The following is a 72,089-nucleotide window of genomic DNA, read 5'->3' as shown; positions in this document are numbered from 1 at the left end:
TTAGGTGGCATCGACTCAACCATGCCACCGCCAACGTGAGAGAGGTTTGACAACAGTGAAAAGGAATAACTAAAGTGTATCAAGTGTATTAGACTAAGAGTTAAGAAATAAAAAGTTTTTTTAAGAGACCTAAGAGCCCAGTCTCTTTATTATATCTCGAGCCGAGGCAACAAGAGAACACTGGAAAAAGGATCAAATTGGAATCGGTGGAGTGCATAATACCTTCCTAAACTGAACAAACGAGAAAAATGGACACAGAACGCAGAACCACTCCAGCCTGATGATGTCATTGTTTTTCCCGATGAACTACGAAAAGGGAAGTTTCATAAAGGAATTATTAGCGAAGTAAGGAAGGCGCAGGATGGCCAAACAAGGTCTGCGGTCGTTCGTACAGAAAACTCTAAATTAGTTAGGCCAACTGTAAAATTGGTCAAATTAGACGTAAAGGTAGATACGGTATTCGCTGGTTATATACAAGAAATACTACCAAAATGAAAAGATGTCTTCCCGCAAAATAGTAGCTCAAATACAAAGGCAAATATGACAGATTGGGGTAAGCGGCAAAAAACGACATAGAGCTAGTAAAACAACTAGTGGAGAAGCACAAAGCCGCTCACCCAACCGAACCGATAAGGAAAACTATTCGAGCTAGGCCAAACATGTGGGCAAAAATGCTCGTTACTACAGCAGCAGTACTATCTCTATATACAACCTCCAGCATGACCAGCAAACCTGTACTAAATACGGGACTTCTATTCAATCACGTAGGTACTTTCTTTATACTAACCGGACTTTGGGACACAGAAATTACCACAAACATGTCTCCAGCCGACGATGTAAAACTCATCGATACGATACACAGAAGCATTGAAGACTCTACAAATGGAATAAAGCAGAAAATAAAAAATCCAACACTCGCCGACTTGGCTACCTCGATTGAACAACAGTGTTACGCCGCGAAGCAGGAAGTTTTGGAACAAGCCCAAGTAAAAAGAGAAAAAGGAATTTGGAATCCCTAAAGACTTACTATTCGGAGGCGATAATCTGACAGAGCAAATCGAGGCCATCCGATTGAACGAAGAACAAAAAAATTATGACGTCACACAAAACATGAATCAGCTGAGGGAAAGAACCCTGCAACAAAACAATTCGCAGACTTGAAAGAGCCATACTTTGGACACGCCCAGGCAGCGGGGCCCGAGTATATGGAAGCGGCATACGCTTTTGTTTGCAAATTTAGAAGTAAAGAAGGTACAGCAGCTAATATGGAAAACCTTAAAGAACCTAAATTTCAGCTCAAAAGAGACTATAAAGAAAACAGCAACTACGGAAACAAACACATGAACACATATAAGAAAACTGCAAACTAGCAAGACCAAAAAAACAGAACAGAAGGTTGACACTCAATAAATGACAAATACATAATAACGAAGTAACGGATGATGAAAAATCTTCGGACTCTCAAAATGAAGAAGAGAACATTGACTTGAATTTTTGTTGGGTTCAGAAAAACACCAAACCAGTTTGAACTATCTGCCATTCATTTCAAGCCAAAATACAATGACTAACCAAATAATAAGACGATGGGATCATTGGCTCCCAATTCCTAGCTAAACATAAGGCAAAAATTGATTATGACAGTGAGAAATTACAAATACACAACATTTACATACCCTACGAAAAATACTACCCTACGCAGGAGCTGAACTCCTACCAAATCGAAATTAATACCAACAAAAACGGGGACTGGCTTGTACCGACATTCCAAAAACTCACAAATTCAATAATATTAGAACCGGGATTATACACATCTCAGATTAATAAAACAACTGTAAAAGTCCCCTCTCACAAAAACAATTTACCATCTATGAACGGAAAATTAAAACTGAAAGTCAATAATTTTGAAACGATCGAACCCATTCCAATTAACCACAAAACCAACCTGAACGAAGATACGATAACTAACCTAATTAGAACAGATCACTTGTCAAAACTAGAAAAGCAAGAGCTAATTAAAACCATACTCAACAATCAGGGAGTGCTACTTAAAAGCGGTGAAAAACTTACAGCCACAACAGCTATTAAACATCAAACATCAAACACCAACCAAGGACGAAAATCCGACATACACAAAATCATATAAATATCCACACCATTTCAAAAAGGATGTGGAAGAACAAATTAATGACATGATAAAAAACGGCATAATAAGCCATCCAACAAGCCCCTACTCTTCTCCAATATGGGTCGTCCCCAAAAAGCTCGATGCATCAGGGAAACGGAAAATCAGAACAGTGATCGATTATCGCAAACTTAAGGATAAAACGATCGATGATAAATTCCCGATTCCCCAAATAGATGACATCTTAGACAGGCTTGGAAAGTCTGAGTACTTCACAACTCTCGATTTAAAATCCGGGTTCCATCAAATTGAAATGGACCCTAAACATAAATCTATAACAGCTTTTTCAACCGACCAAGGCCATTTTGAATTCACAAGAATGCCTTTGGTCTTAAAAACGCACCAGCAACATTCCAGCGTGCGATGAACAATATTTTACACGATTATATTGGTGAAATTTGCTATGTTTACCTAGGTGACATAATTATTTTAGGTTATAACCTTAAAAATCATCTAGAAAATGTCGAAAAGATTCTGAAACGGCTATCAAAGTGAAAATCCAACTCGACCAATTCGAGTTTTTGAGGAAAGAAACTGAGTTTCTGGGACACCTTATAACGCCAGAAGGGGTAAAACCACACCCCAATAAGATAACAAAAATCCTTGATCGGGAAATTCCGACCACCCAAAAAGAAATAAAACAGTTTCTTGGACTCACAGGCTACTATAGGCGCTTCATAAAAGATTTTTGCTCGAACAGTCAACGAGTGCGGACGCCTCTTCAAGCGCTCCGCAAGTAATTTATTAATTAGTATTTTTTACCTACGTAAACAAACATCGCGCGTGTGCCTCGTAAGTTACAGTGCTATTGAACTAGTAAGTAAAATAATGCAGTGCGGAGTAAAAACTTGTAACATAAACGACAACAGCTTCCTCTGGAAGTGTGAATTTTGCAGCAGATCGTACCATGCTGCCTGTGTAGGTGTGCAGCGTAATCAGGAAAATTTTTCTGGGCATTTATGGTGCCTGTGTGTGCCGACTGCCAGCACATTTTTAGGACAGTGGTCGACACACGCAAAATGATCTATCTACAAGATCAGCTGCTAAAAATGATGAAGTCGCATACGGACACACAACATCGAACCACAGCTGACCTAAAGAGCCACAGTCTTGAATTGTTCGGTAGCATCGAAAAATTACTTAACGACGTAAAGCAGTCAATACAAGTCGTCCATAAAAAGAACGAAAACATATGCAGTAAACTAGGTCAGCATTTTCATTCTTGTGACAATTTGTTACAAAATTCGATCGACACCATCAGCAAATCGACCAAAACAATATCGGACAACATGAATCATAAAATTGACGAACGGCTATCACACCTCGAGAACGAACTGCTTTCCACTAAATGTTCTGAGCCGTACCCTCTCGCCAATTCCGACCTATTGGAGGAATTGAAGGAAGAAGTGAAAGCTATTTCCATTGCAATCTCCAACATGACAATACCAGAAAATGGCATGAATCAATCAAAATCCCTGGCTGAAGAATTAGCGGAAAAATCACACGCTACAGTAATCCAACAGAAAATAGATCATACGTCTCCAGGCTGGCGATTTTTGGGCGATAAATGGCAATGGAAGCAGGATTAGACAAAATATGACGCCAAACAACGCATTCGACAATTTCAGGAGAAAGCTGCTGATAAGGCAAGACGCAACCGAAAACGTCGTAAGCAGTCAAGTCAACGTGACAACTATCGCGTTAACAATCATCATCATAACGACAGTGGTAAGACGTCAGACAAAGTACTACTTGCCACGGCGAAAAAACAATTTTCCGTTCCTCCCACAACCACCCAACATCTGATTGCAGGTCATAAGTTGACAATTGCCACACAACACTCTATTCCTATGACCCACTCGCGACGAGTTGTAAAGGTTTCATATTGCACAACCTACAACTCAACTGACCTACTGGCTAGAAGATGTGCGCTCCAGCGGTCTCGCTGACCCAAAGCGTAGGGCTAGAATAAGAATGTAAACACAGAATGTAAGTAGGTAAACAGTATAAAAATCCTTGCGCTGCGACAAATAAACGATCAGTTGATCAGTTAACTTTTGGCAATCAGAACCTTTGAATATTCGGTCCATACTGGTGATTGCTTTCGTAACCCACCATAGTATGGATACCGAATTATACCAACGGTATCACAGCCTTCTCCGCCTACAAAGCTAACCTGCTACATGCGACCATGACAGGTTAGCTCGCGTCGCGTCGTGTAAGTTTTAAAAAGAAAGTATAAAAGTGCAAATGGCATTTTTCGTTTCGCGCTAGTGCTAAATACAGACTATCTACACTCAAGTTTGATAAGTGTTGCAACGACTAGACAAATGTGATATAACCGTAAAAACGAACATAAGTGAAAAGCAGCGTTTGAGATTTTACCAAATTACGAAAACGCGTGAGACTATTGTATATGCAGAGAAAACCCAGCAGCGACGTGTGACGAAACTAATATAATGGGAAACTCATTCAAAGACCGTGGAAAACAAAGGTCCTCAGGCCAATATTATCAACACATTAGAAGACCATACAGAGAAGCATGATAATCATGAGGTAAAACTCTGGATACTAATCGCATTAGTATCAATACTACTATTATTTACGCTACACCGAGAATACACCCGACGTCTGAAGCGTCGCGCTATAGTAGCAGCCAAGTCATTGGCCAAACATTGAAAAACAAATTTTTGTTTTTCAAAAATGAACACAAAACTCTACAGTACACGGCTGAAGAAATTTGAAGAAACCAAGTGCCAATAATAATCGAAACCCACCGGGAGTGCCAAAGGAAATTATTAAAAACTCTGTTATCGTTGCAAGTACTGGAAATTAAAGAAAAAATTATGAACTCGTGCATTGTGCAGTTACTAGCGAATGTAGTAGAAATCGAAGGTTTAACAGAGCCTATCCATGCAAAAAAGTCAAAACTCAAGGCATGGGCAAATAAACTGCCAAGTGGAGGACAGTTAATAATAACCACCAGCGAGGGAATTTTAACTCACGAAGCAGCCATTCAGAAAGGTCTCGGTGGACAAATTCTAGGATTCTTCCAGTTGAGGACACAAGCTAAATGCACGTACCGGAAATAGCAGAAATACCAGACGAAATCTGGACATTAATCGATGAATCTTCGGAATCCGTCACTCCAGAGGAACATCGTGAACGTGATCGCCAGGAGTGCCTAGACTGGGTACAGGAGTGCCTAGACTCGATAAACAGCAAGGAACAGTTAACCTCACACACCTCAGCAGCAGCAGCATAAAGGAAAATGGATGCAGAATCAATAATAGAAGATAATACACAGCTTATTAAATTAAAAAATGATTTTGAAAAGAATCCTTATCGATAATACAAAAGACATACACTTAATAAAGAACTATTACAACTACAGATTAATTATAAAAACACAACTGACCTACTAGTAGAGTATGAGTCAGAAATTGAGGTAACAAGATTTGAAATTAATATAAAAATTAGCAGGCAACTCGCTCGGAAAGTCATTATTAAAATACAACACCCTAGATCAACTAAGAAGGATCTAGCAAAACCAGCGATCATCTCATAGCAGAAATTATAAGGACGAGGACGTCCTTACTTCACCCCCCGAAGGAGTCATGGAACATAGGTCCATGGGAAACTGCGAATTCAACATTTCGATAACGCGCCGCGTGGCAACACCTGACACCACGCGACCAGACTCGATAGCAACAGGCATCGATCACCACAGGATTTTGATTACGCACCTTCAGCAGAAGCAGGGCTTAAGTATGACCACTGACCAGGAACAAGTTAGTTAGAATTGCATTATCGACCAGAACAGACGTCTCTTTTAGGATAGCTCATAACTTCATGTAATGATTAATTAACAAATAAATCTCTTTTTTTACCGCTCGGAAAGCGACTGTTATTATTATATGGTGGCTCCAGAGAGGATTTATCCTCACATAATTCTCGTCACAGAAGTAACGAAGGAAAGAAAAATACTAACTCCTACACTGACCAAGCTACGGTAGTGGAAACGGCATAAATAAAACTCCAGCGAAAATAGTTCTAAAATATGAAAGATAACGATACTTTCTTATGTATAGAGTCGTAAAATCAATTATTCTTCTATTGCTTTAAACCAATATGCATATGTATATGTGGAACGAAAAATCAACGCAACGCGTTGATCTTGCATCATTTCAAAATTGGGTGGCATAGATTCCTGTCTTTAAACTTATATTGATTCAACTGGGGCAACAATTTTATGCCTTAAGTCTATGTATATGTAATTCATGTGACAAAAAGCTTGTTACCTTAAATCTTTATTGATGCGGCTTGTTACCTTAGGAAAGAAACTTGCTATCTTGCATAAATCCTCGCGCGGCATATGGAAAAACCCCGCAGAAAAAGGATGTCCAACAGTACAGTGTTGAGCCTATATCTATATAATGCTTATCTAGTAAAAATGTACGCTGCCAATAAAGATTGAACTCGAGTCTGGTTTTCCTTTTGTTTTACTCCTGTCTTAGCTAGATAAACTTGCTCTTATATGATTGCTGAGCAAAGCGGTGCGTATTCCGGTTACAATCGTATTCACTGTCAAAATGCCCTCATTACCCTAGCATAGTTACAATAACTCGCTTCATTAGATTTATAACCGTATTGCAAAACAAGAAATGCTGTGAACGTGAAACGTGAACCGCCTCCTGAATTCTTTTTTCTCGTGCACTATTATGTGCAGTGTAAGTGGTTTAGACTGTACTAACGCGCCTCTTGCACCTTTTTCTGTTCCGATTTCGGCATTTGATGTCAATCGTTTGTGACGAGAGCTACGGTTTAATAATGAGGTAAGTAGTGCGTTTTTATTTCTGATTGATTTTCGGTTCCAAAAACTTTTTCCTTTTTGTTCTTTTAGTTCATTCGTTGTATATTCACCCAATGCCCGTGGCCTCCACAGGTCCCGCACCTGTGCAAGGCAGATTAAACGTCAGTAGGAAGAATCCAGTAGGAAAGGTCGTAACACTAGCAAGTCAGCTACAGATTAAGCATTGCAAAGACGAATGAGATAAGTTACACATCGCATTTCGTCTGCAACATTTTACAATTCACGAGGCAGGATAAGTCAAATATCCTATCCTCGGTAACCACAAAAACGACAACAACAAACGGAGAAGAAGGAGAGGAAGGAAACGAAGTAACGAAATCACATAATCCACTCGAACAGGACGCAAACCAAGCCCCAGATGCAGCATAGATGAAGGAAGCTGAGGCAAACGAACGGAAAACCAACCCCGGACTCACGAGATGGCAGTCGAAACACCCACACCCGATATCCAAAGTCGACCAATTGATAAGTCCCATGATACACGGAACATATGTACAGGCAGTACTATATGAACAAACAACCCAGAAGACGACATCCCAAGGCAGGCTTCAAGCAACAGCAACTACAACGGCTTCTGGGAGGGCAGCATGGTAACATATTTAGGAGAACAGTAAAGAATTTATTATAAAACCTACACGTAACATTGATAATGATCTCTTCAAGATAATTATCAACTCATTAACAAAGGGGAGATGAACAGCCCCACAATGGTAAACACCTAAAAATGCGCAACCAACAATTCTATGGTTGACCTGAAAGAACTCGCCACTAGCGAATTTGCAAACGCAGCGGCTTAAGTCGCGGTGCACATAGCACAACAAACGTGAGTCACTGTGTTGCTCGAAGAATTAATGATTGTTTATAGGTATCCGCGGTAAATAATCGATTTCCAATGACACCGGCTGCAGGTGTTTATACGATTGTATAGAATTTGGCTGGGCCAATATTAATTAACGTAATTATTTACATAGGCGTGGCGTTTTTATGATTGTGAGCGCATCGATATAAATGCATAATTATGTTCGGGAAATAGAGCGTTCAACTACTTACGAATAGCTTTAGTTAGAACAAGAGAACACGAGGTTCTAGCGAGAACCGAAGGCTCACTAACACTAAACCAATTAGGAAGTACTCACGTTCGGGGAACCTTCGTAAAATAATAGAAGACAGCAAGAGTTACTTTAAGATAGAGGAGAATAGGAATACATTAACATAAAAATTACATACGAAGGAGAAAGATAGAAAGCGATGCGACACTAATACAAATATAATGTCAATCGCATGCTGAACAGGGATAGATAGTTAATAATTGAAATTTTGCTGAAGTAAGCAAGAAAGTTACTATATAAACTTCAGAAGATTTAGAATCGAGGCTTTTTTTCTTTTTCTCCCTTTTTCAATTAACTCGATCAAGGCTGGGCCCCATGTACTGTGCGTACCTCTGGCTGCCAACAACCGAGATCGATTTTAAGTTTCGAATAGTTAGGCGCGAAAAGAATCGCACAGTAGGGTAGTTTAGGAAGTGAGATCGTGTAAGAAAAAGTAGGGAAAATATATAGTGTTCGTTCTTGTTTTTACAATCCATTGTGTGTCTATTTATTTACGCCGCATATCATGCGGAACGCCATTTGTGATCTTGTAACATTAGGAAATATCGAAACAAGTTTCGGTGCTTGTGGCGCCGCACGAACACCTACAAACTGTGGTAGAAAAACGCTAGAAACACAGAGTTTCCGTGGCTTATAACGGACAGTAATATGCATTGCAACACGCGTCATTTATAAAATTGCAAATAAGGCGAATCCGCCGCCAATAGCGAATTCGGTGAAAAACAAACATTGCTTGAACAAGATATCACAAAATATATCACACCGTGCGATATATCACGAATTCACTAGTGAACATAAAACATGCCGAAAGTTGCTGTTGTGGAGAAAGCGGATGTAAAGGATGGCGTCTAGAGGATACGCGCACAACCCGAATGGGAATTGCCGCCCCTGTGCAAGGACAAGGACAGCGCGGACGAATGGATGGTTGAGTACTCAAAGTGTTGGAACTGATTCCATATGACCTGCACCAAACTTGAGAAAAGACCCTCCACTAAGGACCTCTGGCACTGCCCAAAGTGGAAAGAGGAAATAATGGAGCTCCAGAAACTAATGAAGAAGCTGGAAGACCAAAAGAACAAGACTACCAGGAGTGTGTCCAAGGAACGCGGACCAGCAGACACTGTAGAGCTGCTAAGACGCCAATTTGAGGCCAAAAATTACGTGATGAGGCATTTCAAAAGTCCATGATTGAGATGGCAACAATAATGCACCAAGTAAAAGAGGACCCCGAAGCAGGACAACAAATGGCTTCGACAATCAAATTGCCGGATGAAATTACAAACTTACTGAGGAGACCAACAGTTACACCCCTCCCAGTTTTCAACGGGGATTACAAGGATTGGCTAAACTTCAACTGCGAACAAAGCAAACGAGAAGGTCAACTCAGCGATACCGATAATATAAACAGACTTATGGCAAGTCTAGGCAAAGCCGCAAAGGTGCACGTAAGTGCCTTGCTGATGGATCCAGGGAACGAGAAACACGTAGTACTAACTCTGTATAGTATTTACCGACAACTAGTGGCTATATACAACAAACTATGGAAGGAGCTGGTAAAGTTACGAAACCCACGCATGGAATCCCAAGTAGCAATTGCAACTTGTTGAAAGTTTTAAATGTTGCACAACTGCTACACAATATCTTTTATTGTTGGATATATTTGAAAAGAATTTCCACGGGTTTTTAAACTGATTGTGCAACTATGTAACTATAGAGCTGACCAACAGTGTTAAGTATGCAAACATCAACAACAGTTGTGAAACTAATCAGAAACTTTGCTAACTTGCACAAACAGTCTAACAAGTTGCAAATGCCTCTTTCTTTGCCATTCCACCCTAAAACAGAACTATCCAACTACCCAGTGCTCGACAAATGGCACAGCTATTGTTTTCATTATTTTGCTGCAATTAGGAACATGTTGCACAACATACAAACAAAGTGCGCTTTTTCCATAACATAGTTGTTACCAAGAGAGTTACAAATACTAAAACAGTAACAAAGCGTGCTACTTGGGATACTCTCAAAGCATGGTGGATTTCGTAGTGATTCTTGGAAATTTGGTGTCCAACATGATTATGATGCAGTGCGAGGATTATTTAACTAATCCGTTGCAGATGGCTGAACTTGTCTGCCGCTGACCACTGAATTTAAGAAAACAATAGGCAGACAAGAAAGCAGAAGCAATGATTCCACAAGAAGGACAACCTAGGCAAAAACTGACACTAAAGGAATTACACGAGTTTTTGAAACCTCAGCAGAAAAGGGCAACACACTTCTTATTGCACAAAAGGTATGCCAATCTGAAAAGGAATACTCGAAAAATGAGCGCCAATCAAAAGTTAACATGCACGCTGAAAACACATCCAGCTCCCAAACGAAATGTTCCTGTTGTAACTAACAACATTGGATAGTAGCGTGCCCGGTCTTTAAAAAAATGAGTGTGGAAAAAAGACGAGAACTGGCACTAAACGCATGTGCTTCAACTGTTTACGCCAAGGACATTCCTTAGAATCTGTCAAATGAGACCAAACTGCAGCAGAACAGAAGGATGTACAGCACATCATCACACATTTCTTCACTTCAGACCAAAAACAAACGCTGAAAAACCAGCCTCCCAAAAGGAGGGAACAAAACAAAAAATAAAGGAATCCTCAGAACATTCAAAAGACATCAAGAAGAATGCGGATAAGAAGGAAATGAAAGAAACAGATGCGCCAGCTCTGACAACGTCCAAAGCATCCACCTCGAAGGAACGAGAAGATGAAGCTGTACGCAATAACATATTCACTATCAAAATAAATAAAGTCTACTACCAAATACTGCTGGTTACACTGAGCAAGGAAAACTATTAGAAACCTTCGCATTTTTGGATCACGGTTCATCCAACAGTCTAATCCTCGACGACGTGACCACAGAATTAGGTTTGTAAAGGCCAGTATCAGCCTTATGCATGAAATGGACAAATGACTCCGTACACGAAGATAACGAAAGCCAAAGCGTATGCTTCAAAATATCGGACAGCAACAAAATTCGATACAAAATGGAAAGTGTGCGTACGGTAAATAAATTAGTCGACAAACACTCGACTATAAGGATCATCATGAAAATTACAATCATCTTAAAAACCTTCCTATACAAGGATGCGAGAATGCTGAGCCTTACTTATTGGACTTGATCATCCCCGGCTATTAGCAGCAACAAAACAGAGAGCAAGCAGGGTCGGTCCGATTGTCGCCAAAACACCAATCGGATTGGTCATTTACGGAAGAACCAACTCTCGACATCAAGAGACAATATGTTCCTGTGTAGTAGAGGAGTTAGACTCATTAGGAGAAGAAATAAGAAAATACTTCTCAACAGAAGAGTTTGGTTAACCAACAAAGCGAGGAGGATAGACAACCCGAAACAATGATTAAAGACGCAATGAAGTATGACGGGATTCAATACGAAATTGGGCTACTATAGAAACAAGCCAGGCCCATAATGCCAAAATCAGAAAGCTTTAAAGGAGCGTTAAGAAGGTTAGAATATACTGAAACTAGGATGAAAAAAACCCCTGAATTTGCCCAAATTTGGACAAAATTAAGGAATACGTTCAGAAGGAATACGCATGAAAATTAACGGCAAACGAGATAACACAAACAACCGATGAAACGTACTACTTGCCTTATTTCGCTGTCCTAAATCCTAACACTATTAAAACCACGACAGCGTGGGACACTATGTGATGCAGGTAATAACGTTTGGAGCAACCTGCATGTCCACAAGCAGCAAAGAATGCAAACGCAGAGAACTACCGAGATTGCGATCCGGCGGCAGCGAACGCTTTTTTAAAACAACACTACGTATCTGGACAGTTTCTCGACAGCGAAGGAAAACAGTGCAGTCACTTTCGGAGTTATAAAAATTCGTGAAGCTGCACACTTTATACTAAGAAACATTATTTCAAACGATACCGAAATGCTAGACGTTCTACCTGAACGTAACGTCGCGAGACAATCCACACAAAAGGAATTCATTGTCATAACTGCAACGTCAGAGAAAGTTCTCGGAGTATACTGGGACACGACCCGAGACACAATTGGGTATAGAGTAGCAGATTTCAAGTCCAACCACATACCAACAAAAAAAAGAAGTCCTCTCAACGATCGTATGAATTTTTGACCCTCTTGGACTAATGCGCAAATTATGATTGGAGGAAAATTACTGATGCAACAAGCCTGGAAAGAAGGTGTAGACTGGGATGAGAAAATATATATGAAGTTAATGGAAGATTGGAAAATTTGGACAAATAGACTATCTACAATATGCCAGCTGAGAATTCTTAGATGTTACTCCCCCAACATACCGGACTGGTTTTCTTTAACCACAATAAAAGCAAAGAAGAAGAATCAGGATCACACAGTTCTTCAAATGAAGGATCATCTAACGTTTATCTGACCCGGAAGAATATATTTTACCAAATAATTTCCGTTACATTATGTAAGGTCGATCGTAAAGTCACAACATATGCTTTCCTCGATCCCGGCTCGTCAGACTTTGCTTGACGAAGATTTAGCCGAAGAACTCTAGCCAAAGGGTAATTGAAATGGACGCCCTTGAAATTGAAATGGACGCAAAATTATTCGACAGAAGAAAGAGGAAGCGAGCGAGTGCAACTACAAATAAGTAGCAGCTCATCAGAAAGATTCTCGCTGAAGGAAGTAATGAGGGTAAAAGAGTATCGTTCAATCTGTTCAATATGATAAGCTGGGTCAGAAGTTTGCTAATTTGCGCGGTCTTCCAATACACAATTATCAGTACGCCAGGCCTAAAATACCGATTGTATTAAATTACAGTCATCAATTAATTCCGTTGAAAAGACTGGAGGAGAAAATAAGCTAATCGCAATCAAAACAAAATTAGGGTTGCTGATATTTGGCAACCTTTCTGGAACTGTGTCAAACGAACACTTAATGGCTATTGAAGAGTAAGATATAAAATATGATGCAAAGATATTTTTCAGTTGAGGATTTAAGAGTGAAAATTCCAATCGATCCTAGCATTTGGGAAGCCCATGCATGGGTTAATAGCTTAAGCCAACCACCAAAAGTGCAAATGGTACCGTAGGGGACGAAACGAAGTTACGGACCGACGCGAGTTGATTTTCAATGAGCAGCAGCTCAAGTGTGATGGATATTAGCAACCACAAAACGGGAAAATAATACCGTATGGATGGAGCGAACATGTGTTGGTGCAGGGTAAACTTGGAAAATTGAATGGGAAAAATCCGTGCCTCCCGGAGTCAAAGAAAATATAACGGAATGAGTGACTTAAAAACAGTGTGAAAATATGGGGAAAACGCAGTCAAGAGGTGTACAAAACGCAGAAAACGCCCAGGTAAATGTAGTGAATACGTTGGACAGCCACACCGATGCCCATGAGGCACATGAACTGAAGCTGTGGATCATTCTTGTTGCGGTGTTAGCGCAACTTTTCGTGATCATTTATAGAGAAAATCAAAGATCAACGAAGAAACGTGCCACGAAGGCAGCTCTTTCAGTGGCAAAGTTGGATGTGTGAAAATAACAACCAGAAAATAGGAAAATCGGCAATATACAATGGAGCATTGCGTAAAGGACTACTTAGTGTACTCAATGTGCATTATTACACTAAAAGAGATGCACGAGGAGATACAGGAACGCTCAAACTGTCTTTTTCCAAGTGCACAGGCGGAAGCTTACAAAGAAGTAGCGGAGATGCTGTTTAGAATGTCTAGTGCGGCGGCCCTGAAGCAGAAGATAGGCGGCAGAATGGTAGCTGAAGGCGTTGCATTGATGGAAGAAATCGAAGAATTGCTAACATGGAACATAAGAGGAGCACAATAAGTAACACAATACGAGAAACCCTTAAAAAGGAAAGGAAAAATGGGAAGTATATTAACAATATTTTGAATTTGTGAAAAACTATTAGTACAAAATATTATTTTAGGTGCCACAGAATATATTATAAAAAGCGATGTACAGTACATGCAGAGGATAAACATATATTATTTCAACCGACGAACGCAATAAGAAGAATAAAACAAAAAGTGTAAGGAAAAAGAAAAAATCGTAAGAAGCAGTGATAGAGTTATTTTCGCGTTCAGTATATGAGTCTATGTTAGATAATAAAAAGTATATACCTAATTGGCATTCCTAAATTGGTTATAGATACATTTTTCTAATCGGAGAACGAGTTAAATAAACTCAAACATCAGAAAATTAAGTACTTCTAAAAGCAAGACAAGGAATGAAAAAATTGCTAAAACTAAAAGACGATTATTACAAAATGACACACTTAGTGAAGGTGTCAGATATTCACTAAGTAAGCGATACCTTAAATTGAGAGATAATACTTACGACACTGTTGCACTACTTAGGGGAGCACCCTCAGTGGGCGACACTTCTATTGGAAGCCTTTCTCAGATAGATTAGCGATGAAAATTGATTGAAAAATATGATGGGAAACCCGCAGGGTTACCTCTGTTCTTAGAAACCGTAGAACTGCTGAAGGAATATTCTCCGAATGTTCCTGAAGCAGCAATTATAAAGTTTATCAAAACAAGATTGGTAGGAGCCGCACACGGTTACATTGATGAGGTTGAAAATTCACAGCAGCTTAAAGAAGTATTACAACTTAAATTTATGGTCCGTATCACCCTCGAGCGATTGAGAGCGAGATAAGGAGCATTGAACAGCAAAACAAAACAATCAGCGAATTTGGAACTGAAATCGAGAAGCTCAGCATGTGTCTAATAAGACATCCTGCACAGAAGCTACCGCAGCCAATATTATACAGCCAAAGTTGTACTTTCTGAAAGCAAGGAAACCCAACTACGCTGAACAAGGCAATTTCCGATGAACTGGAGGTACAGCCCCAGACCTCGACAGCAACTGCCTTGTGGACGCAAGGGTATCAATACCCAGGTAATTACCGCGGGTGTGGAAGCCTTGGATATTACCCTGGAAGTATTACAGCAATGGCCAGAATCAGCCAAAGGCGAACGCGTCAACATAATCGAGTCTACTGCGCGACGATTATACTGACCGTAGCATAAACAATCACGTATGCCACCCGACAGCGAGGCCTCTGAGGTCGACTCTTGAGTTATTTTGTACCGATAAAACCCCGATACTTAGCATGGCGATCCTCCCAGGGACAGGGTTTTTTGTTAAATTGTTGTAACAGTGCACTTTTGTAACAGTGCCAAGTGATTCTGCAGCAAGCCATGGATGCGAGTTAACGATATCGTCACACGGGGCATTCTGGGAGGTCAGCAAAATACTCCACATCGCAACAGTAACCAATATATCGGTCATCGGACGGACCCATCGTTCGAGGCGCTGAGGCAGCATTCATCGAAGTGTGATCGTCGGTTAGATGTAAAGTAATTAACGTGAAAAAGGTTAGTCTAAGTTTAGCTCTGGAACTAGAACGTTTTGTTTTTTTTAAAAGTAAGCCCCGTGACAAAAACTTTAACTGGCGCCCGAAAACGGGACCTCGTGAGCATAGGGAACAGTATAATCCGGGAGTGTAAATTCTTGAAGTTCGGCAGTAATATTAAGTGATTTTTGAAAAAAAAAAAAATCGTTCCGGTAGAAATAGCCGAGCCGTTCTTCACTGTTAAGTGTGCCGTGAAAATCTTTCAAACTGAACAAAACGGTAGAAAGAGCCGTATGGTGAAATGACACGAACAAGTTGGTCTCAAGAGCCAAAGTAGCGGAACGTCGGACACCGTGGGCAACCCAATCGGTGACAGGAGCCCGAGTAGCGGAAGCAAAAAGGAACAATTCGACGCACCTGCCGACATTCCCACCTTCTTCAACGAGAACCATGCTAATAATACTGTAAGTACTAAAATTACTTTTTCTTCAAACAGTGCTTGTGAGTGAATAAAAGTGCAATTCATAGTTTTACTTAATCCCGTATATCAAACAATTTATTCAAAATTTCCATAAAAAATACAGAGTAGATTTTTATTTTAAAAACATAATAAACGACCCCGCTCCCAGACCAGCTGCTGCATCTCTAACGGTTGAACAATTCATGGATTTAGGCAAAATCCCGGACTTTGTGAGAGATATAAAACCCTTGGCGATCCTACCAGATTAATCGACTGGATAGCGGACGTAGAGGGAATATTCCGTACCTACCAAGAGAGTGGTGCGACAGCATGTCAAATCAGCATCTTGGAAAGGACAGTGCGAAGAAAAATTGATGGAGAAGCGGCGGATATATTAAACGCCAATAACATTCTATCCAACTGGACAGATATAAAAAACACTTTGATTCTCTATTATCGAGATCAAAGAGATATCAAAACTTTAGATTACCAGCTTACTTCTATCAAGAAGTTAGCCAACGAAAATTTAAATACGTATTACAGTCGTGTAAATGAATTCTTGTCGCTAATAATAGCACAAGTACAAACCGATGACAAATTAAAATTAAATGGATCGGCTAAACTATTTCCAAGAAAAAGCTTTGGACTCTTTTGTTAGGGGATTGGATAAGCCTCTCAGCATATTGCTCAAGAGCACCAACCCGAGAACACTGAGTCAGGCGTATAATTTCTGCATCGAATATCACAATATGGATATTCGATCGGCACCGATTAGAAATGAATTTGGCGGACAACCGATATCGAAACCTCGTGAGCCACCAGTAGTGCCACCTAGAATGTACACACAGCTTAAAATGTTCCTATCTCCTCCTCTTCCTCCGAGAAGACCAACCACCAATCTATTCCAAAACTATGTACCACACAGCAAATCAAATTTTTTCAGTTCAACAATTTACTCATAACGGACGAGAACGGACTAACACAAATAATGGACAAAATTAAAGAACAAATACGCGCCAGCAGAATAGTAGTTTCAGGGGTAGAGGAGAAAGCAATGGCTTCCGCGGCAGTAGTTACTACTACTACTACTACTACGACAACCGTTCGAATCATGAACGTGGTAACCAAAATTACGGCAACAGAGGATATGGATATCGACATCCCAATCACCAATATTTTCATACAAGAAACAATTATAATAATCGGAATGATAGAATCTTTTTCATCCAACCCGAACAATGGGAACACCTCCAAATGGTCAAGTGAATGGTGACATAACCGTTATATCAAGCAAGACAGTACAAGTGAGCTCTCGAAACCAACCCCAAAATTTTTAGGAAGATATACAAGTTATGAACAGTCTAGCCGACGCCCAGGTACGAAGCCTACAGCTGGCGCAACAACAATAACGCATGGAACAGTCACTATCCCACTTAGAACAGACGCATATGGCATAGGATGGTTCAGCGATAACAACTGCGCACCTCGACCAACGTGGGAACCGTCTGGCAGTGCGAATTTGCTGAGCAGGGACTTTTGTTAAGTTAGCCAGGCCTCTTTAAAATAAAATTAGGAATAAAAATTCAGTTCAGCCGGAGCAACCGGATAAATAAGGTCGTTTTTATTTTTTAAAAAAGTTTCTACTACCGTAGAAACTATAATCCGTTACGACTGCTTCTGGGAAAAGTGTTTGCTAGTTAGTGCCTGCCAACAGCAGTCATCCCCAACGGCATATTGAGGATTTGCGGGGTTGACCAGCGAATACTTGGACCAGATCGCGGAACTAGCTCGACGGATCATCGGGCATCTAGCTCCTAGGACCCCGAAATAATATCGGGTAAGTAATTTTAAGTTTTATTCAAATAACATAATCGGTTGGAATAATTGCTTCCTGAAAAAATAAAGCATTAATCCTCCCACCATCCAATAATCATTACTAATTAAGAGGTTCTAGCTCTGACCAGGGAAGTGAAAACCGTCAATATCACAAAAGTGAATTACTAACGTAAACATTTTAAACAAATAAATAACCATCTGATCATTCTAACCAGTGAGTGATATTAGAAAAAAATAATGAAAACAATGCCAACAACCAGCCCATGCTAACGAGAGCCACGGCAGACGATTTACAGAAAATGCTAGAAGCAGAGACAGTCAGAATAGCGGCTATTGAGAGAGTCCCATTGCCGGTGGCTCAACCTTCTACCAGCCAGCCGTGCGTGTTAATATTTTCGACCCATCTAAAACCCAAATGCGATCAAAATGGTCACAACTTTTAGTGGCGACCCAAAAGATCTTTGCTAAATCGCTTGTTCCAGAACTAGAGATAAATATTGTTCTGTATCTCTGGCTCGGAGTAATCCGCGATAAAATAATTGAAAAGGCAAGTGAAGCGTTAATAACAAACCATTCCCCTTTGGAATGGAGTACTATGAAAAATACATTGAAGGACTATTTTGGCAATAAACGCGTTTTTTCAACGTTAACATCGCACATCACTTACTTGACGCAAGGTAACAGTGATATCACGGAATTTTACCTGCGATGTCGAGCTTTATTGTCCGACATAACGGGTAAAGTAAATCTGAATGAAAATATGAGACCTTGTGCAAAAGTTATCACAGACAATTATGAAATGATGATAACTAATGCATTCATAGATGGATTAAGAGACCCATATTCCTCTATCACCAGAACATACAGGCCGGAAAATTTACTTACAGCATACCAATGCGTAATAGAGCAAGCGAATGCTCACCAAAGAAGAAAAGAGAAATTTCCAAATTCTCCTCGTCCACAAGTTTTAATACCAAAACCCCAGCTACCGAAGAATTTCTCAAACCCTAACCCGGGACAACCCGGTTATACACCAGGAAAACCCAATGCCCAATACTTTCACCAAAATCAACCCCAAAGAAATCAACCTCGTCCCATTCAACAACAACCCAACTCACCTAGGCCACCTTATCCAAGGCCTCAATATGGCCAATCACCATACCAGGCTCGATACCCCCAGCCGAAGTCACAACAAAATGTGAGAAATGCAGTCTATTACCACGAAATGGAGGAGGAAACCACTGATCTACCTGATCTGGGAAACATCCTCCTTACAGACGAAAACCAAAACGACCAGGATAATTGTGTTGACGAATTAAATTTTCCGTCAGCCGGGGAGCAGAATCCCGAGGTATGACGAGTAACAATTTCCTCCCCTATGTCGAAATGGAAACCCGACTTGGTACGATTCGGTTCCTAATCGACACGGGAGCCAACAAAAATTACATCTCCCCCCACCTTGCTCCAAAAAATTTCCGCAAGACTGGACCCTCTAGCCAGCTTAAAAATATCAGCGGAACTCACACAGTCAACGAATACACCTTTCCGAACCCGTTTTACAATTATCAGAAAGGTATTCCAAATCAAATTTTTTTCGTCTTTAAATTTCACGAGTTCTTTGACGGGCTCATTGGCTATGAGTCATTACGATCAATAGGAGCCATAATTAACACCACAACAAACCAATTATTAGTGAACAAGCAAATTATTCCAATGAAACGTAAATACCCTACAAAGTGTCAATTGAATTTTCTAGAGAATGAATGGATAACCAAAACTTTTCCGACTACTGCAGAGGCGGGTGACTTTTACTTAGACCAAGACCTCCAAATTGCACCCAACGATTTTATCCCATCCGGTATATTCCGAGTGGAGGAAAATAAAACTGTTTTTCCTTTTGTTAATGTCGACAAAAGCCCGGTCTGTGTGGATGTGGACACCGAACAGATCATGGTACAGATGAATAATTTTAATGAAATTAAACCTCCCCGTGGGGAAACGCAAAGAGTGGATTCGTTAATTAATAGTCTTCGTTTAGATCACCTAAATAGTGAAGAAAAATCAAAAGTTAAACATTTAATTGCTAGACACCAGTGCGTTTTCTACATTGAGGGTACAGACCTTTCATTCTCTGACACAATAAAACACGAAATAAGAACGACCGATGAGCTTCCTACGTACAGTAAAAGTTACAGGTATCCCTACTGCCATAAGCAGGAAGTACAAAGACAAATTAACGACATGCTCACCCAAGTGATTATAAGGCCTAGTACCTCCCCCTGGGTTTCTCCAATATGGATTGTTCCGAAAAAGGCTGATGCCTCAGGACAGCAAAAATGGCGCCTTGTTGTCGACTACAGGAAAGTAAACGAAAAAACTGTAGACGATAAATACCCCTTGCCCAACATTACAGAAATTTTGGACAAGCTCGGTAGGTGCCAATACTTCCCCACACTCGACTTAGCATCTGGCTTTCACCAGATCGAAGTTCATCCCAAAGACGTTGAAAAAACAGCTTTCGCAGTAGAAAGAAGATTGTACGAATATCTACGAATGCCCTTCGGGCTTAAAAACGCGCCTGCTACCTTTCAGCGCGTCATGGATCACGTCTTAAGTGACCTTATAGGTAAATGTTGTCTGGTCTACATGGACGACATTATCGTTTTTTCGACTTCTTTACAAGAACACATCGAAAATCTTGAAAATATATTTAAAGCATTGGAAAAAGTAAATTTGAAAATTCAGCTCGATAAGAGCGAATTCCTGAAAAAAGAGGTTGTGTTCTTAGGTCACGTTGTTACAGACCAAGGAGTCAAACCCAATTCGAACAAATTAACAGCAATACAAAACTGGCCGATACCCAAGAACCAAAAAGAACTAAAAGGTTTTCTTGGAACTTTGGGCTATTATAGACGCTTCATCCGAGACTTTGCAAAAATAGCAAAACCCGTTACTGCGCAACTGCGAAAAGGAGAACACGTTGAGCACACTCCGCAGTTTCTAAAAACATACCACTTGTGTAAGACACTTCTAACGAGCAGCGACATACTGCAATATCCAGACTTTGAACGTCCATTTATTTTAACTACCGACGCAAGCAACTTTGCATTAGGTGCGGTTCTCTCTCAAGGATCCATTGGCAGGGACCGACCAGTCGCGTTTGCGTCACGAACATTAACTAAGTACGTACGAGGAAAACTACTCGGCTATCGAAAAAGAGTTGCTGGCAATTGTATGGGCAACTAAATACTTCCGACCCTATCTATTTGGAAGGAAGTTTACGCTCTATACCGATCACCAACCCCTAACGTACGCCCTTAACTTGAAAACCCCCAATTCGAAACTAGTAAAATGGAGACTCCAGCTAGCGGAATTCGACTTCGAAATAAAACACCGACCTGGAAGACAAAATGTTGTGGCCGATGGTTTATCTAGAATCCAAAGCTCTGAGATTAACATAAACGAAACTGATTCAGACGCTAGTTCAGTCCATTCAGCGGATACTGATCAATCCGAATTCATTGCATGTACTGAACTTCCAATTAACATGTTCTCTAATCAAATCATTCTAAAATACGGAGATAGCGATTCGGAAGCCTATGAGGAAATCTTTCCCCGAACCTTTCGCCGAACGATCACCAAAGTAGCTTTTGGCATCCCCGTATTGATAAGAATATTTCGAGAATGTATGGACTTGAGAAGGAATAATGGTTTGATGTGTCCAGAAAGCCTAATACCGACCGTACAAGTACAAGACCGTACCGTATACAAGAACTACTTTAGCCGTTGCAAAACTTTCAGGATTAAAATTTCGCAGAAACTGTTGATCGACATTACAGAAGAACCCGAACAAGACCTTCTCATAGAACAAACCCATGAAATTGTCCACAGAGGTATAAAAGAAAACAAAGAGGAGATTCTTAGACGGTATTATTTCCCGAACGTAAAACGAAAAGTCAGGAAATACATCATACTTTGCGATATTTGTAACAAAATGAAGTACGAACGGAAACCTTATAAGATAATTCATGGCGAAACTCCCATACCCAAAACACCATTAGACATAATTCACGTGGATATCTTTATCTCCCAACCGTACATATTTCTCTCAACCGTCGACAAACTGACAAGGTTTAGAACACTCATTCCAATTAAGTCAAGATCGATTCCCGATGTCAGGAAAGCTCTTATAAAATACTTTTCCCTCTACGGTTCACCGAAGCTGATTGTATCGGACAATGAACCTGCAATCAAATCTATAGAGGTTAGAGGAATGCTAGCAGACCTGAACATTCAACAGTATTTTGTACCCACTAATCGCAGTGAAACTAATGGTATTGTGGAACGCTTTCACTCCACCATTAGTGAAATTTTCAGATGCAACAAACACAAATTTCCAAATCTCACTAATAAAGAAATGTACCTTACCGCATGCACCCTCTATAACAACACTGTTCATACAGCAACAAAATTGAAACCGAGGGAACTGTTCTATGCTGTACGAGACGGCGAACAGAGACCTCTCGACATACAACAGATGCTGGAGGCTATGAACAAACTGTACGACGAGACCGTTGTCCAAATAACTGCCACACAGAAGCAGCAAAATGAACAACGTAATCGTCAACGTGAGGAACCACCTTTCCTAGAATCGGGACAGGAAGTTTACAATCGTTGTCAAGGGGTAAAAAGCAAAAAACAACCCCAATTTCAAAAGGTCACTGTAACTGAAGACCAAATAGAGAGTTACCGCGACGACGACGAAAGAAAACTCCATAACACTAAAATGCGTTGAATTCTGAACTAATACATCTCTATTTCTTTACAGGATTTCACCATGATGGACACCTTGATACTCTCAATCATTCTAATAAAACTTCTTATAATTTCAGGAAACCAAAATTTTATGCAAATTCATTATTTAAACAACAACCCAGGTTTGTTGGCATTGAATATAGGATATGGCTTTTTACAAATCGGCGAGCACAAAATCTTTCATGTCATCAACCTTGACACGTATGAACCGATTTTTAAAAGGCTTGGCATTATAATAAACGGGCTGAAATCAATTGATGAATTTCAGGACACAGTAGAATCACTGGACATGAAATACAAGAATGCCCATGAAATATATGCCGAATTACTACCTAGAAACCGCAGAAAACGAGGAATACTGAACTTCATTGGAACCGGAATTAAGCAAATAACTGAAAACCTAGATAACGATGACTTAACTCTTTTAAATAACGATATCAATCAATTGCAGATGGACAATAAAATGCTAATTATCCAAAACAATGAGCAGGTAAAGATTAATATACAGTTGCAGGACAGGATAAATACTCTTATCAAAGAATTTAATAAACAGCAAGACGAAATAACCAAAGGCATAATAGCTGCTAGAACTAACTCCAGTAACAGAAACTTTAACTTCCTTTCCTGTTGTTACACCTTCGAGACATTCATGAAACCATCCAATTAGCTAGACTCAATATTATTTCAGAAAGAATTCTTTCATTAGAAGAACTAAATTTCGCAAACACTAAACTAGAGGAACAAGGTGTAGGAATCGCAAACGTTGAAGAGATTTACGAGTTTTTAGGCTTGAAAGCATTATTCTACCAATCAAAGTTAATATTTATTATTATAGTCCCTTTCTTAGAAAAATCAACATGCTTCCATATTTTAGTAGATTCAGTACAAGTAGGGAATGCAACGTTAAAATTACCCAGTCGTGAAGTTATAACCAACGAGATAAACACCTACTTCATCACCGATCGCTGCCAACCCATCAATACGAAAATTTTATGCAAACTCGACAACCTCCTCAAAGTATCTGACGACAAATGTTTTTCTAAATTACTGAAAGGATCATCAGGCAATTGTCAATTCGAATCCCACACAACCAACACTGAAGTAAGAATGCTAACAAGTAACCACGTCATTTTGAAAAGTGTGACCAATATTACCTTAGACACAACATGCAATGTGCCAAAGAGAAATCTAACCGGCACCTATTTGCTAGAATTCCACAACTGCACCCTTTACGTCAATGGCACTATATTTGCTAACTCTGAAATCACCATACAAGAATCACCCACAATTATTCCATTGAATGGGTTAATAATCGAAAAGCAAAAGGTCGAAACCCCACTGAAGTTGGAGGAAGTACACATTGCCAATAGACGACAAATGGAACTCATCTCACACTACAAGACACAGACGTACACATCTATAAGCATTTCTAGCTTCAGTATCATTTTAGGCTCAATCTGCCTTATCTATTTAATAAGAAAAAAGCAGGTGAATGTAAAAATCTCTCAAAATTTAACCGACCACCAAAACAACACAGCTCAGCAGGAACAAACGAACCAAGACGAACAAGCGAATCAGGACGATTCGGACTTGTACGATGGAGTAGTTATGAACAGTCTAGCCGAGGCCCAGGTACGAACCCTACACCCGGCCCAACAACAACAACAACTAGAACAGTCGCTATCCCGCTTAGAGCAGGCGCATGTGGCATAGCATGGGTCAGCGATAAGAACTGGACACCTCAACCAACGTGGGAACCGTCTGGAGTGAGAATTTGCTGAGTAGGGACTTTTGTTAGGTTAGCCAGGCCTCTGTAAAACAAAGCTAGAAATAAAATTTCAGTTCAGCCGGAGCAACCGGACAAGTAAGATCGTTTTATTTGTTAAAAAGGCTTCTACCATAGTAGAAACCTTTACTAATTTTTATGGTCCGTCTCACCCCTCGAGTATTAAACAAAATAGTGCGTCGTTCTTTCAGGTTCCAACGATGTTTTACTGCGATCGCAGAAAAATTTTACTTCTGCCTAGGAACATATTGAACATCATAAGAACAACCATATGTTCTACATAAGAAATCAAAAACTTGTTATAAAAACTGCAGTGCTCGATTCGAAACCTTGCTTCGCTTAAATGCGAGTATGTTTCGTTTTTGGCCTTAGTTTTTTATTGCATTACTCACAAGGATAGAGCAAAACTTTTAATACCATTTACTGCACTGGTATCCAATTGTATGGTAAGTAAAAAATAAAATAATAAAGTTCATCGCTCTTACAAGTCTCTACGACGGTCTACAGCGATATCACAATCAGGCATTTCGCGAGCCGGATGTTCGACATTTCACAGAAGGGTTTGACAACCTATTTGTTTCGCTCTACTGGTTTTCCCGTTTTTTGCTAGATTACGCAAACAGAAAAATATATCCACCGAATATCGTTGATCCTATTCGTTTGATGTTAGCTCGAAACGTCAATTTGGTCGGACGCCGACCTGGAACAAGTCCCGCTGATAAACGTCAGAAGAGGTAAACAAAAATATCAGCTAATCAGCAACGTTTCATATAATGCCTAATAAAAACATATTGATCAACATAAGAACTACTCATGTTCCACATAAGTAATCTAAAACTTGTGTATGAAAACCATATCGCTCGATTCGATATTTCGCTTCGCATAACCGCGCATATTTTTTCGTTTCCAGCCGATTTTTATTATGAAATTGTATCACGAGGACTTAGCAAAACTATTGAAATCAATTGATGCAGTGATAATTATCTGTATATTGAGTAATAAACAAAATAGTGCGTCAAGTCCCTACGATGTTCTACAGTGAAACATACACAACAAGTGCCATTTGTACCGATGCCTCCCCGGCCATGTTCAAAATATAGAAAAAAAAGCAATCAAAGCATTTATAATTGTTTTCAATTCATTACATTGAATTTTTAGCATGAATTTCTGCTTTATGTTTTAGGAATAGTAATTTAATCACGTTTTTTGCATTTTGGTGCATTCACGGGTGCGTAGTTAAAATAGAATTATTGGAATAAATTTTACAATTCTACAAAAAACTGCTATTTTTAGAGGCGCGTTTAAATATTGGAAGTAAATTTCCATGTTTTATAGTAAATATACACTTCGTTTAATATTTTCCCTCTACTGAAATCATGTTGATTGCATGAAATGAAATATATTTTCTTGATTTTATATATTCAATATGGATTCGATGGCGGGATAAATCTTTTTTTAATTCGACTGTCATTTGAAAATAAACTTAGCTAGAACATGTTTTTATGGAATCGTGTTCAATTTGTTTTAATTGAGTACAATATTACTGCATGAGAACATATTGCAAAGAAAACTTGTTCTATATCGCCTCTCAACGTGCGCTTTTTGGGTCGTACAGTGGGGTAGTGATTTAGGTATTCAAAATAAAATTCTTTGTTCCACATCCAGATAAGAATACTTCATACCAACAAAGTGTGCTACTTGGGATATGCCTCCCGTACATTAACAAGGTCTGAGGAAAATTACTCAGCCATAGAGAAAGAATTGCTAACCATTGTGTGAGCATCCGCCCACATCTTTTTGGTAAACGATTTACACTCTACACCGATCATCAACCTCTCACGTATGCACTGAATCTTAAAACTCAAAATTCTAAACTTGTTAAATGAAGATTACGATTAACAGAATATGATTTCGAAATAAAACATCGTCCAGTCAAGCAAAACGTTGTGGCCGACACTTTATCGCGGATCAAAAGTGAAGTCAATATGAATGAAATGAATTCATCATCAAGTGATGCTTCCGTCCATTCTGCAGACACCGATCAGTCGGAATTTAAAGAATGTACCGAGCTACCATTAAACGTTTTCTCTAACCAAATTGTTCTCCAAATTGGGACCGACGAAAATGAAATTTACGAAGAAATATTTCCCGAACTTCACCGGCGTACGATCACAAAGATTTATTTTTGCGTACCTGCACTAATCAGAATTTTCAAGAACTGTAAGGATTTGCGGAAAGTAAATTGCATATATTGCCCCGAAAATATGATGCAATTGCTACACTGCCGTTAAAAGCACATTTGTCCAATGTTCTATGAGATTCCCTATATACATGGTACAATTATGCGTAGAACGGCAGAACAAGTTCGTATGAATTAGTGTTTGGTATAAAGCAAAGATTACCACAAGAAAATTAAAAAATAGAATCGATCCAATTTATAATTTAGAACAATACAGCCAGCATATGAAATATAATGCAAATGTTGCATGAAGTAACAAAACAAAAATTACTAGAACAGAATAACGCGAAATAGAGCATATACATTCAACCCAAACTTTAATTGTTCACAAAAATATGCTTATCAGAAGCTAAACAAAATATTCCCAGCAAAATTAATAGTCGTAAATCACATGTACAAGGAATTTGGACCTCGCTAACTCATCTAAGAAAAACAAATTCATTTCACAGCAATCCGAAGTCGAAGTTACTTTTTCCTCACAGCTCCTTGCCAATAGATCGAAAGAGATCTATGCAACTATAAAGATCTACTAGACGCATCATAAGATGACTGTCATTCCAACATACTAAAAGGACTCTCAGGAAAGTGTTTGTTCACTGAACCAACCTCAAACACAGAGATAAAACCTCTTACGGATAACCACGTTGTAACTAAAAATGTAACTACAATCGAATGAATGACGGATTACCTACTGACAAACCGAAATATCTGGAACGCTTCTAATACATTTTACAAGCTGCTCCATACTAGTCAACGTACACAACTTCAGCAATTTCGAGTTGCATACTAAACAACCCTCAATTACCATACCACTTGAGGGCATAAAGATAGAGGAAAGCTCATACGAAGCCATAGAAAAACTATACAAAATCCAAGAAAAACTACACTCAACAGAATTTCCGTAAGAGCACTCGCGCATACGGAACTGTCCATATTTAGTATCTTTTTTGAGGATTACAATTATTCATCTCCTGCATGTTGAAGTACATCAACACGAGATACCAAGTTAATGTTTTCCTGAGAAGCCGGTCGACGCAAATCAAAACAACAGCCACTGAAGCCACTGCAGAGAAACACCTCAGTCAGTTGGAGCTGGAACGCTAAGACCATTAAACGTATAGTGTAGTGTAGTGTATAAGTAAATTTAGTATAAGTTTTTTTTAATTAAATAAATTCGTAATTTTATTAACTGGCGCCCGAATAGGGACGAGTAGTGAGTAGAAGTGAAAGTGACTTGTGAGAAGGATCACGGATCTTTTTTCACACTCTTCCCATCGCTTAAGCAGTCGCACGGAGAGGATGCCCGAGTAGACAACAGCATCAAAAAAGAATGCGTCGCCGTGCTGAAAAGAAGAATTTCTCTACTGGTGCCACAATCGTATACTCCGGAAAAGGAATAGTGTCCAAAATTAATAGAGCCAACCGTTAGAGGATTGGGAAAAAGTATCCTATTAGAGGGATGCCGAGTAAAATACTGTAAATAATAGAATTAACAAATTAATTTAAGAAAGTGATTTAAATAAAGTAATTTTTTGTGAAAGCAAAAATAGTGTTAATTGAGTAATTTGGATTATCTTAGTGTTTTTTTCAACTCAAATACTGGACGATCTAATAGATCATCTTGCACAGTTGCAGTTAGATCAGGAAAACATGGCGGAACAACAACAAATTTTAAATTTAATTAATCTCAATTGAGGCAACTTTAGCGCCTCGTGAAGAGCTGGATTATTCCGATCCATCTCTGACATTATTAAACGAAAATAATATACCGGTAGACCCTTCAACTATTGAAGCGATACCAGATATTGTGAAAACATTGCCTGATTTTTTTGGAGATCCCAACGAATTGAGTTGTTGGATCTCTGATGCTGAGAGTTTAATTAATTTATATAAACCAAATAATAACTCAACTATTAATCAGAAAAATAAATTTTACGTTGTTTGCAAAGCAATTAGGAGGAAAATAAAAGGTGAAGCAAATAACGCACTTGTGGCTTCAAATGTAAATACCAATTTTATATAAATTACAAATACATTGCAAACTTACTATGGTGAAAAACGTGATCTAACAACGTTGGATCATCCACTAATCCACATGTATACAAAAAGATCAACCTCTTGACATTTATTATGATCAAATTAATAAATTACTATCATTAATTGCTAATCATCTAAAAACCGACAGCAGATTCTTTCACCCAGAGGCTATGCAAGCAATGATTAGTAAGTATAATGATAAAGCTATTGATGCATTTATGAGAGGTTTAGATGGTGAATTCTTGGGCCAATTTTTGAAAAATTTCAGACCTACGCCTTTAGCACAAGCATATTCATAATGCTTATCTTTTCAAACATAGAATATAGGAAAACGATGACAAAGTCAAAACTCCCTAATTCTTTAAAACCACCGTTACCCCCAAAATATATGTTTCCTCAAGTAAAACCACGACCACCTATTAATTATCAAAATTATTATTTTCCACAGAGACAAAATAATTTTCAGTAATATCATCAAATAAGAACACCACCAAAACCACAAGTAATAGCACCAATGTTGCCACCAAGGATGCCACCAATGATGTTACCACGTCAACCAATGCAGCAATATCAGTACCAAAAACCTGCTCATCTTAACGAATCGAATGGCTCGTTTTCTAATCCTTTCATGAGAAAAGCTGACAAACCAGTTTCCATGGAAGTAGACCCTTCCGTAAGGACCCATTAAGTAAATTACGCAAATAAACCGCCCATGCCATTTAAACGACCAAGAAATTTTAACATTGAATCAAATCCACAAATTAATGAAGATATAGATGCGAACTAATATTTTGATCAACTTTCGTATCTAGCTTCGGAAGATTACGCAGAGTTCGATCGATACCTACAAGAAACGGTTTACCAAGATAGATATTTACCCGCAACAGAAAATTTTGAAGATCAAGCTGAACTAAATTTTTAGAATGATTTCGTTATTACCATATTTTCTATAGTATGGTAGTCGACAGGAACCATTGAAAATATTAATTGATGCCGGCTTAAATAAAAATTTTATTCACTCAAAGTATGCAACAATTTCATTTGGAGTTAACCCACCGTTTTATGTCTCTTCAGTAGGTGATATTAAAATCGAAAAATATTCATAAGCTAAATTTTTTCAAACATTTTCAGATGTAAATGTAAAATTATTTCACTTAAAAAATTTAAAAACTTTTGACGCTATCATCGGACAAGATACTTTAAAAGAAATTAAAGCTGTCATAGATACTTCAAATGAAAAACTTTTTATTGACAAAAGTTTTCGATTCCTGTATTACAGCACAAATTGGAAGAAATAAATAAAATAAACTATTCGCGATAATCACTTATCGGAAATTGAAAAAGAAAATGTTTATAATATATTAGGAAGATATCAAAACTTGTTTCATCCTCCTGACGAAAAATTAACATATACTTCTAAAGTTAGTGCTGATATAGGAACCACTGATGAAAACCTAGTTTACTCAAAAACATATCCACAGTTTTTTTAAGAAGAAGTTTGTCAACAAATTGACAAAATGTTGAGCGACGGAATCATACGACCATCACGTTCCCCATATAATTCACCAGTATGGATTGTTCCAAAAAAGATGACGCTTCAGGAAAAAAGAAATTCAAATTAGTGATTGATTCTAGAACAATTAATCAAAAACCTATTAGTGATTGTTATCCAATACCAGAAACGTACACAATTTTAGCAAATTTTTAAATAGTTTACTACTATTGGTTTGACATCTGGTTTTCACCAAATTCCAATGAATGAGAAATATCTTAAAAAAAACAGCATTTTCGGTTAATAATGGAAAATATTAAATTGTACGTTTACCGTTTGGGCTTAAAAATACACCAGCAATATTTTAGCGTGTAATGGATGATGTTTTACACGAACATATTGGTAAAATTTGTTATGTTTACATAGATGATATATTGATTTTCGGAGAAAAATTTAGAAATTATACTTGAAACCATACGAAAGGCTAATTTCAAAATACAACCTGATATATCCGAATGGTTGAAAACTGAAGTTGAATTTTTAGGATTTATAGTATCAAAAGATGGCAGGAAACCAAATCCAAAAAAATTGAAAGTGTTCAAAAATACCCACAACCAATCAATTTAAGAGAGCATCGTGTGTTTTTAGGATTGCCAAACCTTCAAAAAAAATTTGAAAGAAGAAAATGGTCATCGTCAAATCCTTAAGAGTCGAAAAATCATAAAATCACTTTGGATGATGAAGGTCGAAAAAATTTCAAATTATTAAAGAATATTCTTTCTTCAAATGATGTTTTATCATTTCCAGATTTTAGCAAACCTTTTTTTATTAACAACTGATGCTTCCAACAAAGTAATTGGAGCAGTATTATCTCAAGAATTTCATGATGGAGAAAGACCTATAACTTTTATTTCCAAAACACCTTCAAGTGGGGAAGAAAATTATCCAACGAATGAAAAAGAAAATTCTTGCAATAGTTTGGGCATTGCAATCTCTGAGAAATTTTATTTATGGTCACAAAATTAAAATTTTTATTGATCATCAACCATTAACTTCCACAATTTCACCAAAAAATAATAATGCCGAACTCAAAAGATGAAAAGTTTTTATTGAAGAGCATGACCACGAAATTCATTACAAACGAGAAAAGGCAAACATAGTAGCAGATGCGTTGTCACGAATTCAAATTAACTCAATGATGGCCACCCAACATTCAGAGGAAGATGATGACAGTTCCTATATTCCTTCCACAGAAGCTCCTGTAAATGTTTTCGCAAATCAATTAATTTTCAAATTTGGTGAAAATTCAAGTTACGGTTGGTAATTATAAGACACTTTTTCATTGAGAGAAGATTTTCAAAAGAATTCCTAAGCGATAAATTGAAAGAGTATTTTAATCCAGGAGTATTAAATGGGATTTATACAGATGAACAAATAATGAGAGTAATTCAAGAAGTTTACCGAGAAATGTTTAATCCTAGACAAATAAGAGCTAGATTTTCACAAATCAATGTACAAGATTTAAATAAAGAAGAAAGGCAATTAGAAGAAATTAAAAAAAAATCATCATAGAAATTCTCAAGCAAATTCAAATCAATTATTGAAAAAAATTTACTTTCCGAAAATGAGGAAAATTGTTAGTCAATTCGTAAAAAATTGTGAAACTAGTAAAACAGAAAAGTAGAAGCGCAATCCCCAAGAATTTATACTATTCAAAACACCTATTCCAACGTATCCTGGAAAAACAATTCATATTGATATTTTGTATATGATCAAAATAATTTGTTTTAAGTTCAATTGATAAATTTTCAAAATATTTAAAATTCAAACCAATTGAATCAAAATCGCTTCTAGATATTGAAGAAGCTCTGTTAGATATTGTACATGAATGGAATATTCCAAAAATGATAGTATTAGATAACGAAAGTTCGTTTAGTTGAAATGTAATTGAACAAAGATTGAGAAATTTAGATATCGAAATTTATGAAACTCCGATTCATAGATCTGAAAGAAACGGTCAAATAGAAAGAAGTCATTCAACACTGAGAGAAATTTCACGATGTATTAAAAAAGAATCACCACAAATTACTATTCCAGAATTGATGAGAAGTGCAGTTTATAAATATAACAATACAATCCATTCATTTATAAACAAAACTCCACATATTGTGTACATTGGAGAAAATGACAAAAAAAATTAAATGGAGATCAAAGAGCATTACGAAAAATTAAGAGCCACGAAACAATTACCCAAATATATAGACAAAAGAATGATAACATCCAAAATAAAGATTACCCTGTATTTGATCAAGGAACGTATGCTTTTGAGAAAACCAATGAAATTTCAAAAAGAAAAAGTAAATTCAAAAAGATTAAAATTAAATAAAATCATGATACATTTGTAATCGATTCTAATAATCGAAAAATTCATAAAGTAAATTTGAGATAAAATCTTCCAAATGTAAAATTAATTTTTTTGAAATAGGAACAACAATTATCAAATTTAAAAAAAATCATTGAAAACAATGTTTATAATCATCAATTGTATACATTATTACAAAACAAATACTTACTATTGACTCATACATATTATAAATTGGTTTCTCAAACACATCGCCAAAAGAGATGGGACAGCATTGGAAAAGTACTGAAATGGGTAGCTGGAACTCCTAATGCAGAAAATGCAGCATTTAAATAAAATGGCGAATGATCTATTACAATTGGATTTTAAATCAAAAGAACAACAAGTCGTTGAGATGAATTTACGGCAGATAATTTTGAATATAGATGCAACATACCATCACATCGAAATACTTGAAGATGCTGTACTCCTTGCCAAATATGGAATTCCCAGTAGTCGAATTTTATCAACTAAAGATTTCTCAAAGATTATGACATTTTTGATCGAACAAAACATCCCAGTAACTTCATTTGAAAATATGCTGACAAAAGCCACAGCACAAGTTGCTATCAATACAACTCATGTGATCTATATGCTAAAAATTCCACAGTAATTAAACAAAACATATGATTATGAATATATAGATATATATATATATATATATATATATATATATATATATATATATATATATATATATATATATATATATATATATATATATATATATATATATATATATATATATATATATATATATATATATATATATATATATATATATATATATATATATATATATATATATATATATATATATATATATATATATATATATATATATATATATATATATATATATATATATATATATATATATATATATATATATATATATATATATATATATATATATATATATATATATATATATATATATATATATATATATATATATATATATATATATATATATATATAATTCACAATCAAAAAAGAATTTCCCTTCAATCAAATTATATTCTCGTCAATAAGTCACATAAGTATATGAAACACCAAAACAATGTTCGCAAGATTTAGACTACTTCTTGTGTGGTCCTGATCTGTTAAAAATAACTAGTCGATGTGTCAATAATTTGATACAACTACAGCAGGCTAATTGTACTTACGAAAAGGTTTATGCAAACGGAATGGTGAGAAGAATCAGTGATGCAACAGTTCTTCTGAATAATATAAATAAAACATTACAATCAAATTGTAGCAATCATACCCAAGTTTTGGAAGGATCGTACCTATTACCATTTGATGAATGCGTTCAACGTTTGGAAGACAATTATTACTCAAATGCTACTATTGAGACACCACAAAAAGAATTCAGACTAACAACAGGACTAATAGTAAACGAGGATGGTATTGTCGATAGTCCATCTCCTGAGTATTTGGGAAATCTTACTTTAAAGCATAGCTCTATGTTACAACTCGTTTATCTTCAAAATAAGTCAGTTAATGGAGATTCAATCTCTTCAGCACGATAGGTGTTTTCACTATTACACTAATGATAATAGTAATTGGAATATATAATTCGATTGAAAACTGGAAGTACAGATATTAAGAATAATATACAAAAAGAAGAAATATAGAATTCGTATCTAGATATTTCAACTGGGAGATGTATTGAAATACAACAAGAACGTTCTTCGAGACTTTGAGGACAGTCTTTTGAAGAAGGGAGAAGTTAATGCACACACTACCCTATTTCAGCAGGATATTGGTCGCCGACACTGTACCTAGAAAATTGTCTACGCGCCATGTGTTGTTCGCGATAATCGCACCAGCCAATAGATGTTTTCCTGAGAAGCCGGTCGACGCAAATTAAAACAACAGCCACTGCAGAAGAACACATCAATCAGTTGGAGCTAGAACGCTAAGACCATTAGAAGTATAGGGTAGTGAAGTGTATAAGTAAATTTAGCATAAGTTTTTTTTGAATAATTAAATAAATTCGTAATTTTATTAACTACCATTCGAAATATCCTAACAAGAGAGAAATGCAGCCGAGGAACCCAAATCATGTGGAACCAAGCACCATCGGCTCGGGACGGGAAAGAGAAGTTATCGCCAGAGGCACGCCAACACCGTTCGCCAATTTCACCTGTCAGTAGTAAGCAACATCCACAATCGAGGGCACTAGCAGCAACGTGCCGGCACTGGACACCAGACGCCAGCGTAGCATTTTGTGCACTTGATCAGATTGCGCAAAATAGCTAGCGCAGGAAAATATTAAACAAAATAGACCTCTGTAACACATTAATTAACAAAGAAGCTCACTTTGTGTCAGACCGTTTCACTATTCGGAAGATGAACCCAAACTGCCTTGAAGCCGTTTGTCAAAAAATTTGTATATCGTCGGCGAAAGAAAGAGTTCCTTATAATTTAATATTGACGTCATTAAAACAGAAGAGGAATATTACTGGCCGAGTCTGCTTCCTTGCAGCAATCCTGAACAGGCCAGTTATACAACATATGCTGGACCACGAGTAAGAAACTGCAGCGACGAAAAAGTACAAGATCCCTCCCTACCGAAGTAGTGCCAAAACGGTGGTCGCGGTAGGCTCACTACAAAGCACTGCATTAAAAATCTGACACTACCTCGAGCCATCAGACAGTGGTGTCGTTTAAAGATTCCCTCTCGATAAAAATAATTAAATAAAGTAATTTAACTAGTATACAAGACTCGGTTATCCGGATCATGGAAAAGACTAGTATTTGAGTCAATTCCGCGCAGTGCCTAATACCGCATGTTTTTCTAAAACTTATTATTTTGGCACCATCATGTCTTCTTCACTTCGCATTATTATTTTAAAAGTTTCATTGCGTTATACACAACGTCGGGGTATAACTATTTGCACAGTTTGGTGCACTTTGCGCAATGAATAAAACATAAATAAAAACGCATGCTCTCAACTGTCAAACGTAGCCCTCCGCTTAGCAAAATGGCTAAAAGTGCGTGAAAATTTTAAAGTAATTTTTCTTCTATTTTTTAAGTAAATTCTAGGTTATACTGCATTTAATTCATTCCCATGGGTAAGAATTGTTAGATAATCATCGAATTCGTATCATTTTTATTTATGTTGGTGCTTTTTATTAGTAAACAAATTGCTAAAGAATTCAGGCTTCACCATACGTAATACCGTGGCTGAATTTCAGTTACGATGGCTCCCAAAAAAACGTATGCACCTTTTAGAGCAACTATACCAAGCAGTGGATAGTGTGACAAAAGTTGGATTTGTCCGCGCTGCGTCTGAAGTTTCGGAACCATCCGCGATAAAATCAAACAGCGATATTCGACTTCTACACCAGGAGCACCGCCCATCAACAGTCTTGAAGATGAAGATTGTATGACGAAATGGTTGATTGGTATGGCCAAGGCTCCCAATAAATACACTACGTCTTCAAGCTTTTGTTGCGAAATACATCAAATTAATCAAAATAAAAAATCCATTTTAAGATGAAGTTCCTGAACCGCGTTTTGTCATTTGGGTTGGGTTGTGGGCTCATTGTTGAAATGTACAGCTACAGCGAGCAAATCAAAAGATGATTTGGAGAAAAAAGTCGAATCAGTTAGGGGAGGTTATGAAACATCCAAAGCAAATTTTTAATATGGGTTAAACTGCTATCCGCACGACTCCAACTCGAGACGTAGTGCTAGTAGAAGCAGATGGAAGACAAGTTCATACTCGGGTCGGCAATTCAGACAAAGAATCCTACGCGGCTCTTTTCTCCCGCAATGCTGCTGACATGCTTGCACCAACTATGGAGCTATTTCCTTATAAACAAAGAATCTCTAGTGAAATATTTCGAAGACTTCCAAATGAATGGGCAGCTGAGGAAACTGACTCCGGTTGGAAGCCGAGAGATACTTTTTTTCTCTGCATGAGAAATGTGTTTCTTCCAAAAAAAAAAATCCGTTTCCAGTAATCATTTTCGTCGACGGACATACATCACACGTATCAACGGATCTAATCGCTTTGTGTAAGAAGAGGATGGTTCTTGTTTTGCTTGTCACCTAACACTATGTAAATTACACAGCCATTCGACGTCAGTTTTTTTAAATCGCTCAAATAGTCCTGGAACCTGTGGTGTATCGACTGCGGTGTAACGTAAACACCCTCGAGAAGATAGTACACACACATTATATATGGTATAATGAGTTCGAATATATTTGAATATATGTAGAGTAAGCCAGATGGAGAGCCGACAGTTCACGTTCGGCAGTCTGAAGTAACGGAGTGTTTTATTTAGAGAACGTCCCCAGTTAGATACACAAAAGTGACGACGAGCAAGGAGGTGTTAAAAAAAAAGTTTTTTTTTTATCAAGCGTGCATTTGGGATTAGTCCCGGTTTAATAACCGCGTAAACTGGCTTTTAAGAAAGCATTTGTGTGGAAAAAGTTCCTGAGTGGTACAAGCCGCACGCTAGTCAATAGCGGCTTTGTGGTAAGACAAAAAAATTGAACAAGAAAGCTTGTAGAAGAAAAGATCGCCATTTGCAAAAGTAGGAAAATACAATAGAAATTTAACAAATCTATACAAATTTAGCAATCTATACAATTTTAGCAATCTATACAAATTTAGCAAATCTATAGAAATTTATCCGGAAAGCATAAGTGCTTTAACATAAGTTTTTTTAAAAAAAAAGATAAATCTGTATCGAGAATTTATAGTAATTCCGTTTCCTTTCTTTAATAGGTTGATGTAAATTCGCTGAGTGGCTGAATACAATATTCCAGGGAGAGATTGACCACCAAGAACAGCGTAAAGACGCTTAGAATATCGTAAATTGTGGTGAGAGGAAGCGATCTGGTAAGCTCTATATTTTTCTCAATAATTTTTAGTAAAAAGAAACTATCGCTATGGCTAATAATATTGTTGGCACCATTGACACATATGTTGCGGGCACATCTTTTAGTAATTATATTGAGCGTCTTAGTTATTTTTTTGAATACAACAATATTCCTGAACAGTCTAAAAAGGCGCTGTTCATCACGCTAAGTGGATCAACAGTTTTTGACGAGTTAAAACTAAAAAATGCTACCAGAAATTCGGTAAAATTCATAGAGGAAGTGGACTCAGGAACAGATAAGAAACTTAGCGAGTATTTCAAGGGACTACGTTCAAAATTGGAGGATTCGTCGGACGATGACTCAGGTAGCAATTGGAAGCGTGCTGGCGGTAGCAGCCAGAGGGCAGTTGAGGCTTTCGAAGGAAATCCCACGTCGTAACGTTGCAGTGGACAGCAGGAAAAATCTAAAGCGCAATCGATCGGCATCGTTAGAAAGTGAATTCCTCGGGTTTCCACCGTCGTACACGAATGTTGAAAAACGACCGAAGACAATGAAGGGATCAAAGGATTCAAAATTATTAGAATTAAACGTACGTGGATCTAGCAGAATTAGGAAATTAAAAAAAGATCACGATTTTATTTATGCAAATTGTCGAAAAACGAATTATGAATAGGAAGCTAGCAGAAAGATAATGCTCTGCATTCCGAACGAAGTTCGGTCAAAATTAAGTGTAAAAATGTTAACTAGTAAAAGAAGCAAATAATGTAGTTATGTTCTTGGAATTGCATGATACTTCTTAGGAGGAAGAACTGTGATGTATCGACTGCGGTGTAACGTAAACACCCTCGAGAAGATAGTACACACACATTATATATGGTATAATGAGTTCGAATATATTTGAATATATGTAGAGTAAGCCAGAGCCGACAGCTCACGTTCGGCAGTCTGAAGTAACGGAGTGTTTTATTTAGAGAACGTCCCCAGTTAGATACACAAAAGAACCAACTCCTAGTCGATCTGTGAATTGAGCATCCAGGGGATCTGCTACCACGAAGTGAGATTGCTCCGTTGCTTAACGAAGCGGTTAAAAATATGGAAAACCTCGAACGCACTTTAAGGAATGAATTCAAACGATGTGGTTTACATCAACGGAATGTGGATGCAGTTAACTATTTGTTACTTTTGTGTAAAGCACCAACATCTATAGATTCTACTTTTGAGCACAAATCAAATGCCAAATTTTCAAGTGCGCAGTGAGCTACTGGCTTTCAGGAAAACTTGCTGATAGCAATTCAAAATCATATGACACATCAGCAAGTGGATGATTTTAATCACAGTGATTCATGTAAACATGTACAAAACAGTTCCCTATTGATATCAACTTAGGTATTAGTACGGGCACAATGCAAAGGGGTTTTCTAGATGCAGAACCATTATTCAGAAGCTTCGACGAAAACCGAGGAAATAACCTTTTAACTGTAGGTACATTTTTATAATCTAATAAGAACCGTTTTTTTCAGAGTCACTTGTCGAAACGACACCATTAGGTCTGTCTCAGCCAAGCATCTGAACGTATTGGGTGAGGTATTTTACCCTCCTAAAACGTTAAAGAAAGCTAAATCAAAACCAAGATAGAAGCCACATCTACCCTCGATCGGATTATTGAACATATTTTCGACACAATGCTCTATGATCCTGTAGATGGTACCGTCCGTCAAAAGGGTACAAAATGTACCATGTATTTACAAAGTATTCAATCAAAATACCAAACAATTGGTCAAATTACACCATTTTCAGTCTACACTTCATGATGACGTAACGTGCAGTAGATTCGTTCACGCTTCGCTCCTTAGACATATAGTTAGTTCTAAACATTTTCATCCAGGAAAATGAGACTTAAACTAATTCAAACTAAGACAACTGGCAAATCGATTTAGACCCAACTTCTGTTGAAAAGCAAAGCAAAATAAATCCTAAGTTACCTGTCTCATTGTGACCTGCACGGCGTTAATCGCAGTACTTACTCAATTGTAATTTATGGGATGACATATCGACGGATTCGGCGGCTGGTATATGGTCTTCTGTATGACTTCCCCGCTCGTGTTTGAGCCGGACGCGCCTTCACAGCTGTTCCCATTAGGGCTCAGTTGTCCCAGGTGTTGGTGTTGTTGAAGTTGCTGTTGTTGTTTCTGCCGGTACTTGGTAGAATATTTGTAGAAATCGGACATCTCGAATGGTTTGGTAACTTCCTTGTATGGTTGTATCTTGCCCTGTTGGACGACGGTTACATTTTTCGGTGACTCGGTTTGGATGTCCGGTGTGGAGTGAATAGTTGCACCCGCCGATGTGGTCGTTAACGTCGAGGGAGTGGGTGATATGGAACATTGCTGTCGTAGGGTTGGGGATGTAAGAGTGTTGGAGGAAGAGGTCGACAGAGTCGGGGAAATGAGGAGATCGGGATGGCGGGAAGAGAGATTGCTTTGGAGAGTTGTTTCTTGGCACTGATAGTAGTGCGGCGGAAGATTGTGGTTTTCGCTGTCGTAATATTGCGAGGATCGTGGCAACAAATCCAGATGTTGCTGATTGGGAACGTGGAGGGACTGCGTGTAATGATTCCGATGTTTCGGTGGTTGCGGAGGAGTACGTAGGAGTTTTTGCTGCAATAGATGCTGTTGATGTTGCTGTTGTTCGCGAAGGTATGCCTGTTGTTTCTGCTCTTCAAGTTGCTTGATTCTAAGGCGCTGTTGGCGTTGATGCTCTAAAATTTGCTGTTGCTTTTGCTGATAATAGCGCATTTGCTGTGGCGAGAGTAGCAGCGGAGACGCAGATGACATTGCATAGCTACCATCAACGTTGATGTGTAGCGGAGTTTGAACAGATGTTTGCATCTGCATTGGAGGTGGTGGCGGTTGAGGATAGGCAGGAAGCGGTGGTGGATTGGACATTGGGGATGAAGACGGAGAAGGAAGTGTTTTATGTTTTACAACAGGACTATCGAGTGAAGTTTCCCGCCAAACCTTCTCCCGTCTTTTGTGTTCGCTGGATCCAGAAGTTACTGAGATAGTGTCTTGTTGATTCGAGTCATCTATTTGTTGTTGATGCTGCTTGTTGATAAAATCAAAGTTCCCCATTGAATTACTCTTCGTAGGTACTGCGTGTGGATATTGATTGAGCTTTGAACGAGACAACTTCATGCTGCCACCGGCTTGTTTTCGGTCCAAGCTAGCGAAACGATTATCAACAGAACACCATACTTTTTCTCCAGTTTCCAGCATCATCCAGTATCCTCCAAGACCTGCGCTTGTTTCCTGTTGAGCGTCGAAAGTGCTACCGGAGTTGTTATAAGCAGAGTTTTTTAATGGAACATGTGCTGGTGCTGGCAAAGGCGGAGGCGGTGGCGGCGGTTGTAGTCTCGAGATTATTTTAGCATCATACACAAAAGCCTGTTCTACAGCAGCGGAAGATGCGCTCGCTGGGGGTGACATTACGTATCCAGGACTTCCTCCGTGCCCCGGTGGAGGACTGTAACTGTGCATTTGCTGATGGATTAGTTTGTTTAAACGACTAGGCCCACTTTGAGGAGATTGAGATGGATGTTGCATTTGTTGCTGAAAGTGTTGATGCGAATGAGGATGGTGGTGATGCCCGCTGCCACTACTGACTGGAGACATTTTAGCGGCATCTGCTGCAGATCCAGAAAAATCGTAGTTGACAATACCGCTGATACTATCGTGACGAGCTCGATGTCGTAGCATGCTTAACTGGGACACCATCGCAGCCGATGCAGCTGGAGTCATACTCTGGGAACCAGACGGCATAACACAGAGCGTTCCTGAGTGGATGGAGTAAGGTGAGATCTGCTGAGAATGATAGTGCCCTGGATGTTGTCCCGGGATCTGCACCATCAGCTGTTGTTGCTTAGAACCAGAGCCAACTGAGCTATTTAGGCTGATGGAATGATTCGAAGATGTGTTGGACTTGACGGAATTTCTGCGCTCGGAAGCGCTCATCATCATCATGTTGCTGCTGTTACTGTTCGATCGAAAGCGACTTGCATTATTGCATTTATGAAGATCGATGTCGTCTCGCGTGGCAGGTGGCTTCTGCTGTTCAGCTGCTTGTTGGCGTTTTTTCAGAACACTTAAATTCTGATTAATTGCCAATAGTTTCTGTTGGGCATTTTCGTAGCTTTGTTTGTGCGTACGCCTAACCGACTTGGGCTGAGATGTGTCATTGGACAGCCTGAGCGACGCCTCCGATATTTGCTGCTGAATTTGCTTCTCCAAAAGCAGCTTGTTGATGTCGTCTTCTTTGTTGTTCAACAAATTTTCCGGTAACTTAAAGCTAGTACCGATTTTCCGTCTAAGGGTGGGTGCTGTCCCGTTCTGATCCTGACTACCAACACCAGCGCTGAAATCGCTCGGATACATTCCAATAAGCTGAGCTTCTTCTCGTTTGACTTGCTGAAGCTGAGCATATTTCTCGTTGAGTTTTTTCTCCAGTTCTGCTTTACGGGTTTTGAGCTGTTCATATTTGCAAGGACTTTTTGCGGCTGCCTCATCTTTACCTACACTTTTCAAGTTAGACGAACACGCCTTCTGTTGATCAACCACATCTGCATGTGCTGGACCAGTCATAGCTTTTGAAGTGCTCGCCTGCTGATAGGGCTGATTACCAAAGAAAGGTGGTTTAACCTTAGCATCGCCCATGTTGAATTACGCGAAGGTTCACTCTTCTAAATTTGACCGATAGATTCACATTGCTTCCCAAACATTCCAGTTGGCTTCGCGAATCATCTTTGCCATCGTTCCAAATTAGAAAGCATGACGATAGGTACAGTAAACGGCCTTCTATTGAAGCTCACAAATTGTAATTAATGCAGTTCGCACTCTCACTTCTAATAACGAATAAGGCACATGGGTGTCTTCAAGTACATTCAAGGCACATTTGTTCTTCTTTTCGTGTTGCTTCTGACTGGCAGTCGCTTGCTTATTCACTGTTTCCCATACTAGAAGAGTCTTGTTATGTCACGAGCTGTGCTCTAATATTAAACCTTTCCTCGTTGATTGTGGCTAGATTGATTGCATTGCATTTTCATTGTTGTACATAATCATTGGTCTTATCAATATCAACCAGTGTACCAGCTAAATTGAAGACCACATTTTAATGCATTCATGGTTGATGGATTTGAAAGTTTTATTTTATTCATTCATTCAGTTCGCTGCTCATCGTTCAAGGTTCGGTAGATTTGTTGGCACGTTTCATAACTTTTGTTTAAGAATAGATTACAATGCAGGTCAACAAATATCCGCCTATATCTTAAAACTGTCTGAAAATGATCAATATTTTTTATTATATTGAATAAAGTTTACAATGTCCCTGCATTAAGTCCAATGCTAAGCCGACATTTGTTTTAAGTTTGTACATGTTATTTTCGAGAGCTTTTCTATTTAAAAAAGTTATTATCAATGAAAATTAGAATGGCCTAGAGAACGAAACAAACGGAAGTAACTAAAATCCTCTAGAAATGTAATTGTAATTGTAATTTATTAATTATACGAGGGCCTGTTAGTTAAAATTTACATCAGGTCAAGGAAGATAAATGTCGTATCTTTCTGAAAACATCTACAGTAAAAGACATTTTTTTGGGAAGATTGATTTACCACAGAGCAAAACTTTGTATTTTTAATAAAGTTTTACGCTTTTCCTTCAGCCGTTTTGTCCCATAGGATCAAGCTCTAAACGGTGAACCTATTATTCATTGTAAGTACAGTTACAAATTAATACTTCAAACCCATCGAGCAATCTATGCACAGCATTCATCGATCCATTCGAGTGTTTTGCAACATACAATAATCAAAATTTCATAGCAATAATCTTCGTCACGCAGAGGATACGGTGTTTTCAGATCGCCATTCATTAATCGCAGTTCGTACTAGTGGTGGTCCAGCAAGGGCTCAAATTCCCTTAATCATTAATTACGTACATGCGAATGAAACAATATCACACATACACAAACGTCCAAGCTAAATGGCTCGATAGTTGCATGGTAAAAATCCAAACCGCGCTGTCTCTTTTCTCCTTGTAGTCTTCCGAAAGCTAATTTTTCTATGGATGTGTCCCGAATTCCTTCGTCCAACTCTCCCACGAAAAATGTCTATTTTCGATAGCAAATTATATCACTGACACGTACCAAAAATTAAACACCAACTAGCACAAACTGTACCGGATAAATCGAAGAACAATGTTAAAACACTGTCGAGTTTAGAAAACAAATTAAAATAAACGAAATAAAGGAAAAAATCGGCTACGCGAAACAGCAAACCGAACCGAGCTGTTGCTACATTACTTTTACAAGTTTCACCAACACACCCAAACTCATTAGAGGGATTATTCTGATGCTATCTCTCTTGCACACTTCGCCTAAAATGCGTAAGAGATAGAGAGCGAAAACAAATTTTATAATGATCGACTGTCATTGGGAAACACCCATAACAGCACAGAGCCGAAGCTGCTGAACATGTTATGAATGGACTTTTAGTTGAATGACAGCAGAAAGCCCCTCGTTCGATATTCTGACCAGCATTGCCAGATATACCGCCCAGTTAAGCTCAGCCAGAAATGAACCGGAATTCTGGCTGGTTCCAGTTCATATTCCGGCTCCAACGACACAACCGATTCTAGCTAGAATCGGTTGTGTCACTGGAGCCGGAATAAGAACTAGAGCCAGCCAGAATTCCAGTTCATTTCCGGCTGAACTTTACTGGGCGGTTTAGTATTCTGGTTCCTGAATACTGGAAAATCCAATCAGCGGCAATCGTATTTTCTCTGGTTCTAAACAATGGAATCAAGTCGGAAATTGTGCGCTGTATTTGTACTATACAGCGCACTGCTTCCGACATCAAGGATTAGCACTAAAGAGAAAAACCGATTGTCACTGGTTGAATTTTCCAGGTTTCAACTAGAAAAAGTCTATGTCAGTTCTTAGTGACTCTCAGTTAAACCCTGAGACGGACATGCAAATAGCAAAAAATCAAATGTCAAATGCAGCTAGGGAGTACTGTCAAATGCATTTAAACTATGTGAGGCAAAAAGAGAGGCTGTGTGAGAGGAACGATAGAATGAACAGAAAAAAAGATAATGAAAACATCTATCGGCAAGTCCCGTCCAAGGTTAAACCCATTCCGGAATCGGTTCGGAATTCTGAATGGAGTCAGTAAGGATTTCAACTCAAATGCAACAACCGATTCCGAATCAGTCGGTTTCAGAATCGGTTGTTGCATTTGAGCTGGAACCCATACCGACTCCGAATCAAATTCCGAATGGTTAGACCGAGCTTAACCTCGTTTTTCTCATTTGAATGTCACTTTAGGATCTTTTGAATAAGTACTCTAGAATTGCATAAGCGGCAAAGCACGTTGTTACATAGCGTTACTTTTCAAACCCCATCCAACCGAAATGACATTGAGGGCGCTCTAAGTAACACAGCGTGTTTCGCTTCATTGCACGTAACCTTTGGCCAACCGAATATAAAACAGCGCACTGATTTGAAAAACTGAACCATAAACTACATCGTAAAATGGCCCTGAAGGGTTTAAAAGTGCTGGAATTTGCCGGTTTGGCACCTGGACCTTTCTGCGGAATGGTGCTAGCTGACTTTGGTGCTACCGTCACTAGGATTGATAAGGTTAGTATAACTCACTGCAAGTATCGATCAACTAAGCACATCTAGGATAAAAATATATCCTAGACTCCAACGAACGCTTTAGATGTCCTCCAAAGTGGCAAAAGAACCATATCGCTAAACCTGAAGAAACAAAAGGCAATCGAAATAGTTCGCTCTTTGTGCCGGAAGAGTGATGTACTGATCGAACCTTTTCGTCCTGGAGTAATGGAAAAACTTGGACTCGGGCCGATTGAATTGATGCAGGATAATCCAAGGCTAATCTATGCGCGGTTAACCGGTTTTGGACAAAACGGTCAATTAGCACCTCGTGCTGGTCACGATATCAACTACGTCGCAATGTCAGGTGTGCTTTCCATGCTTGGGAGGAAAACGGAGCGACCTACAGCACCGATTAATTTAGTAGCCGATTTTGCTGGAGGCGGACTACTTTGTGCCTTTGGAATTCTAGCGGCTCTGTTGGAAAGACATCACTCTGGAACGGGACAAATCGTAGACCATTCTATGGTTGAAGGTGCAGCCTATGTATCCAGTTGGCTGTTCCGTTCTCAAAGTCTTCCTATTTGGGGCAAACCACGCGGAGAGAATGTCTTGGATACTGGAGTTCACTTTTACGATACTTACGAAACAAAGGATGGAAAATATATCTCGGTTGGGGCCATAGAGCCACAGTTCTACAAAGAGCTCTTAGACGGTCTTGATTTACCGGAGGATTTGCCACAATTTGAGGATGTGGAAAAGGCTCAACACTTGCTGGAGGCAGTTTTCCGTACGAAAACTAGAAATGAATGGACCGAAATTTTTCAACATAGAGATGCTTGTGTTTTTCCGGTGCTTGAAATGAACGAAGCAGAAGAACATCCCCATAACCGTGAACGACACGTTTTTCTGAAAAGAGAAACAACCAAATGCATGGAATTAGTTCCAGCCCCTGCTCCCAAGCTGAGTAGAACGCCGGCGAAATCAGGTGCAGTCTCCGAGCAAAAGAATGAAATTCAAATGATCCGGGAAATTTTGGAAGAAATAGGATTGCGGTTCAAGGATATTGAGCAACTATATCATGATGGGGTATTATTAATGACAGCAAAACCTAAGCTGTGACCGTAATGACGACAAGGCGTCGAAACGAAACAATTGCTGTCCTAACACATATTACTTAATTAGTCTGCATCTCAATGCAGACCAAATAACTAATAGGTAGGCTTCGCTTCGTGAATATCCATTACAACTCCAAAATGTGACTAAACAACTCCAAAATGTGACCAAGGAACTATGGTCACACAATGATGTAATAACTTGTTATATGTGAGGATAAAGATCAATGCACTTTGGGGTCCTGTGCGAAATTGTAAGTAGTTGCGCGAACGCCTTGATTATACCATATCTACCAGGATTGCTCTACAATACTAGAACGCCTGGATCTTCAAAACCGCATTCGAGTTCTACATAATAACTTCCTTTTCAGGAGAACCAACTATGATAGCCACGGCGGTGTTACTGGATTTCATCGAGTATTCAACAGAGCTGCAACCTCATTTGACTTCCACTTGAAGAGAAACCCGATTAATGCTAAGATTACATATCATGATTTGATATGTATTCTTCAATTGAAGCCAAGCTTTTGTCTATCCTAAAATGTAATTAGTCTAAGTAAACATAATTGAGGCCGAGGAATCTGTTGGTGTAGGTAGAACAAATGTTTTTTTTTTAAATCAACGCTAACGAGCACCTCGTCATGAATGCGCTGCGTTGCATTGAAGATTTAGTACTTGCCTCTGGGCGGGATTGTAAATGTGATATTTTATGATGTTTTGTAATCGAGGGTATGGATATAATATTTTGCTTTAGAAAAACGCTGACTATAGTCGACATGGTAAACTTCACATCCACAAAGTTTTTGCAAAGCTTCGGTACACTATATGTGATATATCGATTCAAAATTAAATGAACGTGCAGAGTTAACATTTTTTTTCTGGTTTTGTTGACAATAAATAGAAAAGCTGTGTCATAAATAAGTTTGTTTACATTTATGACGATCAAAGAAAAGGGGGGGGGGGGGTTTGCTTCTCTAATCTTCCGGCCATCACATCATATGATTTGGGGCCCTATTCTCACAGTCACGTCGCCTAGTGACTAGAAGAAAATTTCCTTCTAGTCACTAGGTGGCGTGACAGTGAGAATAGGGCCCTTAGTATGTAGGCAAACATAACAATGTGACGCAAGGTGCTAAAAGCGCAATAAAATCCTGTCAATCCTATTTTGCATTGGATTGTCTGCTCTAAAGATACACCAAGGGGCCGTTTATAAATGATGTCGAATATTAACAGTTAGGGTGGAGCGTAATGCAACATAATTTAGCGGAATAAAAACTGAAAATTAATTTGAGACTTACTAGTTGAGCGGGAGCAACAAAAGTGACAAGTTGCAATGTGCTTGAAGGGGAAAAGTATTTTAGATTAATTCTTTTTTTCTGCGAGACATTGTTTATGAATGGCCCCCAAACAAACAATATTCCACAACGGACATTACGTAACATCAATGTCAGAGTAGTGGGATCAAGGCCAAGTTCCCTCCGGTTCGTGCTAAACTGGGGAGCAACATCTATTTAGGCATCGAGAACAGACGTCCAGCGTAAACGTAAAAGTTGAGAAAAAATGTACGGTGCATCCAAAGAAAATTGTGATGATTCCACCGTTGTTCCATTTAGTGCGTGAGTTTTACTGAATTGACAGTGGACCACACAATTGATCACAATTATACTGGATTATGCCAATATGTTGTCTAGCGGTGGTTAGTTCAAAGAGCAAAACAAGTATTTTATACTTGTTTGTTCGATACCTGGGTGTCTGTTCTAAGTGATTTAGCTGTAGCATATTAATCTTCCTAATTGAATCGAATAAGCAGCTAGTATAGCTAATGGGAGAGGCATTTCACAAGGTTAGGAAAACTAGGAGTGAAGACGAGAGGACGTCTGATGAGGAGGATCACACCTAACAATATCCAGTATATTAAACAAGCATAGTGGTGTTACAACAGAATAATTCAATCTAATGCAACAACCATTTAAGCAATCATTAATAGACTAGAACAGAAAGAATAACTTGTAGAATAGCTGGAGGGAATTTAGTATTCGTGGACATTACGATTGACAGCGCCCTGATTAACTAATAGTCGATTGATCCGCTTCAGACCTAGGGGACCCAAAAGGTGATCAAGAAGAAGACAAGCGAAATTAACACGAAACTTTAATTGCATCACTGACGACTTATCATGCGTTGTTAAGAACTGTATGAGATGGCGCTGGGCCTGTGGCCTTCGACTGGCATGATCCATTCTCATTGGTTCGGAAGTCTTATTGGCTGATTTTGGTAGATGTGTACTCCTACTTGCAATTTGATCAATTCGCTTGGGTGGGGGACATGTGGATCCTACTAGTTGTCGACTCTTTTGACCGTGGGTATGAGGCTAGTTCAGGAAAGGAGTGCAGGACTGGCATCTAAGAGATAGTTAATTATTCAGGACTTTTTCTTACTTTATGGGCAGATTCTTTTTGTGAAACCCTAAAATGCCTTCACTCGTTTAGCTCAGGATAAGAATAATAGAAAAAATGAGGGTTTGCCTGGGCCATAAGTAATGAATACGTATATTAACTAGAACAGGGGTAATCGCATTCTGGGGGGATCTAGTGATAATCTGTATTGCACACTGAAAAATAAGTATCAGATTCACGGTCCGCGTGATCGTTCAAGAGCATGCGAATAGTCACGCGAATTTTTATATGCGCAAACTTACATATTAGCTAGCACACGCGATATACAATACCCCCACGCGATCTGTCACGTTAACATACAAACGCTCGAGCTCCTTTGCGATGATACACAAAGACGAACATGCAATCGCGAGCAACTGCGTCCAACGATTTAGTGAACGCCATTACACTAACAATCTGATCAACGCGGTCTCAACTGCCCATAATCGCAAGTCAGTCACATGTTCTATGGGATTCCCTATCTACATGGGACTGGCTTGCGATTAGAGGCAGTCAAGTACGAAGAAATATACGCTCATTCTCACGCGATCATGATGTCTCTACGCCCGCACATCTAAACCGTACACTCAATATCACCATTAGAATCAATTGATCTTAAGGTTGGACAGAGAAAGGGTAAAATTCGCAAACGAAAAGAGCAGTTTTTTTCCACACCGTATGTCAGATCTTCATAAAAATCAATCAGCAGTACTGTAACAACATTCTACATACGGTGATTGATTTTTATGAAGATCTGACATACGGTGTGGAAAAAAACTGCTTTTTTCGCTTGCGAATTTTGCGCATTCTCTGTCCAACCTTAAGCAGTGTTTTAGTAGGTGTCATTTCCCGTCTCGTCTGCACTTGTAGTGATTGATTCTGACAGGGAGCCCTTCCGAGAATCCAGCTCCAGTAGGACAACGCTAAAAAAATTGTTCCCATATATTTTTTTCATTGTAGAGATGCAAAACGTAAATAATTAATAAGAACGAATTAAGGTTGAAAAGAGAAAGGATAAAATTCGCAAACGAAAACGCAGTTTTTTCCACACCGTATGTCGGATCTTCATAAAAATCAATCAACAGTACTGTAACAACATTCTACATACCCCAACAAACATTAGGAGCTGAACTATAAGACTACCTGTTGATTTAAAGCAGATTAAAGGTTATGTAAGCTGAATAAAACTTTCGCTGAACTATTTAAACATTAACAGTTTATTCAGCCTATTTAAAATCCAGTATTCGCCAGTTCCAACTAGGCTGAACTATACTGCTAATAAATGTAATAGCGACAATATTAAAGCTTTTATTCAACCATCTTAATTAGACTGAATTGTGAGTTGAATAAACGATGCTGTTGCCAATAGTATTACCTTTAATCATTAAGCTGCACTACATGTCTTCAAAAGGTTGTTTCTACCTTTACATTTGCCGTTATACCACCTTTGACTTTCAGCTGAATTATGTGTTTAACAAAGGTAATTGTAACTACTACAAAAATTGGCGCGATTAGCAAATCATGAGGAATGGCAACCGACCTGGGTTCGGGTCCCAATACACACACACAATATTTTTTTTACTATTATGTGAAGGATTTTTTATTATTTCGGTATATTCCAATTAAGATGTTTTGCATATACATATTACAGTTAAGGAGCAATAGATCAATAAATGAATAAAGAAATAAAGAAAGTTTAGTTTTTTTATATCTACTGAGTTTTCACCACGGGAAATACACGATTTACAGTTTTTCAATGTACAAGCTTACCAAATCACTCGCGCCCTCGTTTATGTAAATTTACCTTTTAATTCGAAACGGTCTGTTTACTTGTGAAACATGAATATTCTCATATTGAACACAAGAGAAACTTTTTGTTCCAACGTTGCTATAAATTTTAGACACCAGCATTGTTACCATGATTTTTTTCTATCCATCGACTTGCAAACAAAGGTACAATGAAATGATTATTCACGCTGGCGAACTTAATTGATATAAATAAATAAACTATTGAATTCGAACAGCGACTTCCGCTTACCAAAAAAAATCACAATGGAAAGAAAACCATTTGGCAGGGAGTGGTAAATAAATTGAGGAGATTGCCACCTTAGAATTATAAATGACTTCAACCCATCATTCAGTTACCACCACTTTCATATAACACCCATTTTTACTTATCTAAATGTTTTGTGAAAACCATCAATCCTCACCTTGGAAACAAAAACGACTATCATTTTTGAAATAAATAAATTATCTAATTTAAAATTCCCGAATGTTCTAAAAATTATTAAAGAAAAATTGAAAAAAATAAATAAAAAAATTTATCGTAGGTTGGGATTCGAACCCAAGCCAACTAGGACTCAAATCTATAGAAGGCTACTTTAGCCTTTGTACAGACTCTATTCAGCAGCCTAGACTTGTCGGTACATCGGTGAAATCTTAAGCATTCGATGTATGCAAGACTCTTGTGAAGTGACTCTTCAGAATTAGGTGAGAAAAGTCACTTAGAGTGAGGTGAGATTAGTCATCTCACGTCACACGCCGCGCAGAATAGGGCCGCCAATGTTCAGCTAGAGCTGAATAAAGCAACTGTTTATAAAACCATGAAATGTTTGTTGGGTATGCTCGACCAGTTTTTGTTCGTTAACTGAACCGAGCACAACACACACACAAGCGGGCAAGAGGTAGTGTGCGAGGGACGCAAGCGTTGATTTAGTGTTCATTTGATGGCCATCCACTTTGGCTACACCACACATGTGCTCGCTATACACGAAGCGATGAATGGAAAGCCAAAATCCCGCTCGGTTCGTGCCTGTCTCCAGTCCCCTGTGCAACGAATCCACCGTTTGCTGAGAAAAGGCAACTACGCCGGAAACGCAGCCCCTGAAAACAAAAAGAGCAGATTCATTCCCCGCCATCAGCGGCTGATCATTGAAATTGACGAAGAGCTGAGCAAATGGCTCTCCGGCGTGACCATTGTCCCCATGACGGAGTGTTGCCTAACATTCAGGTCGTTCTGTTGCCGTAGAAGTCCGAGGAGAAGGCCGCAACCTAAATCGCATATTTGACCGACACAACGAAAAACCGTCATTTTCAGGGCGACTAGTTTCTTCACATAAAGAGTTCATTTGATTTTCTCCACTTCTCTAATCAACGCACATTTGGAGTTTTGGACAAGTTTCTTTACAATGCTCGATTGATTAAATGCAAAAATGTATACGTCCGTATAGTTGAAATGTGACATAGCTTCTCATGTATGGACCCCCTCCCTAGCTTGCTATTTTTCCGTTGTATAAGGGACCCACAAAAAAGATGGGTGGGTAATGTGAGATCTAACAAAGGAATATTTAATGAATTTACGTTTAAAACGGAATCGATAACAACCCAAAATTTTAGTTTATTTCGAAGTTCAGTTAGGAAAGTAATCCAAAAATATGGTTGAGCAAATTTCGACGTAGAAATCCCGAATAGGAATGCACAATAACAAAACCATAATTTTCACTGTAACAGTACAGTAATTTTACAATAATTTACAATTAATTCTAGTGTTATACTACAACACAAAAACAATGAACTTTAACGTTTCTACAGTAAATTTCAATGTAAAATCGACTTTTGAGGTAAAAAAGTGGGGTGGTTGTGCATCTTAACATAAAAAAAATCGATTTTTCTCCATGCATTTTTTTCTCAAAAACAGTAAAGTTCATCAGTTTTTTGCTGAACAATAAAATTGATTGTTACATGAAATTTTATCGTATATCTACTGCGAGAACTTTGCGTCGAACAATGTTGAAACAGTAATCACTATAATATTTATTGTATCATGATTGTTTGTAGGGTAAATGCTATATTGTAAAATTTTATTCGGGATTCGATTGAAGCAACCTAAAAGAAGGTGGCTTTGCCAAAGATAAACTCAAGATTACTAGGTCCTATACCAACCATTAGCAAATGATGGTACAGTAACCGTGAACCGGTGAACTGAATAATAGTATGCTTTTGCTGCCCCCTCGTTAATAGGCGTCGATATTATTCAGAATGCGTCGAAAAAATGCTATGGTTACGAAGCAAATCAATGTAGTAAACAATTTTTTTTATAAAAGAAACACGTTGTCTATATTGGCGTGTAAAATTATTATTATAGTCATACTGACTTCTAAAGGCCTCAAGAAAACCCTTAAAATGTATGCTTCTCAAATATTCAACCAAACTAGTACAATCGAAATCGGCATTAGTCACATCAATTAATTACCGAACTTTAAAAACCTCAAAGTTTGTTTATTTTCCAGACGAAAGCTTGCTTGTTATTTTCGAAATAACGCATAACAATATGAATGGGTATTTTGGTGTAAAAAGCAGAATTTTGGTAAACTTTCCGGTCCATTTTACCATGAGGCATCCTTAAATCCGGGACTGTTCCGCCTAATCCGGGACTGTTCCGCTTAATCCGGGACGCCTGGTCACTTTAACCTAGAGTGACACTAATCTAAAAACGAAATCGGCATTAGTCACATCAATTAATTACCGAACGTTAAAAACCTCAAAGTTTGTTTATTTTCCAAACGAAAGCTTGCTTGTTATTTTGGAAATAACGCATTGTCATAGATACGACGCAAATATCGACGTTGGTTCTATTTCGCAAAGCTTCGCTTCAATTTATTATTGAGCTGTCACACTGACGGTGAACCAAATTCATCGAGGGGTCGCATTTTGATGGTACATGGGAATCATCCGACCACTCTATCTTGAGTTTATCTTTGGCTTTGCCGCAAAATCCTTATATAGAAAGACTTTGGTTTTGCCGTATATTTTCCCTGTGAAGTTAGAAATGTATTTATTGTACTTAATGTTAAAATTAAGGTTAAAATAAGCTATTAATATGGAGAATTTTTTTAGAAGGAACTAAGTAGCATCAAGAGCTTTTATTTGTTTACTGTCTCTTTCGATTATAACTATTGTTATTATTATTCCTTAAATTTTTCAGTGCATATCGAAAGCTGACATGACAGAAGTGAAAGTTGTTACGACCTAATGAAAAAATTCCGCAGAGTTTAGTCTGTGTGTAATAGTATTGGTTCAGGGCTCTGATTTGAGTTCTTTGTGTTTACAATAAGCACTCCCGTGTTGTTTTACGGTCGTGTATATAGCGATTTTGCATCGTTTATCCGTATGCCACTTTTAGAGGACATCGACGTAGGCTCGGCGGAACCGACATCCAGCGGTGTATCATTCCCACGAGAAATATCACGTATCGGTGCTGAGGATATCAGTTATGATGAGTTTTTCAGCCGCTTTATGCAAACCAACACAGCTGTTATAATTACTTCCGTAGCTGACAGCTGGGAGTGCTTTCAACGGTGGGTTCTGCGAGATGATACTGAAATCGATAAAGTAGACGTGAGTTACTTAAAGGCGCGTATCGGCAATGTGATCGTTCCGGTGGCGGACTGTGGAAAGCAATACTACAATGCGCACGAGAAACAGGAAATGAAGTTTCACGATTTTTTGGATTATTGGAACACGTTTAGGGATAGTGATAACAGCTCGCTTTATCTCAAAGATTGGCATTTGCGCAGTCAGCTGCCGGAGTACAAATTCTATCAAACGCCGATGTTCTTTGCATCTGATTGGCTTAACGAGTTCCTGCTGGATCGGAAACGAGATGACTACATGTTTGTTTACATGGGGCCCAAGGGCACATGGACCTCCTTTCATGCAGATGTATTTTCTTCGTATAGTTGGTCAACAAATATAAGCGGAGAGAAGAAGTGGTTGCTTCTGCCACCGGGAGAGGAAGTTAAATTGCACGATTCGCTAGGTAATCTGCCTTTTGAATTATCAGAAGATCTGCTGGATTTGAAAAATGTGTTTTATTACACAGTGTTTCAAACGGCAGGAGAGGCATTATTTGTTCCCAGTGGATGGTTTCATCAGGTGCATAATGTGCAAAATTCCATTTCGGTTAATCACAACTGGTTCAATGGGACTAACATTTCTCGGATTTGGCTTAGTTTAGACGAGGCTTTAGATAAGGTAGTAAAGGAAATTGAAGACTGCAGAAGTATGGAAAACTTTGACGAGCACTGTCAACTGATGTTAAAAGCTTCTTATGGGATGAATTTTTCCGAGTTTTTGGAAATTATATCACATGTGTGCACCAAACGTATTCTCACATACGCAGTGCAAGCAAATGTAGTGCACTTTGACAGGTACCGTCTTGGGAGGAAACATGTTCGATTTGATATAGAATCAATTCAAAATGTTTTGAACCTGATGCTAGCGAGGACAAATCTGTTTGACAGGTTGCAATTGTTGTCTAAATTAGAAGAATGTATTAAGTCAATAAACGAAATTCTTTAATGTTTTTCAATAATGAATCATTTAAATCCGAATGGCAGAATTCTGCGAATTGAATTATTACTCATTATTGCTAAAATAATCCTTTTTAGTACTCGAAATTGATTTGTTCTGAATCACTGATCGTAATTTAACCGTTGTTATTTAGACTATACTATCAAGAAACTTTGTTTAATTTTCAAATTTAGTGTGAAAACTTTAGTAACAAAAAATAATCTTACATTCACTTCGTTTGAATTTTTACTCTGACTACGCTTTAAATGCTTCATCCTCATGGTCAGGTCACGGGCCCTATTTTAACAGTCACGTCGTCTAATAACTAGAAGAAAATTTCCTGACAATAAGTTTGATTTTCTTGTGTGATGTCCCGGGAAGCAAATTCAAAAGTGACGTGACTGTGAGAATAGGGACCCATATTTTCTACCATACGAGTAATGTTGGATTCCAAGGTGTCGACATTAATGATGGCTTAAAACCAGTGGCTTCACGCAATTTGTTTTTCGTCTCGGATTAAAATTAAAAAGAAATATTTCTCGGCATTTTCCGAGAACTTGTCCACTTACATTAATGCTAGGTTTCTCTGAAATTTCTACTGCGAAAAAAAGAATTTCAGGATAACGGATTTTTATTATTTGTTGTGTATCAACTGCCTACATGTTGCATGTAAATTGAAAAAAAGTACAAATGTTTGCCCAAGTTCTTCATAAACCCTTGGTTTGGGTTTCAATCCGTTTTCCTTTCTGTTTGTATCGTATTTATTAAAATTTATTACTTCTTGTTTTACTGTTCATACATACATGTTTTACTTATCATCAATCAACTCAGTTTTTCTTTATATCTCTGTAAGGGTCGAGTGTATGTATAAGTTCCTTTTTCGAAATTTCGTCTTAAATTAATATCATTTTCCTATTTTTGTTTTGCCACAGGTTCATTCCCCCATTCATGAGCGAACGCAGCAATTTTTTTGAGCATAATCTCGTATTGATAGTTCTGTATTATTTTGCTTTCTCAGATTTAGATGCAGTTGTTCCTCTTCTTGTGAAAGCATCAACTCGAGCAGGAATTACCAGGTAATATGAGGAAACTTATCGCGTTATTTAATTCATACCACTAAGCAGCACAACTGAGTCCTGTTCAAGTTGTTTGTTGTATTTCCTTATCATGATTTGTTTGTTAATCTCACTTTTTCCCGTATTCCCGTTTGTCTTCCATGCTGTGCTCTATCATTTATTTATGATAGAACACTCTGTGACAATATGCTCTTACGTAGTCTTTCGATAGTTGATACATGATTAGTTTTGGAATTGACAGCTTCCATTTTTTCCATCAAAGTACTAAAAGGAACTTCTGTTAGTAAAATTGGCTGTACGGTTAGTTATTACTACGTATGTAATTAGTGCTTGATTATGTAAGCGGAAATTACATCAACGCCATTTTTTATAAAAAATGCTGCTTTGTGGGCAGTTGAGCGCAAAAACAATTGATATTTTATTGGAAAACCTATATAAACAAAAAACAAAAGCAACACCTGTTAACAAATGATGGTTGCTCTCTTCTATAAAATAAAGTGCACCATAACTAGTCTGTAGTAGTAGTCTGTCAGCGTGAAAGTATACCTCGATTCAAAATTTTGATTCACTAGCTGAACAGCGCTATAATTTCATGGCTACAATAGAAACAATCGTTTCTCCCCTAAGTATGCATTCTCAAATGTTAGGTCACAAAATTGAAACAGAATAAATTTAGAAAATTATGTTCCTAAACTGGAAAACTTAATCATTTGCCGTGTTTGTTTTTCATCAGAAGCGACTGCTGTTCCTTCCATGATAAAGTTGCTTCTTGCCACCATTTCCGCCAGATTTTTTATTCCCACCGCCGTAGCCACCACCACCACCACCTTTACTACCAACACCACCTCCACCAGACGACTGGGAGTTGCTAGGACCACTTCCACCCAAACCTCCTGAGCCAAAGAAACTAGGCGGAGCAGCACTCTGTTGTTGATCATCAGTGAGTGACGCAAACGCATTATTCTTGCCCCAGCCCTGGAACATAGACGCCGATCCGAGACGAGTTACTTCCGGTGATTTTTGCTAGAATTGAAAAAAACGAAACAATATATTTATCCCTAATTCAGCTGTTTTATCACTTACAGTCAAATTGAGTTTCTTTGGATCAAATGTCGGCAGCGTGCGAACCGACTTATTCGACACCGGCTGCACAAAACCATCATCATCAACAAATCGCTGTTTGTTTTTCGGTGTACTCCCACCATCGCCATAATGACGATCATTATCTTGTCGACTGCCACCACCCCGACCAGAACCTGACAGAACAAAATTCAAAATCCTATTTTTGTTCTCTTCAGATTCCACTTCCTTCTGAATCTGTTCCATAGTTTTCGGTGCGGCAGCCGCTCTTCGTGGTTGCCAATTGTTTTTCCTAAGATCCATTATATCGAGGATCATAAAGCGAATGCGACTGCATACTTGTAGAGTGGATTTTTTGTCAGCAATCTCTTGCAAGCGATCGAAGCAATACTGCAAACCATTAGGATCGCATTCTTGTTCCATTCGACCGCCTATCGTGGTTAGTAACTTGCACAGGCATTCGAGCGTTTCTTCGTCCAGCATGTCTTCACTCAGTAAAATATTAATGCAACTGTACATAATTTTATGCGTGAGCAGTTTATGCTTAAACAATTCGCCAATGAATCGAATCGTTCCGAGAGCACGTCTTCGAATCTTAATATCTTTCTCTTCCAATTCGAATTGAAGATCCTCCGCTTCTTCTGTAGTCTCCTCATTAGCTTTTTTCTTTGTCTCCTCGATCTCGTTTGCATTCTGCTCTTTATCAGTATGATGTTTCTCGAATTCTTTCTGACACTGAGTAATGAGTTTGCGCTTAAAGTCGGCGGCCTGCTGGTTATCACCGGTACTAATTTTGATTATGCTCCCAATCTCTTTGCACATTTGGACGTACGTATCAGTGAAGTTAGGCTCCATAATAGCCTTTTCGAATAAGATCTTAATACAACCATCCAGCCGTTCTTCCGTATCAATTTCATATGTTTTAACCTGCTCTACAAGTACGTTGAAATTGTCCGGTGTCAGCTTGTTTAACACGCTGCGGAATTTCTTGAATAGTTCCTGAGTTTTCTTTGTCTCCTCGTCACCTTCTTCTTGTTTCATTAGAAAACGTGGTCTCCAGGCATTGGCCGACTCGCGAAGTTTCACTTCTTCGGTGATATTCAAATTTACCTTGATAATACCGCTGTCCACATCATCCGCCCCGCCAGATCGCATTTCTTTGGCCGACAGTCTGCCCTGATACGGAGCCCGTTTCATTGGAGCAGCTGCTTGTCGACTGCCCGTCATTCCGCCGCTGTCCATTCCACCCCGCATGAAATTGGGCAATAGTGCATTATCGTGGTTACCGTAGTGCTTACCAGAAGAAGTAAAAGGATTGTGAGAAGACTTCAAAATGGACCTGCAAACGTCCGGTATCGTCGTTGGTTTTTCCCTGCTAATTGTAGTATCCTTCAAAGATAACAGTTGATCAAGTGAATATTTTTTGCGTCCACCAGTTTCCTCCCCAAGCAGCTTCTCCGATGTTCGTCGGATTCGTTTCCCTATCGATTTATGGCCACCATCTATTATGCTATTATTACTGGAAGCATGATTATTGTTACCTTCATTCTCTTCGTTGATGTCGCTGTTTGGTGCCTGTACGTGATTTGTCGATTCTCCATTAAGGTTTAGCTTTGCTACCGAGTCGGCTAGATCAATTTGATTGTTATTGTCCTCCCCCGACTGTCTTGGCTCGTCGGCAGCCACCGGATCAGTAGTGACATCAGACATTGTAAATGTTCCTACTGGCAAAAAGCACGTTTTAAGCTAGTTTCTGCGATTCCTTTTCAGATCCGCGTTTCCTGATATTCGTGGCAGAAAAAGGGTACAATATGAAGACAGTGAATCTTGCACGAGGCTTGGCAGGAGTTGAGTTTAAGTCTTGCTTCGAGTTGCTTCTAGAAAAAAAGAAAAGCAATTGATTCAATAGTATTTCTTACCATTTTATATCGTGTTACAACAATCATGCTTGAGGCTTCTAGTTCCGCATAAAACAAAGGGTGATTCGAATAAGATGAACAATTCGGTCTAGACTAAGCACATAGTAAAACATATGCGAAACGTCGTTTTTTCTAGATCTCGAAATTGAGTCATGTTGCAACCCGCGGTTGGAGTTCATACATTTTGACAGTAGTTGGGGATAGAACCGAATTCATTCTTAGCGAAAATGTGTTTTTTGATTACTAGTACTACAAATGTTCCACAGCTAAGTACCAATAAATCCATTCTTTTGAATTTCGTTGCATTAATTTTTCGTTCCCTCCGATAATTTTTTTTTGCGGGTACTGAAGCCCGCATCATAGTGTAGGCTAATGGGACGGTATCTCCGACGATCGACATCCCAGCAGGCTTGATGGTGGTCGATTTAAATATTTCTCCGATGGCAAAAATAATGCCGATAAGTTTGCTTTTCTACACAAATTATATGCACCCAATGCAACCGGCGCCTGGATGGTCTACTTACGGAGCAAAGATAAGCCATTTAATCTCATCGATATATTGTGTGAACTAACTAAACAATGCTGTACGAATTAATTTTTTGTCTACGTATCCGCCCGCGAAGTAGAAATTGATGGTGCAGTGTCCGACAAGGGCATTAGCTGCGAAATATGGGAATGACACGTTCAAAAATCCTTTGCATCAATCAGTGAAAATTATAGGGCCCTATTCTCACAGTCACGTCACCTAGTGACTAGAGTAAATTTTGTTCTAGTCACTAGGTGACGTGACTGTGAGAATAGGGCCCATAGTTTGCAAGCAGATGCGTTCAGAAAAAATCGAAAAGTATTAGAAATCTTATTTTCCAGCATCAACAAAAAATTCAAATTTTGAGGCGATGAGTTCATTTTTGATGTAAAAGTCACGAAATAATGCTACATTACTCCCTAAGGAGAAATTTGGTTTAAAACCGTCTTTATGCGAGGGGAACGACACTCCGTGATTTGTTGGTGATTGGTGGTTTGAAATGTGTCATGAAAAACAAAATGAATTGCTCGAAATTCAAGTTGTGATAGTTTTAGTGCTCGATGAAACAAAAACAAAACATTTACAGCAGCATAACTGCAGTACCAAATCTAAGAGAAGAGACGACAACAGGGGCCCTATTCTCACAGTCACGTCACTTGGTGACTAGAAGGAAATTTTCCTCTAGTCACTAGGTGACGTGACTGTGAGTATAGGGCCCCAGGCTTCTTGCTCTTCTTAATCTTCTCGACTAGGCCCTGCGGTAAATCTACCCTGTCAAAAAAAAATGCGGACCAACATGGTCAGGCGATTTAAACAGTTTGACGTTTAACTCAACTCGCCTGTGCTAATTGCCCCTAGAAACAAATGCAAGTTGCGAATGCGATTTAAAGGCAATTTCAACACACAGAGAAATTTTCTGGCGGCTGAAATGGACTTGGTTGTTTTTTGCGTTTTTTCAAACGTAGCGGTTCATGTTTGGCTTAAGTTTAAAATTGTTTTTTTTTTAACAATAGGCGTGTTCTCGCTTATTTTGTTTGTCTAGTGCACTTAATTTAGCCAACGAATGTGGGAAATTGTGGAATCGTGTGTAAGTATAGTGGAACAAGCTCTCTGACTTGAAGTCTAAATGAAAGTCAGATTGTGGTAAATTTTGGTGTGCAATACGAATTTCACCATAGATTCTTCCTATCGTTTGGTGGTGATTACCTAGTGTACTGATAAATTTATGTGAGTAGATAATGAATCCGAAAATAATTATTATTTTTAATTTTCATATCAGGCAATTAAGGGCGATTAAATGGCGCGTTCCCTGGGCTATTTGGGGGCAATTTAAGGGCGGGTAAAGCGGCAAAAAAAATTACGGCGGCATAAAATTAAAAAAATAGCCCCCTAATTGCCAGCAAATTGCTGGCAAATTGTAGGGCAATTAGCGCATCCGAGTTGGCAAATAGCCCCCCGCTAGCCAGCAACTTGCCCTTGTTGACTGGGTAAAGACAACAAGCGTCCATCGTTGCCAAATTCCATTTGTGTGCTTTTTGCAATTGCTGAAAGGAATTGTACCTCAAAGATCGCAAAGCAATGAAAATGAAAAACAAATAAAATTTACTAAAAATAACCTTCCGGAAGTCGCGCTAGTGCACTGAGTGCACGCTGTTCTGAAAATCTAGCGAAATTATCTTAGGGGACCAGCGGCTGCTCGTTCGATAGGCCATATGTGCGACTTCCGGAGGAAAGTAATATTTCGCTATGTGCTTTAAGGGACCATCCATAAATGACGTAGCATTATATGGAGGAGGGTGGAGTTTTGTATTTTGTGATAATGTGTGACGACAGGGAGGTAGGGGGTTATGTCATGCTACGTAGCTTTTTAAAGGGGAATAACTAACATCGTTTTTTATTTTTTTAAGGAAATTTGCGGGGTCAAGGGGGGGGGGGGTTAGAGTTACCGTCAAGCTACGTAATTACCAGGGGGTATTTAGAAGTTTGTGACGAAATGCTACGATGGGGGAGGGTGGTGTTAAAAATCGCTAAAAAATGCTACGTCATTTATGGATGATCCCCAATTAAAATGTTGCATTCCACTAAGTCGCTCAAAATGGTGTAAAAAAGTTATTTTGCAGCAATTTTGCCAAATCATTTCACTCTTAGTGGTGCGTATCACCAGCTGCATTAAGGTCTGGCAGATTTGTTCTAATTCAACTAACTAGGTCAACATCAAACGAGTTCTTCCAGTGTTATTGCAACTCCGGCAGCGATCCTTAACGAACTTCTTGAGCTTCGTGACCTTATATACGAATATACGCTATTCTAATCGGTGAGGTCTTGGTCATTGTGCTATGGTCTATTTATCCAGAAACATGCCAATGTGAAAATAAAAAAAAAATCAGGTATCACAACTTGAATGCAATATTGGGCAATCCATGAGACGTTTCTGATCAGTTGATTATTTTTTGTTTATTTCTTCTGACGTTACCCCGATGGGCACGAATATCGTTGAGTAGATCCAACATCAAACGAATCGAACTAAAGACTATAATAACGATAATAACTAAGAGACGAATTCTATTAGGTTCTTTACAGACACAGTTAACCTCACTTTTCTTGACAGTTCGCTTGTACTGTTTACATGGACTTAGAAAAATTTGTGGACGACTAGATTCGCTCGAAGCAAATCGTAAAGAATTTTTCTAAGTCCATGTAAACAGTACAAGCGAACTGTCAAAAATGAACACTCAGTTCATTTATGACGTCACCGTAAAGTATTCAATTGAGTTCTACAAGATGACGACATGATGAATGGAGTTCACGTTTGACAATTCTCGGTGGTTTGTTTACTTCGTCAGTTGCATGAGTTCGAGTGCAACGGGCACTCATCTGTTACATTCGAAGTCACGTAACTCCCATGTGATGCCAACCTTCCAGTTTAAACAGGATTCTTCCAGTTTTTTTTTTACAACATCCACACTGATAAAATAAAGTACCCATTAATGCATAGGAAACTACGCATTTTCAATAAAAGTGGAATAACCCATTAAATGGGTAAATTGTTTGTACCCATAAATGAATACAGACCTTGTACGTCAACCTGGGTATGTTTTACCCATTATTTTTCGCAGAACTGTTACAACAAAATGCGTAAAAAATACACATTCATGAAAATCGTGCCAGAATGAAAAATACTGTCAATAGAATTATTTCTGAATTAAAAAAAAATATTCATTTCACATTATTGTCTCCTTATAAAAGTATAAGAATCTAGATAGATATCCTATTCCAAAACTCCTTAACAAAATAAAACCGCCAACTAGATATATTTTTGATGGCTGGATCTTTTGGCTGCTCTAAAAATTACGAACTGGTGCATATTTGCAACATCCTCAGTAGTCTAAACAGCCGTTGTTTTCGAAGCATTGCCGAAATGTTCCGTTTCCGCCAAGGACTCCGATGCAGGCCGATAATTCGCGGGTTCCGCTACGATCCTTAGTTTGCAGGTTAACTCGCTTGAAATAATTGTTAAGGATTTTTCACCCATTTGTTAAGATCAATATACCCATTGACATTACCTCATCGAGTAATTGTGAAATGGATAAAAAGAACTCTGTTAGAAACAAAAAATACCAATTTTTTAACAGCTCGAATAACTTCCAAGAATGGGTCATTTGAATACATAAAATGAGTAAAGTTTTTTTACCGTGCAGTCAAACAGACAATTGGAAAATCTTCACGTTTTCTGAAATTTGAGGCAGTTTTATCCAGTTTTTTTTTAAATATTCATTTATTTAGTTTTTTTTTTGTCACATATTGAAAATTGATTCGTAGAATTTTCAAGCAAGCGATGGGATGATGCCGATTGCCCCAGAATAAGATTTTATTCCACCGTAACATGAACTCTTTTTATACCACTTGTGAGTAATACGGTTCAAGATGGCAGTACATTGTGTCAAATACATTGAACAATTGTTGAATTCTCAGCTAGTTGCTTAGTTTAGCAAATGGTCTTAAATTTAGGATTATGCGGATGTGTAGATTGAAACTTTCAAAACAGTAAAATTCGACTGTAACTATTACAATTACAATCTAATTTAAATGTTTTAATATTTTTGCCTTTCTCATATAGAAAGGTTATGCAATCACCCTAAAAATTGTCAACCTAATCCCGGTCCGGAGGGCCGACTGCCATATGTCATTCGACTGAGTTTGTCGAGATCGGAAAATGTCTGTGTGTATGTGTGTGTATGTGGAAAAAAAATGTCACCTGTGTTTCTCAGAGATGCTAGACCGATTTGCACAAACTTAGTCTCAAATGAAAGGTACAACCTTCTTATCGGCTGCTATTGAATTTTTTATTGGCTGGACTTCCGGTTCCGGAGTTACGGGTTGAAGAATGCGGCCGCACAGCAAATTCCCATATAAATTGATCTGAAAAATGTTCAAAGCTCCCAGGAAAATTTCAACATCGAATTTGTATTTTTGATGTCAATTGTCTTTAAAACACATGAAACGTCGAGATTTCATGTAATCTCGAAAACAATTTTTTTGGCAAAAATTGACTTTATTGGATTTTGGCATATTGTTGCCTTTCTCATATCGAACAGTTATGCTATCACTACTCTAAAAATCGTCAACCTAATCCCGGCCTTGACTTATACAGGCGTAGGTAGGGGTACGCAGTGAGGGGATGCTAATTTAAAATTGAAACTAGTTTAAAATTTCTTAACAAGTTGAAATTTTCGACAGGGTCCGGACCCCCCGGATCCTCCTCCTTGATCCGCCGCTGGTATCAAGCGCTGTTTCAGTGTCGACACATAGCATCTCATGATCGTGGCTGTCGATGCATTGTATGTATGTGCAAATCGTATTGAATATGTAATATACATTTCCACCACTAGGTAAATTAAAACAGTTTTTTTTTATTTGGACAACAATATCAAAAAGGGTATCGGTATCGGGTGAAATACCGCCGCCGAGGAACTTTCAGCACCAGCTAGCAGATACATAGGAACGAGTAGTACCGAGAAGGGTATGACACCATACGAAGTTGGTTGTAAAGATGTAAATCATTATGATCGACCCTTTCGGATCAGTCTCGACAGGAGACGATTTTTGCAGCAGATCTGAGCAGGTCAGATTTACCGCGAAGATTAAACAGCAAGCAAAATCAGCAATGGAAAAAAATTAACGATTAACACAATATCAAAAGAGCAAGAGCACAATCCCTACTGAAGTAGTATCTAACAATTGTCCCGGAGGAATGAGGATTGCGAGATACAAGAAATTTAGGTTTAGTCGGTACAAACCAATCCGACGCTACCACGAGCCAGACGGCAGCGGTATCTGTTGAAGATCCTTTTGCGATAATAGACATTTCTAGAGAAAATGTTCAATAGGACGTAAGTAACAATGAGAGATTCTCTTTGAGGTCTGGTGACGAAATCGAGATGGTCGACGAATTCGTGTATTTGGCCTCACTAGTAACCGCCGACAATGATATCAGCAGAGAAATTCAGAGACGGATCTTGGCGGGAAATCGTGCCTACTTTAGACTTCGAAGGACGCTCTGGTCGAACAAAATTTGCCGCCGCACGAAGTTGATTATCTACAAGACGCTGATTAGACCGGTGGTCCTCTGCGGCCACGAGACCTGGACTATGCTCGTGGAGGACCAACGCGCCTTTGGAGTTTTCGAACGAAAGGCGTTGCGTACCATGTTGTGTATGGTGGCGTGCGGATGGAAAACCGAACGTGGCGCAGGCAAATGAACCATGAGTTGCATCAGCGGCTGGAAGAAGCATCCATCGCGCATACCGCAAAAATAGGACGTTTGCGGCGGGCTGGACACGTCGTAAGAATGTCGGACAACGACCCGGTGAAGATGGCTCTTGAAGGCGACCCTACAGGAACAAGAAGACGGGGCGCACAGCGAACACGGTGGATCGACCAGATAGAGGACGACCTGCGGACCCTTCGAAGACTGCGAGGCTGGCGACAAGCAGCAATGGACCGAGTGGAATGGAGACGGTTTCTGCATACAGTAAGAGACAACAAGGTTCTAGCCTGAACGGTAAGGTTAGTAAGTAGTTCAATATTGGACATGAACACAAGACGAACTATCATCGCTGAATGCTGGAAAATCAATACCTTCGACATGATCTGGAAAGATGTCAGTTAAACCGCACGAGAATTTTCATCATACCACAGCAATCTTTCGGGTAGGAAAAGCGTGCTAGTCACTGGCATGGCAAGAACCTAGTGCCGCTAAAGCGACTTAAAATTAAACTAAACATTTACATGCTTTAAACAATAAATTTTCCATATGTATTTATCTAAAGTTCTAGTTTTCTTGACTGTAAAGTGGACAAATTGTGTTAACTTGGCTATTTTTCTTTGCTAAACAAAATGCAAATTTAAATTACACCTCCAAGAATACCGCTTTAAGCACAGTTTGCACCTATCCGATCCGTTTCAGTGCCGGTTCAGTTCCGTGCACGGAAACCAGTATGCTTTCATACAAATCAAATGCACGGCACCGTCCCGGACAACTGTGAATGCTCGCATTTGAATTGTATGAAAGAATATTGGCGCCAGTGCACGGCACTGAACCGTCACTTATTCGGATCGGAAAGGTGTAAATTTGGCTTTAAGGTGACAATATCAGGGTGGTCTAGGAGTTCGTTGCCTTACTGATGACCACTCGAGTTACTATGGTAACTATAGTGACCACTGATAGTGGCATCAGAAAACAAATTCAGAGAGGTATTTTGTCATGCGAGCCAACATCAGATAGCCACAAAACCTGAACTAGGATGGACTATAAGTGATTTTGTACGGAATGTCTGGTGAACGATCTACGGCGGGCTTCAGATGAACAACGGAAAGTGAAGCCTCATGAACCACGAATTGCACTATTCGAATCACAAAAGGCACATAACAAGTTTCTGTGCCTTAAGAATTCGGCATCGAACAGCCATAGACCTAGTAAATTGGAAACAATTTTTCCAACTGAATGATATATTTATGTCATTTATATATTTATATCGATTGTACCGATTGCACAGAAGGACTTCCGCCTTAACATGTTTATATTCTCTCATTACTTATTTCAGCTGCTTTCGTGGTTCAATAGTACACTCACGATTGCAGCGAACGGTACATACTTGTGCAGTGATATGACGTACATACATACTAACATTGTTCGGCAATCTAATAAAATAAACTGTCAAACACGAAATTTAATCCGGGTTTCTAGTGATTTTTTTAAAATTATACTTTAAACGGAAATGAAACTGATTTGAAATTAGCGTAAATGGACCTTTTCCATTCCCGAGACATTGATCCGGATGGAATTTTAATCCACAGTAGACACGCCATCAAATTCCACACATATAAAAAAGGCATTATCGGAAAGAAGGAAAAATAAGTTTAAAGTGAAGAAACTAGTTTCACCTTCACTTTCATTAGGCAAAAAGCAGTGCTTTTTGTAGATGTCTTATGCAATTTCCACTCTACTAGAAGACATTTTGATAAAACCAATCACGGATTTTCTTAACTATGTACTTACCTTTACTAAAATCGCTGTTCGTGCGGAGATGCGTTTGGATTTGTGGCTAGAGTTCACAGCACAGATTGCGACCTTTGACTGCTACGTTGACAAAAATGATGTTGTGAAGGCCAGATTAAACTATTCCAAAAAAGGGGACGACGTATAATCCTAATCCACGGGGATATGGCTTTTTGGCAGTGTCCAGAGTTTTACTACTGCTATCGCGTAACACCCGTATTTTGAAAGTGTATCAGTTCCACTTACAAGCCTTGGCCAGTATGTATGCCAATGACAAGCTTACTTGACAAGAATTCTTTTGGTTTTTTCCTTCGCACTGAATCACTCGATTTTGTAATTGAAATATCACAGGTAATACGCGTTAATTTTGACGCGACGTTAGTTTCTTCGTCTCACCTGTATATTGGCGGACAGATTTCTGGTGCAATGAATTCTGAAATGCGATTTTACCCTGATTTTCGACTAATGGAGTAAAATTTAACTTTCATTTCACGTGCTAACATGCGAAGATTTGCGATGAGGTGCACGACAGCACCAACACTATCAAATGGACATGCAGGAGATCGCAAATTCAAAGAGGCACAAAAGATAGCCTTCAGGAGCCTTCCGTGCGAGTTGCAATTTTTTGACAGCTAAACATGGTCGGTAAAGTAGACTTCATTTTCCGATTTACGGATGAATGTCCCTTAGGTAGAATACTATCTTGTCGAATGGCCTACTGTTATTACTTCGAATCTAAATTTGATTAAATGATACATGAGACCGAAAATAAGAGTCGCAAACAGTGGTGCAAATTTTCATTTTGAAATGCCAACTTTCAGTTCAATCTACCACAACCAATTTTCAAATTCAAAGCCGGCCTCAATCATTTCAGAATCCTGGCTGGAGTCAGTAAGAATTCCAGCTTAAATGCAATAAAATGAATTAGTTATGGAGTTTGCGTTTCGCCTTCGTCTCATCAGAATCCGACACTAACATAGTGACAGGACCAAACTAGCGAATGGATTGACGCTAGTTCCAAATAACGAAGACACACTTTGTTTTCCTGAGCAAACCCCTAGTCAAGCTTGATGTGATGAAGCTTATGGCGTTTTCGTTTTTTCTTGGTGCTACACCGGTGTAGGGCAAAGAAAGAGATAGACTGATTACACCCAAGTTTGAATGAGTGTAGCACCGACTACACCGGTGTAGTGCACTGTCAAAAACAAATATGCCATTACTTTAAGCTGATGAGAATTCAAGAAATCAAATTTGGCTTAGCAAGCCAATGCTATATGCACTATGTTATACTTCTCCTTAGTGGAGAACATTTTTGATAAAAATTACTTTTTTTCATTATGCATCTCAGCTCAGTTTGTTGGAACTAGCATCAATCCGGCGCTAGCTTAATCCTGTCACTAAGTTAGTGTCGGATTCTGAAGAGACGAAGTCGAAACGCAAATTCTATAGCTAATTTAGTTATAGGTTTTGTGCTATTCAGGCGCGAAAATGGTTTCTTTAATGGAATAACCACAGATAACAGACGTTTAGACTAGAACAAAATATCTTCAAAAACCTGTGTAAACTTTCAACTTGATAAACGTTGGAAATCCGTGTTCCACTATTTCCATCTGCGCAACTGTTTGCTATACGTGTTTGACAGCTGCACTCTAACTGCCAGCTGCTCTCTAACTGCCTTGTATCGATCACTGCGCCATCTACAAACGTTTGCCAAACGCGATTCAGACGTCTGATTTATTCGGAATCTCATTAGCGGGTATTTACACACGATTCAAATCGAGTAAACGTCTGTTATCTGTGGACTAACTTACCAAAAATTTCATTCATTTTTCATTAAGGAAAAATATAGCATATAGTGCATTGGCTTGCTAAACCAAACCAAATGTTTCGTTAATTCCCCTCAGCTTAAAATGAGCTTATTTTCACATCACGCTCTATGGGTTTGCTCAGGAACAAAAATTGTGTCTCCGTTTTTGGAGCTAGCGCCAATCCCTTCGCTAGTTTAGTCCTGTAACGAAGTTAGTGTCGGATTCTGATGAGACGAAGTCGAAACGCTAATTCCATAACTAATTTAGTTATATAAGTTTTGTGTTCTTCACGCGCAATGATGGTTTTAAGGAATTTTCTTCTTTATAGAAAAACTAGTTTTTACCAAAATTATTCTCCACTAAGAAATATAGCATAGTGCAATAAAATGGTTCAGGAATGAGTGGCCAAAATTGGGTTAGAAAAGTCACGTAAAGTGAGCTGAGTTTAGTCGACTTATGTTACAGGCCGCGGAGAATAATGTCGTGTTTATATTCAAGTTTGAATGACTGTAGTTCAAACCACAGCGGTGTATTGCAGTGTCATGAACAAAAATCTCGAATCACATGACAACATTCATATAAGTACATCTAAATTCAAGCAAAAACTAGTCTTGAAATGAAAAAATAAGCCATTTTTATAGATACAATGCATATCTATTTATTTTATGCATTTAACGGTAGTTAAGATCTATTTTTTAAGCATACTATGTACACAATTATGGGAAATCTTATAATTTCCAGCAACTAAAAATCGGACACCCGTCCCTTTCGTTCCCAATCGCCATAACGGGTAGGTTCAGGACCTCGCGGCCCACCAACTTCACCGGTGTTCGGATTTGTATTGTCGGGCCATGATTGAAGAGGCTCCTTTTCTTGGTAAGGATGGTTGCCTGTAAGCTCGTCCAATTTACCAATTGGTGTCTTCTCTCGTAGTTTTTTCTGGAATTCTTCCATTCGGGGACTTATTGGCTTATCCGGTGTCTTTGAGGAAAATGTAACTGCAAAGCTAGTTTATTAATAATACAATAAGATATACGATATATTCCTTACCAATTTTTACGAAGTATGCGTTCCTAGCAGAAGAGAAAGAAGTCGTGGTCGCTAATATTCTGGAAATCATGTTGGTATTTTTCGTATAGCATTAAATTGTGTACGCATTAAAATGTATTGCTTTGCTTCTACAATGATCTTATCACTCTTGCTAAGAACGTGTTTATTTTGATTGTGCGATATCGTTTGTCACCTGACAGTACGTGACGTTGATTTGTTCTTCTTTATCGAATGTAACCCACGTTGGCTGGACGTTGTCGACTCGAATCAAAACTGGTCGAATATAAACAGTTAATTCTGTAGCGGTGCCCGTAGTACTAGCTCGAATCAAACCTCGGCGAAAATGTAAATTGACAGTCGGAGTGTTTAATAGGAGCGTTCATTTGCGTTCATTGCGATAGCCCCTATGTTTGAGTAAACCGGGTACACGAGTAGATCACAGGTTTGCTTACTTCCAAAGTGGGCAAGCCGCCACCTCGTCCGAGGGATCCTCAACGGCTTTGCGCCATGAAACCCTTCCTACACTGAAAAAAAAAACCAAACGTTAATTCTATTTACCTCAAACCACTTAAAATCCATATGAAGAAGAAATGCTAATGTTATCACGCGCACGCATACCTTCTATGTGTCAACTGTATAAACTATGTATGCGCACACATAAGTTATATGTGCGTATTGTTATAGAATCGGGCTTTATGTGCCTTATTGTTATGAAATGTGAATGTAAGATTAATATGTCTTGTAAATACACACATAAGGTTTATGTGCAAGCAAATAGTGTCTATCTGCCTCTGCTAATTGCAAAAATCTATGTGTAAAATCAATAGACATAACGTTTACATTTTTTTGAGTGTAGGCCTCGCCTATGCGACTAAGCCGCATCGTACTCGTACACGTTAAGGGGGTCTTCTACTCGCGAGGTTTAAAATTGAGCACTTTTTGGGAATAAATTGCAAACCATCTACTCAATGGATTTCGAATCTTTTTTTTTATTTTGAGGATACATGTTTCGACTTTTCAATTTTACTTTTGAAAACCAAAAGAAAAATGTCTCGCGATCTTGAAACTTCATTGATGATATTAATGTTGAAACTGCATGGGTCCAGCTTAAGTAAAGTTCTGGCAAATTCAGTAATCTGTAATCAGAAAACTCATATTTTTTATAATCATAATCACGTTGGCTATACACTCAATTCGGCTCGGTAATTTCCCCAACAGCTGTGCAATCAGCAAATTTTGAAACTGATATCTCAGTAAAGTGAGATTTGTTAGCTGATCTTCGGTGAAATATTTTCCGAGTATCAGCTATGAAACGTCACTTTTACTGAAATCTCAGCCAAAAAATTGTTTACTGAGATCTCAGCTGTTGAGATTTGGGCAAAAGATGCGATAAAAGCTGAGATTCGGCAAAAAAATTAAGTGTGTATGTTTTCCCGAAAGGGATTTTTTTTTATTTTATAATTTGTAAAACTTATGTAACGATATGTGTGAATTTCCATTATTCACGTTATTTTTCGGGCCTGTTTTGCCACGACACCCACTTTGCATTCAGAACGAGTTATACGTCAGCGTCGAGTCGAGTAGCACATCTTTCAGCTTCAGTCCCCAAGGTAATTCCCATCACATCCATTGCATGTAATATGAATGAAAATTCTTGGTTGAAGATGCTGCCTGCCAAATAAGTTGCAACATTGACCGCATGCCTGCCAGAATTTGCGCAAGCGCTCTGGCGCTAAGGCCCAGATTCCATAATTCAGAGACTCATTGTTGTTTTGAGTGCAAGCTCCAAAGCATATTTCTAATAAATCATTAGATGATAGACTTTCGTAGATGGGTTACAATAATTCTACGATGGAAGGGGCGATGGAAATCCTGACACCACTTGCACCAACTGTCCTCGCCGGGTGGGCACTTTGAGTGTTGGGGATTTTCGTTCGATGATGAACAGTGTTCGAGGGAAGGCCATCAGATTACATTTCGCATATCTTCTACAGAATTTGAGTTTCTCAGAATCGCCAGACCATAAAATTT

General features: G+C 38.6%; 6 protein-coding genes across 12 annotated transcripts; 3 read left to right on the top strand and 3 right to left on the bottom strand.

Moving 5' to 3' along the window:
• The first annotated feature begins 22,786 nt into the window (after positions 1 to 22,786).
• Positions 22,787 to 24,543, top strand: LOC131685748 (uncharacterized). The gene is made up of 2 exons (XM_058969670.1): positions 22,787 to 22,880; positions 22,948 to 24,543. The coding sequence occupies exon 2, from the start codon at positions 23,787 to 23,789 to the stop codon at positions 24,390 to 24,392; it is 606 nt and encodes a 201-aa protein (XP_058825653.1). The 5' UTR covers positions 22,787 to 22,880; positions 22,948 to 23,786; the 3' UTR covers positions 24,393 to 24,543.
• A 12,802-nt stretch (positions 24,544 to 37,345) lies between these two features.
• On the bottom strand, positions 37,346 to 43,813 carry LOC131685747 (TPR-containing protein DDB_G0280363). Of its 5 annotated transcripts, none has more exons than XM_058969666.1 (2): positions 43,329 to 43,813; positions 37,346 to 42,549 (listed from the first exon to the last, which is right to left on the bottom strand). In XM_058969666.1, the coding sequence occupies exon 2, from the start codon at positions 42,184 to 42,186 to the stop codon at positions 39,502 to 39,504; it is 2,685 nt and encodes an 894-aa protein (XP_058825649.1). In that variant the 5' UTR covers positions 42,187 to 42,549; positions 43,329 to 43,813; the 3' UTR covers positions 37,346 to 39,501. The 5 variants fall into 5 exon arrangements, with proteins under 5 accessions (XP_058825649.1, XP_058825648.1, XP_058825650.1 ...); XM_058969665.1 differs by having other exon boundaries at positions 43,671 to 43,813; XM_058969667.1 differs by having other exon boundaries at positions 37,346 to 42,518; positions 43,671 to 43,813.
• A 1,156-nt stretch (positions 43,814 to 44,969) lies between these two features.
• On the top strand, positions 44,970 to 47,196 carry LOC131685746 (alpha-methylacyl-CoA racemase). The gene is made up of 3 exons (XM_058969663.1): positions 44,970 to 45,164; positions 45,228 to 46,509; positions 46,627 to 47,196. The coding sequence occupies exons 1-2, from the start codon at positions 45,057 to 45,059 to the stop codon at positions 46,260 to 46,262; spliced, it is 1,143 nt and encodes a 380-aa protein (XP_058825646.1). The 5' UTR covers positions 44,970 to 45,056; the 3' UTR covers positions 46,263 to 46,509; positions 46,627 to 47,196.
• Positions 47,197 to 53,778: 6,582 nt separating this feature from the next.
• LOC131682125 (2-oxoglutarate and iron-dependent oxygenase JMJD4 homolog) lies at positions 53,779 to 55,054 on the top strand. The gene is made up of 2 exons (XM_058963360.1): positions 53,779 to 54,508; positions 54,572 to 55,054. The coding sequence occupies exons 1-2, from the start codon at positions 53,860 to 53,862 to the stop codon at positions 55,048 to 55,050; spliced, it is 1,128 nt and encodes a 375-aa protein (XP_058819343.1). The 5' UTR covers positions 53,779 to 53,859; the 3' UTR covers positions 55,051 to 55,054.
• Positions 55,055 to 55,654: 600 nt separating this feature from the next.
• Positions 55,655 to 67,768, bottom strand: LOC131685744 (eukaryotic translation initiation factor 4 gamma 3-like). 3 transcript variants are annotated; one of them, XM_058969659.1, is made up of 4 exons: positions 67,201 to 67,768; positions 58,739 to 59,074; positions 57,201 to 58,678; positions 55,655 to 57,140 (listed from the first exon to the last, which is right to left on the bottom strand). In XM_058969659.1, exons 2-4 carry the CDS (start codon positions 58,905 to 58,907, stop codon positions 56,847 to 56,849), a joined length of 1,941 nt encoding a protein of 646 aa, XP_058825642.1. In that variant the 5' UTR covers positions 58,908 to 59,074; positions 67,201 to 67,768; the 3' UTR covers positions 55,655 to 56,846. The 3 variants fall into 3 exon arrangements, with proteins under 3 accessions (XP_058825642.1, XP_058825640.1, XP_058825641.1); XM_058969657.1 differs by having other exon boundaries at positions 57,201 to 59,074; positions 67,201 to 67,767; XM_058969658.1 differs by having other exon boundaries at positions 57,201 to 59,071; positions 67,201 to 67,767.
• Positions 67,769 to 69,670: 1,902 nt separating this feature from the next.
• LOC131682123 (succinate dehydrogenase assembly factor 4, mitochondrial-like) lies at positions 69,671 to 70,259 on the bottom strand. Its single transcript, XM_058963357.1, has 2 exons — positions 70,059 to 70,259; positions 69,671 to 70,006 (listed from the first exon to the last, which is right to left on the bottom strand). Exons 1-2 carry the CDS (start codon positions 70,126 to 70,128, stop codon positions 69,753 to 69,755), a joined length of 324 nt encoding a protein of 107 aa, XP_058819340.1. The 5' UTR covers positions 70,129 to 70,259; the 3' UTR covers positions 69,671 to 69,752.
• Positions 70,260 to 72,089: the final 1,830 nt, after the last annotated feature.

Source organism: Topomyia yanbarensis, chromosome 2 (assembly GCF_030247195.1).
Source record: "Topomyia yanbarensis strain Yona2022 chromosome 2, ASM3024719v1, whole genome shotgun sequence".
Classification (NCBI taxonomy): Eukaryota; Metazoa; Arthropoda; class Insecta; order Diptera; family Culicidae; genus Topomyia; species Topomyia yanbarensis.
The sequence above is the reverse complement of the archived record's forward strand: the minus strand, read 5'-3'. Positions and strand labels throughout refer to the sequence as shown.

Bases quoted from the DNA above. Each gene is read 5' to 3' on its own strand.
- LOC131685748 (XM_058969670.1), top strand. From the start codon at position 23,787: ATGCTAACAAGTAACCACGTCATTTTGAAAAGTGTGACCAATATTACC.
- LOC131685747 (XM_058969666.1), bottom strand. From the start codon at position 42,186: ATGGGCGATGCTAAGGTTAAACCACCTTTCTTTGGTAATCAGCCCTAT.
- LOC131685746 (XM_058969663.1), top strand. From the start codon at position 45,057: ATGGCCCTGAAGGGTTTAAAAGTGCTGGAATTTGCCGGTTTGGCACCT. The intron at 45,165-45,227 runs GTTAGTATAACT...AATATATCCTAG, and splicing joins CCGTCACTAGGATTGATAAG to ACTCCAACGAACGCTTTAGA.
- LOC131682125 (XM_058963360.1), top strand. From the start codon at position 53,860: ATGCCACTTTTAGAGGACATCGACGTAGGCTCGGCGGAACCGACATCC. The intron at 54,509-54,571 runs GTAATCTGCCTT...TTTATTACACAG, and splicing joins TAAATTGCACGATTCGCTAG to TGTTTCAAACGGCAGGAGAG.
- LOC131685744 (XM_058969657.1), bottom strand. From the start codon at position 58,907: ATGTCTGATGTCACTACTGATCCGGTGGCTGCCGACGAGCCAAGACAG. The intron at 57,141-57,200 runs GTAAGTGATAAA...TTTCAATTCTAG, and splicing joins CAAAGAAACTCAATTTGACT to CAAAAATCACCGGAAGTAAC.
- LOC131682123 (XM_058963357.1), bottom strand. From the start codon at position 70,128: ATGATTTCCAGAATATTAGCGACCACGACTTCTTTCTCTTCTGCTAGG. The intron at 70,007-70,058 runs GTAAGGAATATA...CTAGCTTTGCAG, and splicing joins CGCATACTTCGTAAAAATTG to TTACATTTTCCTCAAAGACA.